The sequence below is a fragment of the Equus quagga genome, chromosome 15 (genome assembly GCF_021613505.1).
Source record: "Equus quagga isolate Etosha38 chromosome 15, UCLA_HA_Equagga_1.0, whole genome shotgun sequence".
NCBI classification, from domain to species: Eukaryota; Metazoa; Chordata; class Mammalia; order Perissodactyla; family Equidae; genus Equus; species Equus quagga.
Window position 1 is genome coordinate 36081544 of NC_060281.1, and position 72089 is coordinate 36153632.

At 35.8% G+C, this 72089-nt stretch overlaps 3 protein-coding genes and 1 pseudogene across 3 annotated transcripts in view; all 4 read right to left on the bottom strand.

Annotated features, from left to right (window-relative positions):
• Positions 1-860: 860 nt before the first annotated feature.
• Positions 861-1784, bottom strand: LOC124226967 (olfactory receptor 2J3). Its single transcript, XM_046640812.1, has one exon. It carries the CDS (start codon positions 1782-1784, stop codon positions 861-863), a length of 924 nt encoding a protein of 307 aa, XP_046496768.1.
• A 35460-nt stretch (positions 1785-37244) lies between these two features.
• LOC124227014 (olfactory receptor 2J3-like) lies at positions 37245-38171 on the bottom strand. Its single transcript, XM_046640916.1, has one exon. It carries the CDS (start codon positions 38169-38171, stop codon positions 37245-37247), a length of 927 nt encoding a protein of 308 aa, XP_046496872.1.
• Positions 38172-56918: 18747 nt separating this feature from the next.
• Positions 56919-57855, bottom strand: LOC124226934 (olfactory receptor 2J3-like; annotated as a pseudogene).
• A 14158-nt stretch (positions 57856-72013) lies between these two features.
• The window catches only part of LOC124226945 (olfactory receptor 2J3-like), a 939-nt gene continuing 863 nt past the window's right edge, over positions 72014-72089 (bottom strand). The window contains exon 1 of the mRNA XM_046640776.1: positions 72014-72089. This exon is cut by the window's right edge and continues 863 nt beyond it. Coding sequence (XP_046496732.1) covers positions 72014-72089 — 76 coding nt within the window.

Here is a 72089-nt window from a genome sequence, read left to right on the forward strand (position 1 = left end):
CTGCAATACTTCAGAGTCCTTCTTGCTACAATTTATAAAAGTTACTTTCTTTTTTTAAAAAAAATTTTATTTTTTTTCCTTTTTCTCCCCAAAGCTCCCTAGTACATATTTGTGTATTTTTAGTTATGTGTCCCTCTAGCTGTGGCATGTGGGACGCCACCCCAGCATGGCCCAATGAGTGGTGCCATGTCCGTGCCCAGAATTTGAACTGGGGAAACCCGGGCCACTGGAGCAGAGCGTGCGAACTTAACCACCCGGCCACAGGGCCGGCCCCTAAAAGTTACTTTCTTACTATTCAAAATTGCATGTTAAAGAATACAGACAAAAGTCTCTCAATATTATCTAAAATTCAAAAAAGAGCAACAGTGTTGGAAAAGAGATTCAAGATACTTCACTATGTCTATGACTAAAAGATAGAAGACAAACTTTATGATGAATTGTGACTTATAAGCAAGAAATTAAAATGCATATTCTATGTTTTTAAAAATTAAGAATATCTTTCCATAAGAATTACACCTGGTCTTTTATCAATATTTACAACAAATTCCATGATTTTTCAACTAAGAAAAGAGTACCTTTGTTTTATTAGCTTTATTCCACTGGAGAAGAAATGTAATATTCATGTTTGATCTAAATTTTACACAGCTGTTCTCTCCAATAGAGAGTGGTTGGTATTGAAGCAGACTGTGTTTACTTCATATCTGTTTCCAAGAACTCTGTTACCTTTTGAGAGTACATGCTCAATAAGTGTTGATAGAGAGAGTGAATGAAAGGGTGGTTTATGAATGGATAGTTGGATGAACAATTGGTGAAGAGATGCTCTATTATACTGTTAACGCCACAAGTATGTGGGCTCACTTTCACCCCATTAGTCTTTTTACTGCCCCTCTTACATCTTTGTTTCTGAGGGTGTAGATCAGAGGGTTGAGGCTAGGCGTGACAACAGTATAAAAGAGGGCAATGAACTTGCCTTGATCTTGAGAATCTCCCGATGGTGGCTGGAGATATATGCACATGACTGGAATGAAAAAGAGGGCTACAACCATAAGATGGGCTCCACAGGTCCCAAAGACTTTCTGAAGTCCAGTTGTTGACTGCATCCTCAGCACAGCTTGGGAAATGGCACCATAGGAGCTAAGAATGAGGATGAGAGGTATGAGAACAAAAATAGAACTTGTGACCATGAGGGTCAGCTCATTAGCATGGGTATCAACACATGACAGTCGCAGCAGTGCTGGAACTTCACATGAGAAGTGGTCCACTTGGTGATGTCCACACAGGGGTACAAAGAAGGTAAAAGAAAAATGAAGGGCTGAGTTGGTAAACCCACTTACCCAAGAAGCCACAGCCAGCAGATGGCAGAAACGAGGGTGCATGAGGACAGTATAATGCAAAGGTCTACATACAGCTGCATAACGGTCATAAGACATTACCACCAGTAGCACACACTCTGTGGTTCCCAGTGCAAGGACAAAGTAAAGTTGAATCATGCAACCAGCATAAGAGATGGTTTTCTCTGGGCCCCAGAGGTTGACCAGCAACTGAGGGATGGAGCTGGTGGTATAGCAGAGATCCAGAAAAGAGAGGTTTGAGAGGAAGAAGTACATGGGAGTGTGGAGATGGGAGTCCAGGTGTGACAAGATAATGATGAACAGGTTGCCTATCAATGTCATCAAGTAAAATATCAAGATAACCACAAAGAGAACTACTTCCAGATGAGGCCAATTAGAAAAACCCAGCAGAACAAAGTAGCCTTCAGAACTTGCATTGATTTTTCCCATCATCGTTCATTTCTTGTTACCTGAGGAAAGAATCACATACACTCGAAAAAAGTAGGGAAATCCCTCAAGAATCATAAGGACACATGAAAAAGAAACAGAAACCAGTTTGAAGGGCCTACACTATTCGATTCTTGGACAATCTGGGCATTAAGAAAAATGATGATACTAATGAATTGAAAGAAATAAGACTCTACAAGCTCATACTGACATATAAAAAAATAGTAAAGAAATTGTGGAGAAGAGAATGTTATTTCTCTTGATAGGATCCTAATTTAAAAATACAGACGCATTTGTGGAGTTAGAAACACATAAAGGGATGCTAAAAACTAGTGAATGAAAATATGATCAGAAACAGGATACTTACATAGTCTGAACTATCTCCCCACAAATTATTTGTTAACTATGAAATGAAAAATAGTAACCTTGACAAAACAAAAACCTCCTGGGCCTCATTGTAGCTTAGTAATCAATGTTAACATCACCAATGTTGAGACAAACCAACAACATATGCTCACTGATATTATGCTCTGAACAGGACATAATGTCACCTCAGTGATACTCCTGTCTAAAATGCACAGCCTGATTCTAATAATGAAGACACATAAGACAAACTCAAATTGAGACAAATTGGACAAAGTAGCTGGCGTGTATTCTCAAAACATCAAATTCAAGGAAGATAAACAAAGGCTAAGGAACTGGTGCATATGAAAGGAGATCAAAGAGACATGACATCTAAATGTGTGATCCTGGACAGGCGAAAAAATAGCTAATAACAACACTACTGAGACAATTGGAGAAATATGAATAAAGACTATGGATTAGATAATAATATTGTATCCATATTGAATTTTCTGATTTGAACCATACAGTGGTTATGTAAAATAAAGTTTTAGGAAATAAACAATGAAGTGTTTAGGGGTAAAGGGACATGTCTCCAACTTACTCTCAAATGGTCCAGAAAAACAGATGCCACATAGATGAAAGGTAGATTAATAGATAGATAGACACATAAATAGAGAGAGAGAGAAAAGGAGACAGACAGAAAGATGATAGATTAAATCTTTCCAGCCACAGTGTAAACTATACCTGAATCTGGTTAAAGGGTTAATGGTGGTTCTTTGTACCACTTTTGCAACTTTTATGTAGATTTTAAATCTTACCAGAATAAAATGTTAAACATGTAAATGTAAAATAAATTTTGGTGGTTTCTTTTAGTTTTTGTAATTATTTTATTGAGGTAACATTTGTTTATAACTGTGTAATTTCAGAGGTACATCATCATATTTTGGCTTCTGTTTAGACTGCGTCATTTTCACTACCAAAAGTCTAGTTTCCATCTGTCAGCATACACATGTGACCTTTTACCCCTCTTCCCTACCCCTACCCCCTTCCCTCTGATAACCATCAATCTATTCTCCTTCTCTAAGTGTTTGTTTGTCTATATTCCACATATGTGCGAAATTATGTGGTATTTGTCTTTCTCTGTCTGACTTATTTCACTTAGCATAATGCCCTCCAGGTTCATCCATGTCACCGTAAATGATACAATTTCATTTGAACCACAGAGCCTGAAGAATATTTCTACCTTACTTCTTTTTCTCTAGGACAATAATTGAGACAGTATTTAAATTCTGCACAAAATTTATAATTTCTACACATATTTTTAAACTCCAACTTAAACAAGAATTCTGAATATTTATTAAAACCATTAAATGTCTGGTTATCATGTAATATATTGTGCCTAATCTTACATTTCTTTTTTGTTAAGAAAATTAAATACATTTCACAAATAGTTTAATTTCTAGGTGATTCATTTTCTCTTGTAGATTTATGATCTTTCATAGGAAAGCTTTATACTGCCTTTCGCAATATAATTATTGTGACAAAGCACAGTAACCCACCATTTAAATGTCCCTCCTCCTCTCTGTGAATGCTTTGCCTCAGTTCAACTTTGCCAAATCACTTCTGCCTCCCTCATTCTACAGCCAGTTCTTTCTCTCACACTTCCTAATAATCTATGACAAAAAAAGAAAGAAATCACAGTAGAGTCACCTTTAGTTACCTCTTTTGGGGTCTCTTAATTGCTCACGTTCTTTAAGCGCTGCTCTTGAAAAAGATGTTAGAAGATAATTGGTTGAGTTTCAGCAGGAAAGTTAGAAACAGTTCCTTTGGTCCCAAGGCTGGAAGAGTGATTCAGGCCTTTTAACTCTTAATCAGTAACTAGTTGTTACACTAATGTAGACTACTGTCTAGAGCTCAGAAACCATCCAGTGTAATCAGACAGTACATTGCTTAAAAAGGAAACTTTTGTAATTAAACAGAAGTTTAGTATAGAGAATTATTAAACTATGAAAGGAAGTAACTATAAAGATGTAAAGAGAAATCTACAGTATATATTGACTGAGGGACTGTATCCAAGAAAGGACAAACTTGAAGGGAGATTTTTCTCCCAATGCCTGAAGTTCAGACCACATCAAAGAAGGTGTGGCTGCAGCCCACTGGATTGTGAAGAAGTTCACTACGGGTGAATCAAAAATTAGCAATGGTCAGGGGCCAGCCCGGTGGTGCAGTGGTTAAGTTTGCAGGTTCTGCTTTGGCAGCCCGGGGTTCTCCGGTTCGGATCCAGGGTGTGGACCTACACACTGCTTGTCAAGTCATGCTGTGGCAGGTGTCCCACATATAAAGTAGAGGAAGATGGGTATGGATGTTAGCTCAGGGCCAGTCTTCCTCCGCAAAAAGAGGAAGATTGGCAGCAAATGTTAGCTGAGGGCTAATCTTACTCAAAAAAAAAATTAGCAACAGTCAAACAGTAAATCATAAAGATTACTTTACTTAGAGCTCACAAACATTTGAGGGATGATGCAGAAAACCCAAGATTTCTTTTTTATTTTCCTAAAATAAGAGACAATACCTCATGAGAAATATGAATCCAAATGTTCTTCTTCTGATGCAGATATAATTTTCTTCTTCCTTATACATCTGCCTGAATAACTTAGTGCATTAACAAAATTAAAGTTGCAGCTGTGAGATATCTTCCTCTGTTGCATGACTTATCTTTCAGAATTCTCATTGAAGTTAGAAAGGCAATGAGTTAAGGGACAAAAAAGATAAAGGATGTAAGTAGAGAAGAGCTAGGAACTTTATGATATCATTTTCTTAATAGGATACATGGAAATAAAAACTTTCTCCAAGGTTGTTTTTGTGGACTATAGAAGGAAATACTTCCACTCTCTTTGTGATATAATGCATTATGGAGGAAAAAGTGGTGGACATACATCTCTTTTCCTTATCCTCATATCGCTGGCCAACTTGTTTTTTTCTTACATTAGTACTTTTTATACTCTTACCTACTGCTTAAATAGAACTCAGACAACCCTTTTCCCTTTGGTCCTTCCTGAGTCTGTTCAGATTTCCTGTAGTATTTGTCTTCCCGATGTATACTCTCATTATGTGTAGACAGATCGGATCTCTGGTTTTCATTTCCTTGAAGTCACCAACGTAAATGGCTGTCTATATCATATATTCTAATCTACTACATTATATTAGAAACAGAGTCTGAAAATTTTTATGATCATAATTACTGCAGAATAGAGAGTCCTGCGTCTACCAAAAGGATTTGGGTTTAGCTGGAAGCAGGAATTCGTTAGAGCATTAGGTGTATCAGGTGTGGATTCCTTTTCTTAAAGCAAATGTAGACTTTATGGAAACAAAAGAACACTGCAACTTGCTTTCCTTGACTGGGACCATTGGGAGGGTAAATCCCAATGTGGCAATTATTGCCCTTCAGGAGTTGTCCTAATTAGAACAATTTCTGAAGAATACCTTTAACATGATACCACACTGTTGTATTAGGATAAAAATGAATCTGTAAACCAACTGTCACTGGTAAAAACAGGTTAAACTGTATTTATAGGGAAGAGAATGGGTTGTCCTGAATTACCTGAAATTTCTTCCCCTATTCCTCGTCATGCTAAGGGCCAAATTTGAGGGACAACTTGTCAGAGGTAGTCTAATTTGGGGACGAAGGGAAGCAAGAAACATTTTTAAAATGAAATACATAAAGATTAAACTGTTATTTTGCTATTAATTTGAGTTGCATCTGCCTGATATCTCTGAAATTCAAGGCCAAGTTTAGCCCTGCAAAAGTATTGAAAATAATCTCTGAAGACCATTCAAACTACCTCTTATAAGGTAACCAGCAAAACTCAGAAAACTTAACAAAACTCTTTAATATTTCCAAAACTTCTTCATCAATAATTTTTTGTGGCATCTTCTCAAGAATTTTGCCAGAATGCATAAGCAAATGAAATTAGCTGTGATTGCTAGTCTATACCCAATAATTGACTTGTAAGACAGAAAAAAATGTCATGAGTTTATAAATTAATGAACACTTTTAAATTGTTACATTGTTTCTAGCCATTATATCCCATCTGTAGCAAAGAAAATCTTGGTATGGAAATTATATCATATCATAATAAGATTCCATTATAAAAATTGTAATTTTTAGAGAGCGATCAGGTATTTTCCTTTGTCTTTAAGAGACGTACCAGAAAATAGTCTTTATGTTTCAGTAGTTTTGATTATTGTGAGGACTCAATAAGAAAATTATATATAAACATTTTCCATTGTGCTTATCACATAAATATTCAATACGTTAGCTGCTATTACCATTAGAATGAATTTTAATTTGAACTGATATTTTTAAAAACAATTTTACTTTTGATCTTCATTATTCTTTATTTCAGATATTAAAAGACATTAAGAATAAAACACCAGGTGCTGGCCCTGTGGCCAAGTGATTAAGTTTGCGTCCTTGGCTTGGGCAGCCCAGGGTTTCGCAGGTTTGGATCCTGGGAGCAGACGTGGCATCGCTCAACAAGCCATGCTGAGGCAGCATCGCATATGCCACAACTAGAAGGACCAACACTTAAAAATATACAACTATGTACTGGGGGGCTTTGAGGAGAAAAAGGAAAAAAGTAAAAAATAAAACACCAATGTTCCCACAACTCAGAATCATCAACTATTAGTTTCTTCATATTTATTTTCAGCAATTTTAGCACATAAACTATCAAAGATAAAGTTCACATCTCTTTTAACTACCATTCTTTGACCTAACTTCAAACCCAGAGACAGCCACTATCATATGCATGACATGTATCATTCCAGTTCACTTTAATATATATTAAATATTATTAAATAATAAACATTTAAACATTGATATTATTAAAGAGTTATATATTCAGAGTTTAAACTTCTTTATTTCATTGAAGAAGAATTTAACCAATGATATGGTTCTAGCAGAATTCACTTAGTTATCAAAATTTGGAAAATACATGACAATCTGGGTTATAGCCAAGCTCTAATATTCTTCATGCTGTGGTCACTAGATTTGCAAAAGAATTTTTATCCTCTGCCAATTATTGGGTGCTAGCAAATGTTAAAGTTTTTATATGCAATATTATGAACTTGTTGTTAGGGAAACATGAATGGCATAAAATGATTTAATTACACCAAAGTATTTCTAAAGCAACAGCTCTCAGCTTTTTTCTTTTCCCCCAACGCACAGGAGAGATGAAACAAACTGGATGTATATGACTTTCAAAGGGCTTTATAAAAAAAAATATGGACTCTGACTTTTGGTAATTTTCAGAGTCCATGCTCACCCTCAAAGATACCAAACCAATGCAAACCGTTCTATTTATAACATTATCATAGACCATAAAGCACAAGTTATGTATGAAGGATCATAAGGGATAAATGGCGTGAATTCATTTCTGGAGGCTTCTGGTAAATGAATGTTTTATTTGAGAAGAATGTGAATTAGAACAGGTTATAAACTATTAAAACATTATAGATGAAACTTCAGTTGGAGTTGAGTTTTAGGTATCGGTTAATTTTTATTGATGGATATGGTTTCCTTCTTTTCCCATTTCTTACATATTCATAAGATGTCTGTAAACCTACACACTCTTTGGGTGAGAACACATACCCAGTGATGAAACATATATAATGAAACCATTGAGGTTGGGGTACAATAGGGCTTAGAATAACTGAGTTGCTGGAAGAAGCTGCTCTGTCTCATCTTCTCAGAATAAATGTTACATATAATGTTAAACAGAATAGATGTAATTAGAAAGGTATACCAAAATAATCCCATCATCGGCCTTCTAAGGTGTTGCCTGGTCAATTATAAGCTTATTGAGTTCACATTTGGACCAGACCCAATAAAGTCAAGTTTAAAAAATTAATTCTTTATTTAAATTGATCATTAAAGTGATCTTGGTTTTCCCTGATCCAGAGATAAAAACCAGAATGCCAATGGCCTGTAGGGAGACATCTTTGGGTTACATACGAATGGAAAAATGAAAAATTTGAATCTCCCCCAATTACAAATAGAAAAGAAGGAGAATATTGACTTATCTTCCCCTTGTACATATTCACTCTTTGAAGATGCATTTTGTACACCTGGCAAAATGAAAAGAAGACAGAAAATTTTAGAAATTATTGATAGTCAACCCTCAGAATATCAACTCTCAAAAAGATGATGTGCATCTCAGATCCCATAATTGTTTAATGTCTCTTTGATAAAACTTGTAGTCAAATGTGAACTTCTTCCTCCACAGGGTCATTCCATTTTGGAGCCACTCATCTTCCTGCCATGAGGTAAAGCAAGGCTACAGGGAATGAAAAAGAACAATATGAGATCTTTAGAGAGCTATATCCTGGTAGGTTTATCTTATTATCCCAGGTCTACAGCTAATTCTCCATACAATTTTCCTCACATTTTACCTGTTCACGTTCCTGGGAAACATGAATATTTTCTTGATTTCACCTCTAGATTTTCAACTCCTCATACCAGTGTTGTTTCAGAAAGTTACCCCTTCATTACTACATGTGCGTTTCACCACAGGTTTCATCCCTCCAATGTTGTATAATCTTATCTGGGGCACAGATAAGACCACAACCTGTCTAGATTTGCCATCCAGCACTGTTTTTTCCTCACACTGAGCATGGTGAAATGTATCCTTTTGTCTGTCAAGGCATATCACAAACATGCTGCACTTTGCAAATCTCTGTACTAACTGGCATCTGTACCCGCATAATTGGCAACACTCTCATATTGGTACTCTAGATGCACATACTGCTCCACTGTGCGTATACTATGGCCCCTAAGGTTTTTGTCTTCACAATACTTATCATGCTTGTGTCCCTGACTCTATCCATCATTGACTATAAGTACATTGCAAGTGGTGACTTGACATTCATTAAATCAACTGCCAGAAGGAAAGAAAACTTTCCACATTTATATTTCCCTATAGTGTGTCTCTCCTATGTTACCACAAGATAGATAGTGTAGATAGACAGACAGAAAGATCATATATAATAGACAGATGGGTAGATAGAAAGCAATACAGCAGATTATAGATATAGATATAGATATAGATATACCTCCAGCAAACAAACTTTATTTCACCAAGAGCAGGGTGAATTCCTTACTCTCTTCTACATAATTGTCACTCTTAGTGTCAATACCCTCATCAATACGTTGAGAAACAAGGATGTGAAGGTTTCTATGTAGATGAAGTTTAAGAAGGGATAGGAGTCTATTTTTAGAGCCATTTTTTAATCCATGCACTACATATATTGCCAGATTTAGTATGATAAAGGCAGTTCTGGGACTGACAGATAAAGTCCTTTAATGGAGCATGTGATGAGATCCTTGTCCTTTACAAGAAGTGTAGTATTCCTGTGTTGGTTGTCCCTCATGCTTACTTCCAGGGACTCTAAAATACCGATTGATCCATAAGAGACTCTAGTTCTGGAGATTTCATGACCTGCGCTTATAAAAAATACTGCCTTTACTGTAAACACTAGATTTTTCTGCTTTGACTCCGCTATCAAGGCGAATTCTTTAAACTTGTGTGGATGATATAAAAGCTACAGAGAAGATATAAATGGTGTTTAATAAGAAAATATTTCTAGATTTATATCAAGTTATGACCTCAACTGTAACCCCTATTTTCCTGTATCTGCTTTGATATAAATGGTGTTTAATAAGCAAATATTTCTAGATTTATATCAAGTTATGACCTCAACTGTAACCCCCATTTTCCTGTATCTGCTTTCTTATCAACCTTTTATGCTATAGATCTTTCATCCCCTAGTTTAAATTTATTCCTAGATATTTTTTCTTTCTGTTGTGATAGCAAATGTGATTTTATTCTTGACTTCTCTTTCTGCTAGTTTATTATTAATGCACAGGAATGCAAGTGATTTTTGTATGCTGATTTTGTACCTTGAAAATTTTCTGCAGGTATTGATTATTTCTAATAGTTTTCTGGTGGATTCTTTAGGGTTTTCTATGTATAGAATCATGTCACCTGCAAACAGTGAGAATTTTGCTTCTTCCCCTCCAATTTGCATCCCTTTTATTTCTTTTTCTTGCCTAATTTCTTTGGCCAAATCTTCCAGTGCTATGTTGAATAAGAGTGGCGAGAGTGAGCACCCTTGTCTTGTTCCTGTTCTCAGGAAATGGCTTTCAGTTTTTCACTATTAAATATGTATTGGTTGCAGGTTTGTCATACATGGCCTTTATTATGTTGAGATAGTTTCCTTCCATACCTATTTTATTGAGAGTTTTTATCATAAACAGAGGTTGGATCTTGTCAAATCTTCTCTGCATCTACTCAGATGATCATATGATTTTTATTTCTTATTTTGTTAATGTGGTGTATCACATTGATTGATTTGCAGATTCAACTTACAATCACAACAAAAAGAATAAAATACCTAAAAGTATTTTAACCAAGGAGGCGAAAGACCTATACACTGAAAACGTTAAGACATTATTGAAAGAAATCAAAGAAGACAGAAAGAAATAGAAAGTTATTTCAGGCTCATGGATTGGAAGGTTAAACAAAGTTAAAATGTCCATACTTTTGTTGTTGTTGTTAAGAAAGTTTCACCCTGAACTAACATCTGTTGCCAATTGTCCTCTCACTTTTTTTTCCTTCCCAAAGTCCCAGTACATAGTTGTATATTACAGTTGTAAGTCCTTCAACTTCTTCAGATTTGCCACCACAGCATGACTACTGACAGGTGAGTGGTGTGGTTCTGCACTGGGAAACCAAACCTGGGCTGCCAAAGGAGAGCAAGCAAAACTTTAACCATTAGACCTTCAGGGCTGGCTCCAAAATGTCCATATTACCTAAAGAAAACTACAGATTCAATTCAATCCCAATCAGAATTCCCATGACATTCTTCATGGAAACAGAAAAAAGAATCCTAAAATTTACATGGAACAACAAAAGATCCCCAATAGCCAAAGGAATCCAGAGAAAAAAGAACAAAGCTGGAGGAATCACAATCCCTGACTTCAAAATATACTACAAAGCTATAGCAATCAAAAAAGCATGGTACTGGCACAAAAACAGACACAGAAATCAATGAAACAGAATTTAGAGTCCAGAAATAAGACCACATGTTCATGGACAGCTAATCCTCAACACAGGAACCAAGAACATACAATGGAGAAAGGAAAGTCCCTTTAATAAATGGTTTTGGGGAAACTGGACAGCCACATGCAAAAGGATGAAAGTAGACCATTATCTTACACTATACACAAAAATTAATTCAAAATGGATTAAGGACTTGAATGTAAGACCTGCAACCATGAAACTTCTAGAAGAAAATATATGCAGTATGCTCTTTGACATCAATCTTAGCAGCCTATTTTCAACCCATGTCTGACTAGGCAAGTGAAATGATAGAAAAATAAACAAATGGGAATAAATGAAATTAAAGCTTCTTCACAGCAAAGGAAACCATCAACAAAACAAAAAGAAAACCCACCAACTGGAAGAAAATTTTTGCAAATGATATATCCATTAAGAGGTTAATTTCCAAAATATATAAAGACCTCATGCAAGTCAACAATGAAAATACTCTGATCAAAAAATGGGCAGAGGATCTGAACAGACATTTTTCCAAAGAAGATATACAGATAGCCAACAAGCACATGAAAAAGTGCTCAATAGCACTAATTTTTAGGGAAATGCAAATCAGAACTATAGGAGATATCACCTTACACCCATCAGAGTGGCTATAATCAACAAGACAAAAAATAAAAAATGCTGGAGAGGATGTAGAGAAAAGAGAAACCTCATACATTGCTGGGGGGATTGCAAACTGGTACAGCCTTAATGGAAAACAGCATGGACATTTATCAAAAAGTTAAAAATAGAAATACCATATGACCCAGCTATCCCATTAATGGGTATTTATCAAAAGAGTATGAAGCCAACAATTCAATTTATGCAAGCTTAACTTCATCGCAGCATTATTCATAATAGCCAAGACTAGAAGCAACATAAGTACCCATCGATGTGTGAATGGATAAAGAAGATGTAGTATATATATATATAATGGAATACTACTCAACCATAAAAGAAGAAAAAATCGTGTCATTTGCAACAACATGTACGGAACTTGAGGGTATTATGACAAGCAAAATAAGCCCAAAGTAGAAAGACAAACACTGGATGATTTCACTCATATATGGAAGATAAACAAACACGTGAATAAGAAGAACAGATTAGTGGTTACCAGAGACAAAGGGATGGAGGGATGGCAAAAGGGGTAAATGGGCATATGTGTATGGTGTTGGATAAAAACTAGACTACTGGTACTGGACACAATGTAGTCTATACAGAAACTAATGTATAATTATGTACACTTGAAATTTTCAAACCATATTACAAAAATATAGTAATCAAAACAGTATGGTATTGGCATAAAAACAGAGACATAAATCAATGTAACAGATTGAGAACATGTAACAATGTAACAGAATAGAGAACCCAGAAATAAACCAATACATATATGGTCAATAATTTACAGCAAAGGAGTCAGAATATACACGGAGAAAGGATAGTCTCTTCATGAAAAGGTGTTGGCAGAACTGGACAGCCACTTTCAGAAGAATGAAATTGGATCCCTGCATTATACCATGCACAAAACTCTACTCATAATGGATTAAAGACTTAAATTTAAGACCTGAAACCATAAAACTCCTAGAAGAGATATAGAGAGTAAGCACCTTAACATTGGTTTTGGCAATGACTTTTTTGATGTGATACTAAAACAACAGTCAACAAAAGCACAAATAAACAATGAGACTACATCAAACTAAAAAGCTTCCGCAAAGCAAAAGAAACAATCAATAAAATGAGCACATGGAATGGAAGGAAATTTTGCAAACCATATATCTGACAAGGAGTTAATATCCAAAATTCACAAAGAACTCATACAACTCAATAGGAAAAACATAAACAATCTGATTAAAAAATGTGCAAAGGACCAGAATAGACATTTCTGCACAGAAGACATACAAAAGCCCAACAGGTACATGAAAAGATGCTCAACATCACTAATCATCAGGAAAATGGAAATCAAAACCACAATGACACATCACCTCACACAAGTTAGAATGTCTATTATAAAAAGAACAAGAAATAACAAGTATTGGCAAGGATGTGGAGAAAATGAGAACCCTGTGTACTGTTAGTTGGAATGTAAATTGGTGCAGCTACTATGGAAACACTATGGAATTCCTCAAAGAATTAGAAATAGAACTACCATATGATCCATCAATCTAACCTCTGGGTACAGATCCAAAGGAAATGAAAATAGGATATCAAGGAGATTTCTGCACTCTTATGTTGATCGCAGCATTATACACATTAGTCAAGATATGGAAACAAGTTAAGTGTCCGCCAACAGATGAATGAGTCAAAAAATGTGATATATGTATACAATGGAATTTTATCGAGCCATGAGAAAGAAGGAAACCCTGCTGTTTGTGACAGCGTGGATGGATCTTGAGGGCATTAAGCTAAGTGAAATAAGTCAGACAGAGACAGGAAAATACAGCATGGTATTACTTATATAGGTAATCTTAAAAAAAGAAAAAAAAGATGAAACTCATAGAAACAGAGATTATAAGAGTGGTTGCCAGTGTCCGGAAAGTGAAGAAAATGAGGAGAGGTTGGTAAAAGGGTACAAATTTTCAACTATGAGATGAATAAGGTCTGAGGATCTAATATATAACATGATGTCTATAGTCAATAACATTGTATTGTATAATTAAAACATGTTGAGAATGGAACTTAAATGTTCTCACAAAAAAAGATAAACATGTGAGGCGATAAATGTGTTAATTAACTAAATGGTAGGGAATCCTTCCACATTTAAAGAAAAAGACAGAAAAGTCCAAATATAGATGCACTTGCCACCATCTTTTAGGTTAAGGCTTATTAATGTGATGCTAGTCTCATGTCTCCTGGCAACGCTGGTATGGGCTCACTCAGCTACTCCAGGTCTTGTATAAAATTGAACTTCATAGTAGTAAATTGATCCTCCATAGCACCAGATCAGCCTCAGATTGCCAGGACCATCCTAGTCCACAACAGACTGCAAAGAACACTAGGAGTGTTCTGCTTTGAAATAAATCAGCCCCTGGCAACGGGTAGAGACCATCAGTGGAGTGGCAGTGGGGGACACTAGACAATGCTTCCCGAATGTCTTCATGTCATAGCATGCATAAGGTGGAAATGTGCAAATCTGCTCTTGGCTAAAGGACACTGACTACAGGGACTCTGTCCCTCTCAGGCCCTACCCAGCAACCCCAAAGTCTGAGACAATGCATGTACTTTCATACATATACAATTCAAGGATCACTGTTTAAGAATCTTGGCAGTTCAGAATTCACAAGCCCACATTAATAGTCAATGTCTCTTAATGTAATATTTCAAGGACCAACTAGGCCTCATCTTCAAAAAAAGTCAAAGATTCTTCCCCTCAGCAACACATCCCTGTTTCATTATTGGTTAGATCATAAGTGTAAGCAGGGAAATTTGAATTATCCTTGTCACTAACTAATCAGCGTGAATTTCAATTGTAAAACCTCATGAAGGACCAAGGTAATTTGAAAAGTCTTCAAATTTCAAGAATTTGAAATTTCAATCTGCCATAAATGGCTCCCCAAACCATACTCAGTCACCACTCTTCAATGTTGTTCCATTCTCAAGCACACTACAAAAATGTTCTGTTTCCTGAAAGAGTAAAGGAATGCAATGTCCTAACTAACTAAATATTCGTCAACAATATTGCCATCTCCTGGTTTTGTCTACATGATGAATTTCTAGTGAGCTGCTCATTACAGTGCCCCCATTCTCTGTTTATGGGGGTGGTCATGTGACCTAAGATATGCAAATTAGTCTTTCTATCTCAATGGAAAATCTGAGATTAGTCAAGTTCACCTTATTAGAATGACAGATGATAAATTTTAGTTACAAATATTATATAATGTATAATATGTATTATAATATATAAAATATATATTATATGTATATTAAAAATGAAAGCTGTTCCTTCCAATAGAATGCCAACTATGTTAGTTTCCCATTGCTACTTCGATATATTACCACATATTTAGTGGCTTAAAATAACACAAATTAATTATCTTAGAGTTCTGGAGATAAGATTAAGATGAGTCCACAGGAATGTATTCTTCTGCAGGCATTAGAAGAGAATCTATTTTCATACGTTTCCATCTTCTAGATGCCACCTACATTCCTTTCCTCCATCTTTAAAGTCAGCAGCTTAGTATCTTGTCTCCTCTCTGACATCCTGCCTCTCTCTTAGAAGAATCCTTGTGATTATAATGACCAACTTGGATAATCCAGATTAATCTTCCCAATTCAATATCCATAATTTATTTATATCCGTATACACCATATAAGACAACACGAAATCACAGACATCTTGAAAAGTGTGGACATCTTGAAAGAAGACAAGGAGGAGGCATTATTCACTTACCAAACCAACTAACAAATTTTCCACCATTTTATTGTACTTCACTTTATTGTGCTTGACAGACATTTTTTTACAAATTGAAGGCTTATGGCAACTCTGTGTCAATCAATTCTATTGGTGCCATTTTTCAAGAAGCATTTGCTCACTTAGGGTCTATGTATCATATTTTGGTAATTCTCACCATATTTCAAATGTTTTTGTTATTATATTTGCTATGGTGATCTGTGAGCAGTGATCTTTGATGTTACTATTGTAATTCCTTTGGGAAGCCATGCACCACACCCATATGGGATGACAAACTTAATGGATAAATGTTGTGTGTGTTGGGACTGCTCCACCAACCAGCCCTTCCCCCATTTCGCTCCCTCTCCTTGGGCCTCCCTATTCCCCGAGACACAACAATATTGAAATTAGGCCAATTAATAACCCTACAATTGCTTCTAAGTGTTCAAGTGAAATGAAGAGTTGCACATCTCTCACTTTAAATCAAAAGCTAAGAATGATTAAGCTTAGAGAGGAAGGCACTTCAAAAGCAGAGATAGGCCAAAAGCTAGTCCTCTGGTGCTAAACAATTAGCAAAGTTGTGCATGCAAAGAAAAAGTTCTTGAAGGAAATTAAAAGTGTTACTGCAGTGAACACTCAAATGATAAGAAAGCAAAAGAGCCTTACTGCTTTTATGGGGAAAGTTTTACTGCTCTTGATGGAAGATCAAACCAGCCACAATGTTCTCTTAAGCCAAATCCTATTGCAGAGCAAGGCCCTAACTTCAGTTCTATGAGGGCTGAGAGAGGTGAAGAAGCTGCAGAGGAAAAGCTTGAAGCTAGCAGAGGTTGGTTCCTGAGGTTTAGGGAAAGAAGCCATCTCCACAATATAAGAGTGCAAGGTGAAGCAGCAAGTGCTGATGAAGAAGCAGTAGCAAGTTATGCAGAAGACCTAGCTAAGATAATTAATGAAGGTGACTACACTAAACAACTGATTTTCATCATAGACGGAACAACCTTCTCTCGGAAGATGATGTCATCTGAGACTTTCATACCTAGAGAGAAGTCAGTGCCTGGCTTTCTGGCTTCAAAGCTTCAAAGAACAGGCTGACTCTCTTTTAGGGGCTAATGCAGCTGGTGACTTTAAATTGAAATCAATTCTCACTTACCATTACAAAAACCCTAGGGACTTTAAGAATTACGCTAAATCTACTCTGCATATGCTCTAAAAATGGAACAACAAAGCCTGAATGACAGACAGCACATCTCTTTACAATGTGGTTTACTGAATATCTTAAACCTACTGTTGAGACCTATTGCTCAGAAAAAAAGATTCCTTTCAAAATATTACTGCTTTTTGATACTGCACTCAGTTATCCAAGACCTCTGATGGAGATGTAAAGAGATTAATATTGTTTTGATGCCTGAACACAAAATTCATTCTGCAGCTCATGGGTCAAGGAGTAATTTTGACTTTAAAGTCTTATTATTTAAGTTATATATTTGAGGGGCCACCTGGTGGCAGAGTGGTTAAGTTCATGTGCTCTGCTTCAGCAGCCTGGGGTTGGCAGGTTCAGATCCCAGACTTGGAGCTATACATCACTCATCAAGCCATGCTGTGGCAGTGTCCCACATACGAAATAGAGGAAGATTGCCACAGATGTTAGCTCAGAGCCAATCTTCCTCACCAAAAAAAAAATGAAGATACATATTTGTTAAGGCTATAGCCACCATAGACAGTGATTCCTCTGATGAATCTGGACAGAGTAAATTAAACACCTTCTGGAAAGTATTCACCATTCTAGGTGCCATGAAGAACATTTTTGGTTAATGGGAAGAGGTCAAAATAACAACATTAACAGCTTGGAAGAAGTTGATTGCTGTATTCATGAATGATTGTGAGAGGTTCAAGGTTTTAGTGGAGGAAGTAACAAGAGACGTGGTGGAAATAGCAAGAGAACTAGAATTAGTAGTGGAGCCTGAAGATGTGACTGAGTTGCTAAAATCTTATGGTAAAACTAAGGGATGAGGAGTTGCGTATTATGGATGACCACAGAAAGTGGTTTATGGAGATGGAATCTATTCCTAGTGAGATGCTACAATGTTTGTTGAAATGACAACAAAGAATTTAAAATATTACATAAACCATTGATAAAGCAGAGGTCAGATTTGAGAGGATTGACTCCAATTTTGAAGGAAGTTCTACTGTGGGTAAAATGCTCTCAAATAGCATTGCACGCTCCAGAGACAATGTTCATGAAAGGAACAGTCAATTCATGTAGCAAACTTCATTGTTGTCTTATTCTAAGAAACTGCTACAGCCACCCCAGCCTTCAGCAACCACCATCCTGAACAGTCAGCAGCCAGCAACATAAAGTCAAGACGCTCTGCCAGCAAAAGTATTGCAACTCGGGGAAGGCTCAGATGATGATTAACATTTTTTAGCAATAACATTTTTTAATTAAGATATGTACATTGTTTTTTCAGACATAATGCTATTACACACTTCATAGACTACATTGCAGTGTAAACATAACTTTTATAAGCACTGGGAAACCAAAAATTCATGTGACTCACTTTATTGTGATATCTGCTTTATTGCACTGGTTGAGAACCAAATCCACACTATACCTGAGGTATACCTGTACAAGAAATGTTTGAACTTTAAAAATTACCATTTGGTGAACCACAATAGCAATAATTTTCTCTGGGAAGAGTTATTCAGGGATACTTGATAATAAAACTAGTGAGTGACAGCTCCAGGCTCTCAGACGGCCCTTGCAAACCCAGGCTTCTGGCCCACCTGTGTGCTAGCCAAGTCCAACAGCCCCAGACAGCTCAGTGGACCCAGGAGGCTCACACAGCTCCAGGCAGCTTCCTCAGCTCTGGGCTCCAAAAGGACTCCTGTGAACCCAGGCCTCCTGTTCACTCCAGTCCTGTGGGCTTCTGCAATTCCTGGCAGCTCCAGTGGCTCAGGTTCCCAACGAGCTCCCCAATCCCAGGCACCCAGCCCAACTCAGCACTGACTTACTTTCATGGCATCAGGCTCACAGGTAGCTCCCATGAACCCAGGCTCCTGGCTCACCCCAGCACTGGCAAGAACTCATGGCCCTAGGCAGCTCCTGAGTCTCCAAGCTCCCAGTAGTCTCAAGTAAGCCCATGCTATTGGCACTGGCCAGCTCTGTGGCCCTGAGCAGATCCTGTATCTCAGGCTTCCAATCAAAGCCCACACACCCAGGCAACAGGTGGCACCTGTTAACCCAGGGTCCTGGAGGAGCCTAGTGCCAAAAGGACTGTTCTCCCCGACTTTTGTGGTTTTTGAGGAAAATAAACCCTGAGCTAACATCTGCTGCCAATCCTCCTCTTATTGCTGAGGAAGACTGGCCCTGAGGTAATACCCGTGCCCATCTTCCTCCACATTATATGTGGGATGCCTGCCACAGCATGGCTTGACAAGCAGTGCATAAGTCCACACCTGGGATCCGAACCTCAAACCCTGGGCCGCTGAAGTGAAACGTGTGAACTTAACTGTTGCATCACTGTTCTGGCCCCTTTGCCAGGCTTTTGATCCACCCCAGGACCAGGGACCCAAATACTCCCACAGCAAGCCAGCCAACAGACACAACCAGATTCCCCATCCAGAATCTCTGGACAAGCTGATTGGTGAAGGGCTTTGCCTGCCAAAGGAAACCTATGAAGATTGGAAGAGCTGCCTACATCCTTAAATGAGCAGACATCATCTCAAGACCACAAATATCATGAATAATCAAGGGAATATGACACCACCAAAGGGAACTGATAAAATTCCAATGCATACACTGAAGAAATGTAGCACTATGAACTGTTTGACAAGAATTCAAATATTCTTCTAAAGAAATTCAGTGAACTACAAGCAAACACATACACAACTGAATAAAATTAATAAAACATTGAATGAAAACAATAAAGTTCAACAAAGAAATAGAAACCATAGAAAAATAAGCAGAAATCCTATAGTAGGAGAACAAAGACTGCCGTAAAGAATTCAGTAGAGAGCTCCAACAGCAGGCTCAACCAAGCAAGTTAAAAAATTAATGACTTAGAAGACATGTCATTTAAAGCTATACAGTCAGAAGAGCAAAAAGAAACAGAATGAAAAAGAGAGAAGAAAGCTTGCATGTGTTATGGAACACCATTTAAAGAAACTATCTACACATTAATGAAGTCGAAGAAAGAGATAAGAGGCAGAAAGGAGCAGAAAGCTGATTTAACAACTCTAAATATATGTATGCACTCAATATTGGAACATTTAAATATGTTAAACAAATACTAACAGATCAAATTGATAAAGAGACAACAATACAATAAGAGTTTGTTGTTAGTGCCATCGAGTCAATTCGGACTCCTAGTGACCCTGTATACAGCACAGCAAAACTATACTTTGGTCTTTTTGCTCATGCTCTCACCTTCTGGCACTATATTAGACAAAGCTCTGCTACTATTCATAGGGTTTTCATAGCTAATTTTTTTTGGAAGTAGATGGTCTCGTCCTCCTTCCTAGGGTGTCTTAGTCTAGAAGCTCTACTGAAACCTGTCCACTATGGGTAATCCTGCTGGTATTTGACATAGAAGTGGCATAGCTTTCAGTATCACAGCAACACACAGCCACCACAGTATGACAAGTGATAGATGGGTGGTGTGGTTCCCTGACAGGGAAATGACCCTAGACCACTGCAGTGAGAGGACCAAATCTTAAGTTCTAGACCCCCAGTGTTGGCTGATAGTAAGAGTAGGGGACTTTAATACCCAGCTTTCAATAATGGATCAATCATCCAAAAAGAAAATCAAAAAGGAAACAATGAACTATACCTTAGACCAAATGGATCTTACAAACATACAGCACATCCTTCCAATAGCAGCAGAATACACATTCTTCTAAAGTGCACATGGAATATTCTCCAGGATTGATCATACAATAATTCACAATGCAAGCCTTAGTAGATGTAAGAAGATTGAATTCATACCAAGCATTTTTGTGACCACAATGGTATAAAACTAGATATAAATAACAAAAAAAACTGGAAAACTTACAAGCATGTGGAAACTAAACAACACACTCTTGGACAACCATGGATCCAAAAAAACCACTTTAGAACTCAAATATTTGATTCTTGCAATCAGGCAAGAAAAAGGAAATAAGAGGCATCCAAATCAGAAAGGAAAAAATTAAACTCTCTCTGTTGGCAGATATTATGACCTTATCTGTAGAAAACTATAAATGCTCCACCAAAAATCTATTAAAACTAATAAACAAATTCAGTAAAATTTCAAGAAAAAATCAACATGTATAAATCAGGCACGTTTCTATGTACCAATGATGAACTATTTGAAAAAGACATAAAGAAAATTATTTCACTTACAATAGCACCTAAAAAATAAAATAGGAATACATTTAACCAAGAGGGTGAAAAATCTGTGCACTGTAAATAAAATAAATTGAAGAAGACAAAAATAAATGGGAAAATATCCCATGTTCATGGATTTAAAGAATTAATACTGTTAAAATGTCCATCCACTCAAATCCATCTATAGACTCAATAAAATCTTATCATAATTCCAATTGAATTTTTCACAGAAATAGAAAAGCAATCCTAAAATTTGTATGGAGCCATAAGAAACCACGAATACTCAAAGCAATCCTGAGAAAGAACACAGCTGGAGGTATCACAATTTCTAATTTTAAGCTTTATTACAAATCTATAGTAATCCAAACAATATGATATTGACATTAAAATAGACACATAGGTCAACGGAAGAGAATCGAGAACCCAGAAATAAGCCCATGCATACACAGTCAACTGAAATTTGACTAGGAGTCAAGGATACTCAATGAGGAAAGGATAGTCTCCTCAGTGAATGGTGCTAGGAAACCTGGATAACCACGTGAAGAAGAATGGAATTGGACCCCTATTTTATACCACTTTAAAAAATTAACTCAAAATGAATTAAAGACCTAGATATAAGACTCGAAACTATACAACCACTAGAAGAAAACATGGGGAAAAACCTCCTTAACATTGTTCTTGGCAAAGTTTTTTGCATATGATACCACAAGGACAAGCAACAAAAGCACAAATCAACAAGAGGGATTACATCAAAACAAAACCTTCTGAACAGAAAAAATAATGAGCAAAATGAAAGAAAGCCTAAATAATATAAAAAAGTTGTAAACCATCTATCTAATAACAGGTTAATATACGAAATATATGAGGAATTCATGTAACTCAGTAGCAGAAAAACAATCCATTAAAAATTGGGCAAAAGACTTCAATAGACAGTTTTCCAAAAAAGACATACAAATGGCCAATGAGTACATGGAAATATGCTCAACATCACGAATCATCTGGGAAATGCAAATCAAAACCACAATGAGATATCAACTTAAACAGTAAAATGGCTATTATCGAAAAGACAAGAGATAAGTGTTGGTGAGGATGTAGAGAAAGGGAGCCCTTTGCACTGTCAGAAGAAATGTGAATTGATACAGCTACTATGGAAAACAGAATGAAGGCTCCTCAAAAAATTAAAATAGAACTACCATGTGATACAGCAACTCCCTCAATATATCTTGTTGTTCCTTCCATGATGGCATTGTAGCTTTACTTATTACTACGTATTATTTCAATGTATGGACATACCATTTTTATTTAGTAATACTACTATTGATGAAAATTATGCTCTTTGTAGTCTTATATCTTATGAATTTGTCTTTAATGAATATGAATAAATTTTATGAATATATCTCTTTTTATAATACATTTACTTATACATAATAGATATAAGTGCCTTTCAGAAACTGGGACAGAAATAAATAGCCATGGGAGGGATCTGTGTTCAGGGTGGGAGATGCAGGATAAGGCATGTGGAATTTTTTCTGTGTAACACTGGAGGGTGGCAGGGTCCATGTCCAATGTTAAAAAATATCAATTTGCCTCATGATAAAATTATGATGAGGTGAAGAACAAGGAAACACGGGTTAGAGAGAGAAAATCCTGATTTGGGGCTGAGGAGATGGGGGAGGAGAATCTGGGATTGCAGGAGCTCAGCCCCTTTGAGTTTGCCAGTCCAAAAATATTGGGAGCTGGGAGTCAAAGCTTTAGCCTTTAAATTTTCTCTGGAAAAAAATGTCAAGCCCCCTGGAAACCTCCCCTTACTCCCTTTCTAGAGAAGATATGAGGGTGCCAAGGAGAGGGAGACATATACACTGAAGTAGTTAGGAGTAAAGGCATATGTCTTCAACTTACTCTCAAATTGTCCAGAAAAGAGATGATAGGTAGACGATAGATAGACAGACAGATAGGTAGGTAGATAGATAGATGATAGATGATAGAGTAGAATAAGGATAATAATTTAGGAACAACTGTTGCTGAACCTAGTTAAAGGGTTAATGGTAGTTCTTTGTATCACTTTTGCAACTTTTCTGTAAATTTTAAATTTTATCAGAACAAAAAGTTACTAAAGATAAATATGATACAAAATTTTTTTCACTTGTATATTTCATCCAGATATTTGCCCTGTTATAGAAAAATAACTTCTTAACTGTCAAGTTCTTCTCATTCATCCCAGAATGACATCTGGGTAAAAAGTAACTTGAAAGGTTCCTAATGTAACTATTGAAGAAAATTTCCATGGAACAAATCATCTTTTTTTTAAACAAACAGCCTTAGATTTCTTTTCAAGGTATTTCCTTGTATGTGACAATGGAACACAGAATAATTGCAATCTCAATAATCTCACATATAGATGCAAAAACATGATAAACAATATCAAATTTATTAGTCATCTCAAAATGTTTATATAGGGTGAAAAATACTAAGCTTCAATTCAATATTCTTATAGAAAGAACCTAATCTTCTGATTTGTTTACGTGCACTCACAGATTATTCCTAAACTGAAACCTAAGATACAAATAGAGATACAAAAAATAGGCACACAAACACCTACACGTCAATTTACGTATATTTATGCTATCAACAAAGCTGAAAAGCTTAGTTCAGAAGAATAGATCTGTGAACTAGACTGGAGAGAAGAAGAACAGAATGCTTCTCAAAAGACATAAATATAACGGAATTTGAAAAGAGAGATTTTTAGGAAATGGAAGGTATAAATTCATTGAGAGAGCAAAGAAGGAAGGAAGAAAATGAGCATGAAGGAAAATGGAGAGTAACCTAGCTATGGTGCTTAAAGTTGAAAGTGTGTATACGCATATGACAGTGCTGAGAACCCTGAACCACAGGGCCTGAAGAAGATTTCTACATTATTTCTTTTTCTCTAGGACAATAACTGAGGCAGTATTTAAATTATGGGCAGAATTTATAATTTCTACATATATTTTTATTCTATTACTTAGAGAAGAATTCTGAATATTTATTGAACCCATTAAATAACTGTTTATCATTTAATATATTGTGCCCAGTGAATCTTATGTTTCTTTTTTGTTAAAAAAATATTAAGTACATTTCATAAATAGTTATAACTCTTAGGTGATTCTTTTTCTCTTGTAGGTTTCAATCTTTCATGGGAAAGGTTAATACTACCTTTTGTGATTTGGCTATTGTGACAAGGCACAGTAACCCACCATTTAAATATCCCTCGTTCTTTCTGTGAATGCTGTGCCTCAGTTCAACTTTGCCCATCTCTTCTGCTTCCCTCCTTCACAGACAATTCTTTCTCTCACACTTGCTGATAAGTTATGGCAAAAAAATAAAGAAATCACAGCACAGCCTTCTGTGGTTACCCCTTTTGGGGTCTCAATTGCTCAAGTTCTGTAAGTGTAACTCTTTAAAATGATGTTAGAAGTAGCTAATTGGTTGAGTTTTACCCGGAAAGTTAAAAACACTTAGTTTGGCCCCAAGGCTGTAGGACTTATTCAGGCCTTTTGACTCTTAATCATTAACTAGTTGTTACACTAATGAAGACTACTTTCTACAGCTCAGAAACCATCCAGTATAATCAGGCAGTACATTGCTTAAAAAGAAAACTTTTTGTAATTAAACAAAAGTTTCATATAAAGAATTATTAAACTAGGGAAGGAGAGTACCTAAAAAGAGGTAAAAACTTTACAGAATATCTTGGAAGAAGGGACAGTATTTAAGAAAGGATAAACTTGAAAGGATGTTTTCTCCTCAAGGCTGAGGTTCAGACCTCATCAAAGAAGATGTGGTTACAGCCCCCGGGACTGTTTATAAGTTCACTCTGGCTACATCAAAAAATAACCACCAAATAGTAAATCATAAAGACAATTTCACTTAGAGGTCACAGTCATTTGAGGGTTGATGAAAAACTCCCAAGATTCTTTTTAATTTCCCAAGAAAGGGAGATAATACCTCGTGAAATATGAATCCAAATGTTTTCGTTGCTTCTTCTGATGCAGATATGATTTTCTTCTTCCTTATACAATTGCCTGAATAACTTAGTACATTAATGAAAACAGTATGTGAGATATTGTGAGATATCTTCATCTGTTGCATGACTCATCTTCAGCATTCTTATTGAACTTAGAAAGGGATATGACATAAGGGATGAAAAAACTACCATCTATAAGTAGAGAAAAGGTAGGAATTCATGTTTTAATTTTCTTTTTATTGGAAAAGAGAGAAATAAAGTCCTTACCAATGGTTGCTTTTAAGAGCTGTGAAATGAAATATTTCCTATCTTTTTTTGAAATATGACGTTGTGGAGGAAAAAATGTAGTGGACATGAGTCTCCTTTCCTTGTCCTCTTATCACTGGCCAACTTAAATTTTTCTTACATTAGTCCTTTTATACTCTTACCTAGTGCTCACTAGAAATCTGATAACTCCTTTCATTTCTGTCCTTCCTGTGTCTGTCCACATTCCCTGTAGTATTTATCTTCCCAATCTATTATCTCACTACGTGTAGACCAACCTGATTTCTGATTTTCATCTCCTTGAAATCATCAACATAAATGATTGCCTACACCATATATTCTAATTTACTACATCAAATTAAGAAAGCAGAATCTGAATATTACTATGACTTTCATTGCTACAGAAGAGAAAGTCCTTCATCTACCAAAAAGAGTTGGTTTTAGCTGGAAAGAGGAACTCATTAGAGCATTCAGTGTATCAGGGGATGGACTCTAGAGCAAATGGAGACTTTATGGAAACAAAAGAATAATGTGACTAGTGTCACTGACTGGGGCCATTGGGAGAGTAAATTCCAAAGTGGCAATTATTGTCCTTTGAGGAGTTGCCCTAGTCAGAACAGTTTCTGAAATATACTTTCAACATGACACCACACTGTTGTACTAGGATAAAATGAATCTATAGACCAACCATCACTGATAAAAATGCATTAACCTGTGTTTATAGGGAAGGGAATGGGTTGTCTTGAATTACCTGAAACTTCTTCCCCAATTTCTCATGATGTTAAGGGCCAAATCTGAGGCATAATTTCTCAGAGGTTGTCCAGTTTGGGGTGGAAGGGAAGCATGAAACATTTCTAAAAATGGAATACATAAAGACTAAACTGTGTATCTTTGCCTTATTAATTTGAGTTAGTTGTGTCTGCCTGACATCTCTAAATCTCAAGGCCAAGTTTAGCCATGCAAAAGGATTGAAAGTAATCTTTGAAGGCCATTCAAATAATTACTTAGAAGGTACTATCAAAACTCAGAAAACTTAACAAAACTATAATATTTTCAAAACATTTTCATCAACAATTTCCACTGGTATCTTGTCAAGAGCTTTGCCATAATATGTAAACAAATAAAATTAGCTGCGATTGCTAGTCTATGTCCAATAATTGACTTGTTGATGTAAAAAGAAAAGCATATCATGAGTTTGTAAATTAATAAACACTTAAATTGCTCCATTATTTCTAGCTAACATATATCATCTGAAGCAAAGAAAATCTTGGTATGGAAATCGTATCTTATTATAATAAGACTACATTTTAAAAATTGTAATTATTTTATTGAGGTAATATTAGTTTATAGCATTACACAAATTTCAAGTGTATATATTTATATTTTGATTTCTGTGTAGACTACATGATGTTCATCACCATCAGTCACTGTACACATGTGCCCTATGACTCCTTTTGTGCTCATCCCTACTTCTTCCCTGCTGATAACAACCAATCTAATCTCTCTATCTATGCATTTCTTTATTATTGTTGTTGTGTTGTTTTTATCTTCCTCTGATGAGTGAAATCATATGGTATTTGACTTTCTCCATCTGACTTACTTCGCTTAGCCTAGTACACTCAAGATCCACCCATATTGTCACAAATGGCAAGATTTCCTCTTTTTATGGCTCAGTAGTATTCCATTGTGTATATATACCACATCTTCTTTATCCATTCATCCATTGATGGGCACTTAGATTGTTTCCAAGTCTTGGTTACATGAATAATGCTGTAATAAATATAGGGGTAACATATCTTTTCAACCTAGTGTTTTCATGTTCTTTTGATAAATATCTGCCTTTCTGATATATGCTCTGAGCTTAATAAGTCTCTTTTACCAATGTATTATGCACTTTTCTTTCTGGTGTTTTTGTGTTGTTATCCAGAATGGGTAAATCTCTGCATGGTCCTTTTAAGAGCAAGTCTTTCTTTCTCTGAAGTTCCATAGTTTTTCTGGACATATTCCCCGTTGGTTGTCAAAGCCTGCAGCACCAGGCATTATGGAATCTCATCTTGGTTGTGCTTAATCTAAGGCTGAGATGCCTATTGTGGCATAGATCTCCTGGACAGATCTCCCTGCTCCTCTAGGAAATCTTCCAACCTTTGAAATTTCTCCCAGCTGTGAAGTGCCTTGGCAAGGATGTGGTTTTTCCCTCAGCGGAGGTGTATTTGTGCCTCTTCCACACCTTTCAGTGCTGTTTCTTGTTGTGGGGGTCCTTTTATCCAGTTGCCAGATCTCCCTCAGAGGAAATTGTTCCACAGGTAGTTGTAGATTTGTTGTGTCCGTGGGAGTGAGTTCAGAGTCCTTCTACACAGCTCTCTTCCCAGAATCCTCCAGAAATTTGTAATTTTAAGAGAGCAATCGGGTATCTTCCTTTCTATTTAAGAGAAGTACCAGAAAATAGTCTTTATGTTTCAGTGGTCTTGATTGCTATGAGAACTCAATAAGAAAAGTCTGTAAACATTTTCCACAGTGCTAAGTACATAATTTTTCAATACGTGTTAGTTATTACGAGTGCATTTTAATTTGAACTCATATTTTAACAAACAATTCGACTTTAGTTCTTTGTTATTCTTTATTTTAGATATTAAAATTGCTAAAAATAAAACACCAATGTTCCCACAACTCAGAATCACGAACTAGTACTTTTGTCATACTTATTTCCACCATTTTTAGCACAGAAATTATCACAAAGTTCACTTCTCCTTTAACTCCCACTCTCTGACCTGACACCAAACCTAGAGACAGCCACCATCACGAGCGTGTCATGTACCATTCCAGTGCACTTTCATGTATGTTAAATGTTATTTAAATTTAAAGATTAATATTGTTAAATAGTTATATATTCACAGTTTAAATATTTTTACTTTACTGGTGAAAAATTTAACCAGTGAAATGGTTCTAACGGAATTCACTGTTATCAAAATCTAGGAAACGTCTGACCTCAGCTATAGAAGATTGTACCAAGCTCCAATAGTCTTCATGCTGTGCTCACCAGATTTGTAAGAGAATTTTTAGCCTCTGCCAATCTACTGAGTGCTAACAAATGTTAAAGTTCTTATGTGTAATATTATGAACTTGTTGGAAAAACATGGATGGTATAAAATGTTTTAATTACAGCAAAGTATTCTAAAGCGGCAGCTCTCAGCCTTTTCTTTTCTAGCAACACACGAGATGAAACACACTGAAAGTATGTTTCAAAGCGCTTTATGGAAGAAATATGGACTCTGACTTTTGATAATTTTCAGAGTCCATACTGACCCTGAAAAATACAAAACCAATGCAAACCATTTTAACTGTAAGGTTATAATAGACTATAAGGCAAAAAAAAACATATGCGTGGACAAATGACCTTAATTCAATTCTAGATTTCTGGTAAATTGAGTGCTTTATTTGAGAAGAACGTGAATTAGAGTACATTGTAAATTATTAAAATATCATGGATGGAACTTCAGTTGGAGTTGAGTTCTGAGCATTGGTATTTATTTACTGATGGATATGATTTTCTTCTTTTCCCAACCCTTTCATCTTCATAAGCTATCAGAAAAACTACACACTCCAAGGGTGATAACACACACCAGTGATGTAAAATATAATGATATCACTAAGGTTGGTTATGAGATGCCAGAAGAAGCTATTCATTCTCATCTTAACAGTACAAATGTTACATGTAACGTTAAAAAGAATGGATGGAATTGCAGGTGTATATAAAAAATAATCCTGTCATCTGCCTTCTAAGGTATTGCCTGGCCACTTATAAGCTAATTGGTTTCACATATGAACTAGACCATTTAAGGTCAAGTTTATGAGAATTAATTATTTATTTAAATTGATCATTAACATGATCTTGGTTTTCCCCGACACAGAGATAAAAGTCAGAATGTCAAAGCCCTAAGGGAAACATCTTTTGGGTCACATATGAGTGGAAAATGAAAAATTTGAATCTCTCTTAATTATAAAAACAAAGGAGAAAAGATAGAGAATATCTAGTTTTCTATCCCTTGTACACATTCAGATTTTGAAAATGCATTTTGTACGCCTGACAAAAGACACAAAACATTAGTATTCATAGTCAACACTTCAAACAATCATCCCCCAAAAAATATTGTGCATATCAGATCTCATAATTGTTTAATGTCTCTTTGATGAAACTTCTAGTCAAATGTTCACTTCCTGCCTCAGGTCTTTCCCTGCAGTCATTTTGGAGTGGTCAATTGTGCCTTTTCAAAGACATTCATCTTCCTCCCAAGAGGTACAGCATGGCTGCACGAAATGAAAAACTAATATCAGATCAGAAAGCTATATCCTAGTAGATTTCACTTACCATCCCTGGGCTAGAGCTAATTCTCTTTATGATTTTCCTCAGATTTTGCCTGTTCACTTTCCTGGGAAACACTATTTTCTTCCTTTCACCTCTAATTTTCAGTTCCTCCTACCAACGCTGTTTCAGGGAGTCACATTTTCATTACTACATGTGTGTTTCACCATAGGCTCCACCCCTCTAATGTTGTATAATCTTATCTGGGGCACAGATAAAACTACAACCTATCTAGGTTTGCCATCCAGTGCTACTTTTTCTTGAAACTGAGAACGGTGAAATGTACCCTTCTGGTTGTCAACACATATGACAAATATTCTACAGTCTGCAAAACCCTGCACTAACTGGAATTCTATATGCACATATTTGGCAACGCTCTCATATTGGTACCCTAGACCCACATGCTGTCCTACTGTGTGTATACTATGGCCTTTAAGTCTTTTTTCTTCGTAACCCTAGTTATTATTGTGCCCCTCATTGTAACCTTCAGCTCCTAACAGGTACGTCGCATGTGATGACTTGATTTTGAATCAAGTCGTGTCAGAGGAAAGAAAACATAGAACATTTATATTTCCCTATCATGTGTTTTTTCTCTGCTACCACAAGTTTGATAGATTACATAGTTACATAGATAGCAATACACAGATTATACATATAGATAAATCTTCAGAAAAAAAGACTTTTATTGCCTAGACCAGGGCAAATTCCTTACTTTCTTCTATATGATTATATAGAAGAATCAATACCTTGAGAAACAAAAATATGAATGTGTCTGTGAAGGTAAAGCTTGAGAAGGGGTAGGTGTCTATTTTGAGAGCTGTTTTCTAACCCATGCACTACATATATTTAGTATGATAAAGATAGTTCTGGGACTGACAGATCAAAAATGCCTTTAATGGAGCATGTAATGAGATCCTTATTCATTACAAGAAGCATGGTATTTCTGAGTTGGTTGGCCCTCAGGCCTACTTCCAGGGACTCTAAATCACCCATTAATCAATGAAGGACTCTAGTCCTGGAGATTACATGACTTTCACCTGTAAAAAACTTGTCTTTACTATAAACATTAGATTTTTCTGCTATCAAGGCAAATTCTTTAAACTGGTGTGAATGGTATAGAAGATACAGAGAAGATAGAAATCATGTACAATAATCAGTTATTTCTAGATTTATACGAAGTTATCACCTCAACTGGAACCCCTATATGCCCATATCTGTTTTTTTATCAGTCTTTTACAATAGCACCCACTGTGTCACTCCCTTCTCAAAGAAGAAATCACAAAAGAAACCAGAAAATATTTGAAACAAAATGAAAATGCAAAATGTCAAAATGTGACATGAAGCTAAATCAGTGCTTAGAGAGAAATTTAAAAAAAGAGAACTGTCTTATATTCATGATCTAAGCTTCCACCTTAAAAGGCTAAAAAGGAAGATCAGATTAAACTAAAAGTCATTAGAAGGAAATAATAAATATAAAATCAAATCTATGAAATGCAAGCCAAAACTATTAAAAATAATATATGAAACAAAAAGTGGGTATTTTGAAAAGATCAAAACACTAACAAATCTCTAGCTAGACTGATTAAGAAAAGAGTGGGTGAAATACAAACTACTAGGTGAGAAATAAAAGGGGAGTCAGCATAGATCTTACAGGTGTTAAAATCATACTAAGGGAACATTATGATCAATAAATTTGACAGCTAAGGTGAAATAGATAGATTCTCTGAAAGATACAAATAACCAAAACAGATTCAAAAAGAAATTAAAAATCTTAATACTTGCATACCAATGGAAGTAATTGAATTTTTAGTTTAAGATGTTCTCACAAAGAGAACTACAGGCCCATAGGTCTACGCGGATGATTTCTGTTGAACATTTAAGAAGAAATAATACCAATACTATACAAAGTCTTTCAGAAAATGGAAGACAAGGGAATATTCCCAAGTCATATAATGAAGCCAGCATTAAATTGGTACAGAAACTAGACAAAGACATGACAAGAAAAGAAATATATTGCTTAATATCACTCATGATTACAGACACAAAAATTCTTTCCAAAAGATTAGCAAATGAAATCCAGCATGATTTTAAAAACACAATACATGATGGTCAAGTTGGGCTTTTTCTCCAGAAGGCAAAGTTAGTTTGATTTACAAAAGTCAGTCAGTGAAATTCACCATATTGATAGAATAAAAAAGAAAAGCCATCAGATCATCTCAAGAAATGCAGAAAAAGTGTTGGACAAAACTCCACATCCTTTCATAGTAAACTCTCTCAGTAAACCAAGAAGAGAAGGAAATAATAAATCAAGGAGACAACTGCACTCCCATGGACATTGCAGTTTTGCACACATTGGCCAAGATATGGAAACATCCTGAGTGTCCATCAACAGATGAATGAATCAAAAAATGTGGTATGTGTATACAATGGAATGTTATTCAGACATGAGAAAGAAGAGAACCCTGCTGTTTGTGACAACAAAGAAGGATCTTAGGGCATTAAGATAAATGAAGTAAGTGAGACAACAAAAGAAAAATACGGTACGGTTTCCCTTATACGTGAAATCTAAAAAAAAAAAAACATCAAACTTATAGAAAAAGTGAGTAGCAAAGTGGTTGCCAGTGTCTGGAAAGCGGGAAAAATGAGAAGACGTACACAATGGGTACAATTTTCAGCTATGAGATGAATAAGATCTGAAGTTCTAATATATAACATGGGGTCTATTGTTGATAACATTGTATCATATAATTAAAATTTGCTGAGTGTGGAACTTAAAAGTTCTCACCAAAAAAGTTTAAAATGTGAAGTGATGAACGTGTTAACTAGATGATACGGAATGCTTTCACATTAAAAAAAAAACGAAAGAGTTCAAATATAGATGTACTTACTATTATCCCTTAGGTTAAGCCTTATTAATCTGACATTAGTCTCATGTATCTTGGCAATGCTGACATGGGCTCACTCAGCTTCTCCAGGACTTGTATAAAGCTGAACTTCGTAGCAGTAAACGGATACTCCATAGCACCACATCAGCCTCAGATTGCCAGGACCCTGGAAGTCCACAACAAACTGCAAAGAACACTAGGAGTGTTCTGCTTGGAACCTAAATCAGCCCCTGGCAACCAGGAAAGGTCATCAGTCACGTGGCAGGGGAGGGGAATAGACAATGCTTCCCAAATGTCTTCATGTTGTAGCACATGTAAGGTCAAAATGTACAAGTCTGCTCTTGGCCAGAGGACACTGACAACAGGGACTCTGTCCCTCAAAGGCCCTACTCAGCAACCCCAAAGTCTCAGAGGATGAATGCCTTTTCATATGTATTCAATTCAAAGATCACTGTTTAAGAATCTTGGCAGTTCAGATCTCACAAGCCCACACTAATAGTCAGTGTTCTTTTAATGTAATATTTCAGGGACCCACTAGGCCTCATCTTCAAAAAAGTCAGATTCCTTCCCTCAGCAACACATCCCTGTTTCATTTTAGGTTAGATCATGAGTATAGACATGGAGAGTTGAATTCTCATTGTCACTAACTAGTCAGCCTGAATTTCAAGTGTAAAAACTCATGAAGAGTCCAAGTAATTTGAAGTCTTCAAATTTCAAGAATTTGATATTTCAGTCCTGTGGTAAATGGATCCCCAAACCCATGCTCAGTCACTGTTCTTCAATGTTGTTCCATTCCCAAGTACAACACAAAAGCTCTGTTTTCTAAAAGAGTAAAGGAATATAATGCCCTAACTAATCACATATTTGTCAACAATATTGCTAGGTCCTGGTTTTGTCTGGTGAGGTGCTCATTATGGAAACCTCAATTCTCTGTTTACAGGGGTAGTTGTGCGACCTAATATATGAAAATTAGTCCTCCTATACCAAAATAAAGTCTGAGATTAGTCAAGAACATCTTATTAAAATAATAAAAGATAGATTATATATATTTTATATATAATATACATTACACATTATAATGTATGTAATATATATTACATATATATTTAAAATGGAAGCATTCCTTCCAATAGAATGCCAACTGTGTTAGTTTCCCCTTACTGCTATAAGATATTACTTAGGGGCTTAAAACAACACAAATTTACTATCTTAGAATTCTGGACATAAGAAGACTAAAATGAATCTACAGGAATGTATTCTTCTGAAGGCATTAGGAGAGAATCTATTTTCATTCCTTTTCCAGCCTCTAGAGGACACCTACATTCCTTTCCTCTATCTTTAAAGTCAGCAGCAGAGTATCTTGTCTCCTCTCTGACCTCCTCCCTCTCCCTTAGAAGAATTCTTGTGATTACATTGGCCTGCTTGGATAATCGAGGTTAATCTCCCTAATTCAATATCTTTAATTTATTTACATCTGTAAAGCTTCTTATGCCCATATAAGACAACGTATAATCACAGGCAACAGGGATTAGAATGTAGGCATCTTGAGAGAAAAGAATGAAGAAGCATTATGCACCTATCAAATTAACAAATGTACAAGCATACCTTTTTTATTGTGCTTCACTTTATTGTGCTTTGCAGACAATGAGTTTTTTACAAATTGAAGGTTTATGGCAACCCTGTGTCGATCAATTCTCTTGGTGCCATTTTCAAACAGCATTTGCTCACTTCCTGTCTGTGACACGTTTTGGTAAATCTCACAATATTTCAAACTTTTCCATTATTATTATATTTGCTATTGTGGTCTGTGATCAGTGATCTTTGCTGTCACTATTATAATTCTTTTGGGGAGCCATGAACCATACTTATATAAGATGGTGAACTTAATCGATGAATGTTGTTTATGTTGGGACTGCCCCACCAACCAGACATTCCCCCATCTCTCTCCCTCTCCTCAGGCCTCCTATTCCTTGAGACACAAGAATATTGAAATTAGGCCAATTAATAATCCTACAATCACTTCTAAGTCTCCAAGTAAATGGAAGAGTTGCATGTTTCTCACTTTAAATTGAAAGCTAAAAATGATTATGCTTAGTGAGGAAGACATGTTGAAATCAGAGGCTGAAAGCTAGGCCTTTTATGCCAAAAAATTAACAAAGTTTTCAATACAAAGAAAATGCTCTTCAAGGATATAAAAAGTGCTACTCCAGTGAACACACAAATGATAAGAAAGCAAAAGGGCTTAACACTGATAATAAAAAAGTTTTAGCAGTCTGGATGTAGAAGATCAAACTAGCCACAAAATTCCATTAAACCAAAGCCGGTTCCAGAGTAAGGCCCTAACTCTCTTCAGTTCTGTGAAGGCTGAGAGAGGAAAGGCAGCTGCAGAAGAAACATTTGAAGCCAGCAGAGGTTGGTTCATGAGGTTTAAGAAAGAAGCCATCTCTATAATATAAAAGTACAAGGTGGAGAAGCAAGTGCTGATGAAGCAGCTGCAAGAAGTTATCCAGGAGATCTAGCTAATTAATGAAGGTGGCTACACTATACAACAGATTTTCAGTGGAGATGAAACAGCCTTCTAGCGGAAGAAGATGTCATCTAGGACTTTCATAGCTAGAGAGGAGAAGTTAAGCCTGGCTTTAAAACTTCATAGGACAGGCTGACTCTCTTGTTAGGGGCTAATGCAGGTGGTGACTTTAAACTGAAACCAATGCTTATTTACCATTCCAAAAACACTAGGGCCCGTATGAATTATGTTAAATCTGCTCTGCCTGTGCTCTAGAAATGGAACAACTAAGCCTGGATGACAGCACATCTGTTTACAACAGAGTTTACTGAATATTTTAAGCCCACTATTGAGACCTACTGCTCAGAAAAGAAAAGATTCCTTTCAAAATATTACTGCTTATTTACAATGCACCTGGCCACTCAAGAGCTCTGATGGAGAGGAACAACGAAATTAAAGTTATTTTCATGCCTACTAACACAATAGTCATTCTGAAGCCCTTTGATCATGGAGTAACTTCAATCTTTATGTTTATACATTTTGCAAGCAGAAAAGGAAAAAGAAGAGAATGGGAAAAAACCTAGATAGTGAGAGACTAGGACACTAGGACACTATAAAAGACGTCCCCAACAATAAGACTTCCATAATGCAAGATGGTTCAAAGAATTAAACTAGGTTTTTTAAAGTTTGTATAAGTTTTTTTGCTCTGCGATGGTTCACTATCTGTGGTGCCAATTATCTACTAAAAGTTCTTTTATATACATGACTTTTGGTTCTTCATTTCTTGGACAGTAGGTTAAGGACAAGTGAATACGCCCATAGCATTGTTTATGCCCAGTTGCAGATGAAGGAAGAATCACAGACACACAGGGGGGAGACAAAGTCAGCAGAATCGATGTAATTACAAGCCACACTGGAAATGGAGAGGGAGTTTGGGGATGTGTTTTTCATTTTAGTAATTTAGGAAAAGGGTTTGAATCAATGATACCTAAACTTTAAAAGCCTCAAAAACTACAACTTACATTTGCATTACCATACAAAACTCAGATGTTGCCAAGATTTTCCTTTATATTGAATTGTCCTTACCCATTATTCCAGTCTAGCTGCCAGTTTAGTGTCATATACATAGTACAGTTATCTCAGTGGAGATGGTTAGCAATAACATATGTAACAAAATTATTACTTTTTTAAAAAATACGTTTCTTTATTTAGAAAATATGTAAGTTGATATTCATAATTTACTTACCTAAAATATTCAAATTAAATCGAGCTTAAAAAGAAAAACCCTAACATTTTCCATACAGCTTTTATCACAAAATTTTTCCAAATATATTTTCACATAATTCTTTCAAACATCCATTGGAATCATCAAATCATTTTCAGAACCCAGTACTCTGCCTGCCTAAGATATTCCTTATTTTCCTCAGTTATACCAATGCTCCAAACACTTACTTTACCTAACTACACCCAGCCTATAATATCCATTACTTTACAAGCTATATATCACAGTTTCATAAGTTATTTCTACCTCCTATACACTTCTCACAGCCTTGAAAAAAAGAGATATACGAGATGCTGACTTCTGCTGCATTACTTTAAAGCCTTTCTTGCTAAGATTCATAACACTTATTTTCTTACTATTGATAATGAGATATTAAAGAATACAGACCAAAAATTCTCTCACTATTAACTACTATTCAAAACAGAATAACATGTTGGAGAAAAGATTTAAGGTATTTTACTATATCTTTAACTAAACCAAAGATAGAAGACAAATTTTATGATAAATTATGCTTTAAAAGCAAGAAATTACAAAACATATTCTAGGTTTTTTTTAAATTAAGAAAATCTTTCCATAGGAATTACATCGGCTCTTTAATCAGTATTTACAACAAATTCCGTGCTTCATTTTCAGTTAAGAAGAGGACACCTTTGTTTTATTAGGTTTGTGCCACTGAAAAAAATTTAAGATTGATGTTTGATCTTGATTTCACATGGCCGTTTTCTCCATTAGAGAGTGACTAGTATTTAGGCAGACTTCTTTACTTCATATCTGTTACAAATAACTCTGTGACACTGTGAGAGTATGTGATCAATAAGCACTGATAGACTGAGTGAATGAAAGATAGGTTGACGAACGGATAGTTGAATGAACCATTGGTGAAGAGATGCTCTATTACACTGTTAACGTCACAGCATCTGGGCTCACTCCCACCCCAGTAGTCTCTTTACTGCCCCTCTTACATCTTTGTTTCTCAGGGTGTAGATTACAGGGTTGAGGCTAGGGGTGACAACAATATAAAAGAGGGCAATGAACTTGCCTTGATCTTGAGAATTTCCTGATGATGGCTGGAGATATATGCACATGACTGGAATGAAAAAGAGGGATACAACCAGAAGATGGGCTCCACAGGTCCCAAAGACTTTCTGAAGGCCAGTTGTTGACTGCATCCTCAGCACAGCCCTGGCAATGGCACTATAGGAGCTAAGGATGAGAATAAGTGGTATGATCACAAAAATGGAGCTCATGACCATGAGGGTCAGCTCATTAGCATGAGTATCAACGCATGATAATCGCAGTAGTGCTGGAACTTCACAGAAGAAGTGATCCACTTGGTGATGTCCACAGAGTGGTACCCAGAAAGTAAAGGAAGAATGAATGGCTGAGGTGGTAAAGCCACTCACCCATGAAGCCACAGCTAACAGACGGCAGAAACGAGGGTGCATGAGGACAGTGTAATGCAAGGGTCTACATACAGCTACATAACGGTCGTAGGACATCACTACCAGTAGCACACATTCAGCTGTTCCCAGTGCAAGGACAAAGTAAAGTTGAATCATGCAACCAGCATGAGAGATGGTTTTCTCTGGGCCCCAGAGGTTGACCAGCAACTGAGGGATGGAGCTGGTGGTGTAGCAGAGATCCAGAAAAGAGAGGTTTGAGAGGAAGAAGTACATGGGAGTGTGGAGATGGGAGTCCAGGTGTGACAAGATAATGATGAACAGGTTGCCTATCAACGTCATCAAGTAGTACATCAAGATAACCACAAAGAGAACTACTTCCAAATGAGGCCAATTAGAAAAACCCAGCAGAACAAAGTAGCCTCCAGAACTTGCATTTTTTGCCTTCATTATTCATTTTTTTCCTGTACCTGAAGAAAGAATTACATAAACGCAAAGGCTGCCATTTTCCAACCTTGCAAATAGATAGAGAAATAACTACCATTATGACAGTAGAATTTTGATTGATTTGGTTTTTTATTTCATTCAGACATTTGTCCTGTTGTAGATACAACCAATAATTTCTCAAATGAATGAGTTCCTTCTATGCATCCCTAAGTTAGCATTTGGATAGATGAAGATTAAAGATGTTCCATAGCCAGAAGATGATTTTCATAAAGAATAATCTTCTTTTTTACAGGAAAACTTCAAATGTATTCCCTTTTTCACACTTTCAGGCTATTTCCAATTTTTGTGGTTACAGGAAAGAAATATCTATAATTAATAATCTTACATATAGATGAAGGTTTACCATGACATGAAAAATAATTCAGTAGTAACTTTAAAATATTAATATTGGGTAAAAAATAAACTTCAATTGAATATGATTATAGAAATAAAAAATATTCTTATTTGTTTATTTATGCTACCAGCTTATTTCCAGACAAAAAAGAACATATAAATGGAAGTATAAACAAAGACACATGTGTGAGGACACAGACACCAACTTATGAATATTCATAATAGTCCTGATTAGCTGAGAAGTGAAATAGATTGAGAAACTCAATGATGGAATGCTTCCAAACCTAAATGAGAGTATAAATAATTTTGAAAGGCAAAAAAAATTACAGAATTGAAGAAAACTGTAGAGAGGGAGCAACAGAGAAAGGGAGGGTGTTTGGAGCAGGAAAGTGGAGAGGGATTCTAACAGTGGTACTTGGAATTGAAAGTGTGAGACCTGGACAATAAGGGTTAAAGGTAGTTTTCACAGGGGGACCGCCCTGTGGCCCAGTGGTTAAGTTGGGTGCATGCCACTTCAGTGGCCCAGGTTCAGTTCCTGGGCGCACACCTACACTACTTGTTGGCAAACATGCGGTGGCAGCAACTCACATACGAAATAGAGGAAGATTGGCACAGATGTTAGCTCAGGGAGAATCTTTCTCAGCAAAAGAAAAACAAAAAAAAGATAGTTCCCACTAAATTTCATGTAATTTACAATAATTAAAACATAATTTAAATTGTCATAATTTATAATTACTTCATATGTCTTAGATTTTCTACATTTTGGAACAGAACTTCTGAATAGAAAATACACTAATTTTTAATACACAAAGATATGTGAATATTGCATAAAATCCCAAACAAGTTCCTCTTGTGGTTGTTTATTGTAAAAAATAAAGTTAAGAAATTCAACTGTGTGCCAACAGTTTGGGTTTTTAGTTGCTTATTTCTATTGTGCATTATCAGTCTTTCATAGAAAAGATAAATATGTTTACTATATAGTTACTACTATAAGACATAGTAACTCACCATTTAAATATTTCTAAATAGGCTTGCCACTTCTGCTCCTCCCATACTCTCTGATAGAATATGGCAAAAGACAAATTCAACCAAAACAGATCTACCAGCAGACTTTAGAGGGACTTTTACTGGCTCAAATACTGTAATCTTGACTATTAAAAAAGATACAAGGGGGGCCAGCCCAGTAGCACAGTGGTTAAGTTCGCACATTCTGCTTTGGAGACCCAGGGGTCGCTGGTTCAGATCCCCGGTGCGGACATGCATTGCTTGGACCTGCATCACTTGTCAGTCCGGTTCAGATCCCCGGTGTGGACTTATGCACCACTTGTCAAGGCGTGCTGTGGCAGGAGTTTCACATATAAAGCAGAGAAAGATAGGCACCTCGGGGCCAGAAAAAAGAGGAGAATTGACGGCGGATGTTAGCTCAGGGCTAATATTCCTCAAAAAAAAAAAAAAAGATACAAGAGTTATCTGATTGGTTGAGTTATGCTGGAGAGCTAGGAACATTGAATGTGGCTCAGGGTGATTCAGACAGGCACAAAGATATCTACACACCATTGAGTATTTTGGGAATGAAAGGATCATTAACCTTTTGAGGCATGATGGAAAATTCCACAGGATATTTTCAAATTTCCCTGAATAAGAGGTAATACACCATAAGATATTTGAACTCAAAAGCAGTGGGTACGTGTTCTGACGCAGACATAATTTTCTTCCCTTACAAAGCTGCCTGAATTCCTTACTGCATTAATTAAAAGAAAGTGGCAGTTGTGTGATATTTCTTTAACTGTTGTATAACCTGTCTTTCAGCATTCTTCTAAAAGTAAAAAGAGATAGAGGAAAAGGAACCCCAAAAATACAGAATTAATGAAAACAAAAGTTTGGAGCTTTATGGTTTGACTTTCTTCTTAGTGGAAAAGAGGGAAATGAACTCTCTCGCAAAGGTAGCTTTTATGGACTGTGGAATAAAAAGTCTTCTCTCTTCCTTTATGTCAAACATTATCAGGGAAACGGATGGCTTAGCACTCTCTTCTCAACCCCATGGTTACCAATGGACATTTTTCTAATTCTTGTCATATTCGCTCTTTTATAGCAAACCTGGTTCTTAAGTGGTGCTCCATCAACTTCTTTCAGTACCGACCTTCCTGTGTTTATCCACGTTCCTTGTCATTCTCTTCCTGGTCTATGTCCTCATCATGTCTAAACTGATACAGGGCTCTCTGGTTGCCATGTGACCTGAGAACATTAACTTAATAGTCCTCCTATACCATCTTTGCTAATGTATGAAATCTAACTATGGAAAGCAGAGTCTGAAAATAGCTATGATTATCATTGTTATGGGAGAGAGAGAGCCTGGGTTTGTCCAACAGATTTGCTTTTGGCAGAACCTGGGAACTCTTTAGGGCATTTAAGTTATCAGGGGATGGTCCCCGTATCCCAGAGCAAATGGGGCCTTTATGGAAACAAAAAGAATAATATGACTTTCTTTCCTTGACTGGGGGCATTGGGAGGATAAATCCCAAAGTTGCAATTAATGCTCTTCCAGGAGCTGTCCTGGTTACAATGTTGTAATGTTCACGAGACAAAACTCTTCACAGAAATGCCTTCAGCATTGGGTTGTACTAGCACTTAAATGACAATGAATTTATCAGCAACCAACATGGAAAAAAGTTGCTTTGGGTTGTACTAACAATGAAAAGTATCCATTGTACCGTCATCTGATTTTTTTCCACAGCTTCCCCTGGGGCTAAGTCCCAAATTTACAAGACAACTGATTAGAAGTAGGGGAGGTTTGGGAGCCAGGAAATAGAAAACTGGAACACATTACAATTAAATTCCTATTTAACATGGTATTCTTTGAGAGCCTACCTATATCATTTATGCATTCCTGATTGTCTTTTAGATTTAATTCCAAGTTTATCCCTTCAAAAGTTTAGAAAATTATCCCAATATCACTCAAACCTTTTATACTGAACCTTTAGATGATCTTTACTAATTTTGTTTACTATTTCAAAGATCTTCCGTTAACAACTTCCCGTGACTTCTCCTAAAAATCTTTGTCAGGGTGGGATTTTTGTTTCCTAATATCTAATCACACAGCTGATGCTACAGCCTGTTTTTTAGTATTACATGTCTACTCATCTAAGTCTTGCGGGGTCCACAGGCATTAACTAGAAAGTCTTAAGCTTATGTGTCTCTTATTTCCACTCGAAACATCAACAGTGCTTTGGTTCTAAAATGAGCCACATTCACACGTCACTTGCCTTTCACATCTGAACTCTTTGTCTGTGTTCATTTGGTGTTGCATATTGGCTTCTGATTTTACACTGGGTCTGACATGCCCTCTCTAATAAAATAGCAAACACTTTTAATGCATTTAATATGAGTTGGGCACTATTTTAAACATTGTACATATATTGATCTTTTTATCCCCACCACAACCATACAACACAGATTAGTTTTATTATCCAGCCTCTACAGATGAGGAAATTGCGGCACAGAGAACTTAAGCCACTCACTTATCCATTGCCACAATGTTACTTAGTGGTGGAGACAGGATTTGAACCCAGGTATTCTGGCTCCAGAGTTGGAACTTTTTGTCGCTGATATGCTGTTGAGCTCAATCACACACATTTACAAAAACATGTGAGAGATAAACCACTGCCATGCAAAACCATGTTCCATTAACATGAACCATTAAAGTCTCCTCTGATTTTTAAGAGAAAATGATGTAATAGTCTGTTTCTTTAAGGATAGAAAAGTCTAAAACATTTTCTTAGGTATATTACATTAAGATCACCCAATATTAATCTTAAAACAATTTTCTTTTTTCAGTTGATTTCTCAGACTGATTAGGGAAAAAATATTCTAAAATATTATAGGAAAAGTTAAACCAGAATTGGCAGATGTTTTGCCCCTTTGTACTTGTTTTTACTTTAATTTAAAATTTAATAAATGTTTTATGTAGTTTTATATAATATATAACATTACATATAACATTTTATATATTACATAAACACTAGAAAACAATATATAAACATTATATAATTTTTATATGTATACATGATGTGTAAACATTATATATAATTATATATATAAATGTAAACTTTAGATAATATATAAAAATTATATATATATAAAATAAACACTATACAATAACTTCACTGGATCACCTGTGAAACAGTCAGCTCTTCCATTCTTCTCCATCCCAGATACCTTTCATGAATAATCAACCACTTTGAAATATTTTGTTCCATTAGATGTTTAACTATACACTTACAATAATAAACTTAAATTGCTCATTCTTCTTTTTTTAGATAATATCTACAAATCCAACCAGAGAAAACTTATTTTTCCTTATGCACCCTGTAATTAACAAGCACACTTACTGTCTCCTGCAATGATTCCACCACACTGCACTTGATCAGTTAAGGCTCCTGTAACAATCTATGCAACAGATAAGGAGGTCCTTGACTAGGATAAGAGCAGTAAAATTAAAAAGAAGAGAAAAGCCTAAAACAGTGATGCAGCAGGTGACTTGGAAATTTATTGAATGTAATTCTTCTGGAAAGAGACGAGCCCAAATTAATGGTAATGTTTTAAGTCTTGAGGACTGAGCAAGAGGTGTTGTTTTTGTCAAGGAGATTAACATCGTGAAACACTTTTAGCACAGAAGTTTAAAAGGACTCTAGAAAAACTAGAGGTGAATTCCAAGAAAGATGTAAGTAAAGGTTTTATTAGTTACCTGTGAAAAGAAATGGAATTCAATTGCAAAAAGACAGTAAATAGGTATTCTGAAGAGGTTTAAAAAGATAAAATTTTTGTTAATTTTGTAATATTTATTTTTTTTAGACACTAAAGAAATCCAAGCACTTAAAATTATATTATGATATCATGGGATAAAAGGTTTAAGTGTACAATAAATTAATATATTATATGATAAATATTTTAACAAGAATTAATACTGGGAAATTGGAGGTTGGACAATAGTAGTTTCTGCAGACACTTCTAACTCTGAAAGTTTGTAACACTATTCCCCCAGAAGAGGTCTCTGGAGTGAAATAAAAGTACTTATGAAAAACACCGATAAGTCTCAGATTTAAGTTTCTTTCTGTGTATGTACTATGATGTCTGTATGGGGATAGTGAGGAGGAGTGAAGGACCAAGTGGGCACTGGGGAGAGGAGTGTTGAAATGCTCTGCAGAGAAACTTCTTTAAAATTTGCTTCTGAAATTTCCTGCTATTATCTCAATTATTTCCCCACTAAGCAAATAGTAGAGTTAACCACACCATGGAGAGTTCAACTCCTTCTACTCTCAGGGGATTTATTATCTCAGATTGCAAATTCTTAAGCACAGCAAATCTTCTAGGCATTTTTCTCTACATTCCACAGGAAACTATCATGAAACAGATAATGCAAACTAATGACTGAAGCTAACTGAGTTTTCTAAGTGAGTCATAGGTAAAGGGCATTTCTGAAAGGTCACATTAATAGGGCTTTTAATAATTAATCTTGACTGCTCAACTATGTACATCAACCTCTTTGTTAATATATAGTTTCTATGTAACATCATACTCAACGGTGAAAAAATGAAAGCTGTTCCTCTAAGAAAAGGAACAAGACAAGGATGACCACTTTCACCACTCTTAGCATAGTATTGGAAGTCCTAGCCAGAGCAATTAGACGAGAAAAAGAAATAAAAGTTTAGGAAATTGGAAAGGAAGAGGCAAACTGTTCCTATTTGCAGATGACATGATTTTATAGAGAGAAACTCCTAAGGAATCGACCAAAAAACTACTAGAAATAACAAATACAATAAAGTTTCAGGGTACAAAATCAGCATACAAATTCCAGTCGTAATTATATGTGCTGACAACAAACTAGTGGACAGAGAAATCAAGAATACAACCCCATTTACAATCACAACAAAAAGAATAAAATACCTAGGAATAAATTTAACCAAGGAAAGACCTATACACTGAAAACTGTAAGACATTTTTCAAAGAAATCAAAGAAGACATAAAAAAATGTAAAGAGATTCCATGCTCATGGATTGAAAGAATTAATACAGTTAAAATGTCCATATTACTCAAGCAATCTACAGATTCAATGCAATTGAATTCCTATCAATTCCAACAATATTTTTCATGGAAATAGAACAAATAATCCTAAAACTTATATGGAACAACAAAAGACCCAAATAGTCAAAGAAATCCTGAGGAAAAAAAGAACAAAGCTGGAGGTCTCACTCCCTGATTTCAAAGTATGCTAATAAAATATAACAATCAAAACAGCATGGTAGAGGCAGAAAAACAGATAGTCAGATCAATGGAACAGAATTGAGAGCCCAGGAGTAAACCTACACATTTAAGAAAAGCTAATTTTCTACAAAACAGTCAAGAACATGCTGAACATCCATTTCAATGGAGAAAGGAAATTCTCTTCAATAAATGGTGTTGGGAAAACCAGACAGCCACGTGCAAAAGAATGAAATTAGACCACCATGTTATGTCACACACAAAAGTTACTTCAAGATGGGTTAAAGATACTAATGTAAGATCTGAAACCCATAAAAATCTTAGAAGAAAACATAGGCAGTACACTCTTTACTTTTTAGACATGTCTCCTCAGGTAAGAGAAACAAAAGAAAAAAACAAATGGGACAACATAAAACTAAAAAGCTTCTAACATCAAACAAAACCATTAACAAAATGAAAAGGCAATATATCATTTGGGAGAAGATATTCACAAATCATAGATCTGATAAGCATTAATATGCAAAATATACAAAGAATTCATACAACTCAATAGCATAAAAACAATCTGATTAAAAAATGGGCAAAGGACTTGAGCAGACATTTTTCTAAAGAAGACATACAAATGGCCAACAGGTACATGAAAACATGATGATAATAATCATCATGGAACTGAAAATCAAAATCAAAATGATATGTCACCTCACATCTGCTAGAATGTCTATTATCAAAAAGACAAGAGATAACAAGTGTCAGCGAGGATCTGGAGAAAAGACAACCCTTGTATACTGTTGGTGGAAACACAAATTGGCACTGCCACTATGGAAAACAGTATGGAAGTCCCTCCAAAACTAAAAATAAAACTACCATATCATCCAGATAGTCCCTCAATATGTCTGTTGCACCTTCCATGACAGTATATAGTTTTACTTATTACTGCATGTTATTTCACTGTATGGATATATCAATTTTCCTTTAGCAGTACTCCTATTAATAAAAATTATATTCTTTGTAGTTATAATCTTATGAATTTAAATTTTTAATGAATATAAATAAATATTATGAATAAATCTTTTATATTTATTTATACATAATAGAGATCAGTGCCTTTTGGAAGCCAGGAAAGGGATAAATAGCTATAGCAGGGGTCTGAGTTCAGGGCAGGAGATGTGAGATAGGGCAAATAGAATGTTTTCTGTGCAGCTTGGGAGGGCAGCAGGACCCACTCCCAATATCAAAAAAATATCAAATTGCCTCATGAAAAAATATTCATGAGGTGAAGCACAGGAAAAGTGGGATGCGGGAGCCAAAATCAAGATTTGGGCCTGGGGGAGATGAGGGAGGGGAAGCTGGGATTGGAGGGCCCCAGCCCTTTTGAGTTTACCAGTCCACAAGTATTGTGGGTTGGAAATCAAAGCTTCAGCTTTTAAATTTTTTCCAGAAAAATGTCAAGCCCCCTGGCAACCTCCCTTTACTCCTTTTCTAGAAAGGATATGGGGTGTCAAGGTGAGAGAGAAGTTGGTGTACTAGTATATATAATGGCATGTGGTATATATCAGAAGGAAATGAAAATAGGATGTCAAAGATATATACATCCCATGTTCATTACAGCATTATTCACAATAGTCAAGACATGGAAACAACTTGGCTGTCCACCTACAGATGAATGGACAAAGAATATAGGTATATATATTTAATGGAATATTATTCAGCCATGAAAAGAGGGAAATGAGTTTTGCAACAACATGGACAGGCCTTGAAGGCATTATGCTTAGTGAAATAAGTCAGATAGAAAAAGACAAATACTGGATGCTCTCACTTTCATGTGGAATCAAAAAGGCCAAACTCATAGAAATAACAAGTAGAATGGAGGTTGCCAGGGGCTAGGATTAGGAGAAATGAGGAGATGTTGGTCAAAGGGTGTAAACTCCCAGTTATAAGTGGAATAAATTCTGGAGATCTGATTTGCACATGGTGATTATATACACTTTCAAGTATAATACATTTGAAAGTTGTTAAGGGAGAAAATCTTAAATGTATTCATCACCAAAAAAAATTGCAATTATGTGAGGGGATGGATGTGTTAACCTTATAGTGGTAATCATTTTGTAACATATATGTGCATAAATCATCAGATTGTATACCTTAAACTTATATATGTTATATAACAATATTATCTCAATAAAGTTGAAGAAAAAATAAAAATATAAATAAATAAAACTAGTGGGTGAAAGTAAAGGGAAAAATAGAATTCTACCTAATTTCAACAAAGGTGCTTATGAACTACCAAGGGAAACATAGTAACATTATAGTCAAGAAGCATGGCAGACATCAGGTTAACCAAGTGATCAAAGTTAATATCACCAGTAACGGAATAAATAAATACTATGTATCTTCTAATAAGATGCACTCAAGAGGACACAATATTACTTCTGTGGCATTACTGTAAAAAATGAACAATGTAATTAAGCATAAATATAAGGCAAACCTAAATTGAAAGATGATTATACGTAATGAATGGCCTGTATTCTTCAACAATGTTAAGCTCATTAAAGACAAAGACTGAGAAATGGTTCCAGATTAAGGGACACTAAGAGACATAAAACCTAAATCCAATTTGGGATCATAGATCAGATCTTTTCTTTAGGATATATCCACAGGAGCACTTGGGGGTAGGTGTGTATTATATTCTGTAATATTTTAGAAAAATATTTCAATGCATGTAAACATATCATTATAGACAGACAATGAAAGGAACCATGGTAAATGTTAATAAGTGTGAAATATGCTGAAGGTCTATGGTGAGTCTTTGTACTATTTGTCTCTTCTGTAAGTTTTTTTGTTGTTGCCCAATTATAACTGGAACATGGTGGGTTTGAATTTGAAAATTTATTTTGTTTGAAATCACTTGATATTGTCATAACGTGTGATAATTAGTGACGTTCCAGTCCCACATTTGTAAAACAGAGATACAAGAAGTGAACCTGAAGCCAAAAAAAGAGCAGAGAATGAGTGTGTCTGGGCTGGAAGCCAGAGCTAGTTTCTGTGATTACCTGGATGACATATTTGTGCTGATAATCCTGTCCTGCTGAGACACAATAGGAAGAGATAACCAAGCATGTGTGTAGGGATGCTGCACAGGACTAAGCATAAGATGAAGCAGATAAAGATTGAGAGACATCTGTCTGAATGAGAAGGAGAATTTTACTGAAGTAAAGAAGCAGCTGGTGCTTCAATGCATTTAGCCTCCATTCTCAGCTGCAAAAAGGCTGTCTTCATTGTTAGCCTTTCAGAAAAATTGCCTGTCGCTCAAATTCACGTGTGTTGGGTAAATGCCAATTCGCCAAATGTTGGTCTGAGGTGTAGGCTGGCAATGGGAGGACCTCAGAGTTTCTAGCTTACCTTGGGTGTTGTTGACTATAAGAAAGGTTATAGGGGGCCGCCCGGTGGCACAGCAGTTAAGTTTGCGAGCTCCAGTTTGGCGGACTGAGATTCACTGATTCAGATCCCGGGCGTGAACCTAGCACCACTCATCAAGTCATGCTGTGGCAGGCATCCCACATATGAAATAGAGGAAGATGGGCACAGATGTTAGCTCAGGGCCAATCTTCCTCAAAAAAAAAAAGGACATCAGAGCTAAAAATCAATTGTCATTACCCTGATTTTGTCACATACAAGTTGGGTTTTTTTGTTTTCTTTGTATCGTTTTTTTGCTTTTTGTTGAGGTAACACTGATTATAACATTATATAAATTTCAAGTGTACACGATTATTTTTCAACTTGTGTATAGAGTACACATGTTCAATACCAAAGGTCTAGTTCCCATCTATCAAGATACATATGTGCCCCATTATCCCTCTCACCTTCCCCCTACCTCTTTCCCCTATGGTAACCACCACTCTGCTCTCTGTATCTATATGTTTGTTTGTTTATCTGCCACATATGAGAGAAATCATATGGTATTTGTCTTTCTCCCTCTGACTTTTTTCACTTAGCGTAATACCCTCAAGGTCCAATCATGTTGTCGCAAATGGCAAGACTTTATCTTTTTATGGCTGAGTAGTATTCCATTGTATATATATATACCACATCTTCTGTATCCGTTGATCTGTCAATGGGCACTTAGGTTGCTTCCAAGTTTTGGCTATAATGAATAATGTTGCAATGATCATAGGGGTGTACATATCTTCTTAAATTATTGATTTCATATGCTTTGGATAAATATCGAGAAATGGAATAAATGTATCATACAATAGTATTTTTAATTTTTTGAGGAATCTGCATACTGTTTTTCATAGTGGCTTCACCAATTTACATTCACACCAGCAGTGTACGAAGCTTTGCTTTATTCCACATGGTTTTTATTTGCATTTCCCTAATAATTAGTGATGCTAAACAACTTTTCATGTGCCTGCTGGCCATCTGTATACCTTCTATGGAAAAATGTCTATTCAGATCCTCTGACCATTTTTGACTTGCGTTGCTCAGTTTTTTGTTGTTGAGTTGCATCAGTTCTTTACAGCTTTTGGATATTAATCCCTTAGCAAATATATGATTTGTGAATATCTTCCCCCAATTGATAGGTTGTCTTTTGGTTTTGTTGATGGTTTCCTTTGCCATGCACAAGTTTTTTTGTTTGACGCAGTCCTATTTGTTTATTTTTTATTTTGTTTCCCTTGCCTGAGGAAACATATTTAAGAAGACATTGCTAATATCAATGTCAAAGACTGCTGTGCCTCTGTTTTCTCACAAAAGTTTTAGGGTTTCAGGTCATATTCAAGTCTTTAATCCATTTTGAGGTAATTTTTGTGTATGGGGTAAGATAGTCGTCTAGTATCATTATTTTACAGGTGGCTGTCTGGTTTTCCCAGTACCATTTAGTTTTTGGTGTACAGATCTTTCACCTCTTTGGTTAAGTTTATTCCTAGGTATTTTATTCTTTTTGTTGCAATTGTAAATGAGATTGTATTCTTAATTTCTCTTTCTGCTTCTTTGTTGTTAGTGTATAGAAATGCAACCAATTTTTGTATGTTGATTTTGTATCCTGCAACATGACTGTATTCATTTATTATTTCTAAAAGTTTTTTAATGGATTCTTTAGGGTTTTCTATATATAAAATCATGTCGTCTGCCAAGAGTGACAGTTTCACCTCTTCTTTTCCAATATGCTTCCCTTTTATTTCCTTTTCTTGCCTGATTGCTCTGGCTAGGACTTCCAATACTATGTTAAATAAGAGTGGTGACAGTGGGCATCCTTGTCTCATTCCTGTTCTTAGAGGGATAGCTTTCTGTTTCTCTCCATTGAGGATGATATTTGCTGTGGATTTGTCACGTATGGCCTTTATTATGTTGAGGTGTTTTCCTTCTATACCCATTTTATTTAGTTTTTATCATAAATGGATGCAGTATCTTGTCAAATGCTTTCTCTGCATCCATTGAGATGATCATGTGATTTTTATTCTTCATTTTGTTAATGTAGTGTATCACATTGATAGATTTGCAGATGCTGAACGATCACTGCACCCCTGGAATGATGTATGATATTTTTAATGTATTATTGTATTTGATTTGATAGTATTTTGATTGTTGTATAATATATTCCATTTACTAGTATTTTTTTGAAGATTTTTGCATCAATGCTCATCAGTGATATTGGCCTGTAATTTTCTTTTTTGGTGTTGTCCTTGTCTGGTTTTGGTATCAGGATAATGTTGGCTTCATAGAATGAATTAGGAACCCTCCCCTCCTCTTCAATTTTTTGGAAGAGTTTGAGAAGGACAGGTATTAAGTCTTCTTTGAATGTTTGGTAGAATTCACCAGGGAAGCCATCTGGTCCTGGACTTATTTTTGGGGAGGTTTTTGATTGCTGTTTCGATCTCCTTACCGGTGATCAGTCTATTCAAATGCTCTACTTCTTCTTGGTCCAGTTTTGGAAGGTTGTATGTTTCTACGAATTTATCCATTTCTTCCATATTATCCAATTTGTTGGGATATAGCTTTTCATAGTATTCTCTTATCTTTTGTATTTCTGAGGTGTCCATTGTAATTTCTCCTGTATCATTTCTGATTTTATTTATTTGAGCCCTCTCTCTTTTTTTCTTTGTGAGTCTAACTAAGGGTTTGCCAATTTTGTTTATCTTTTCAAAGAACCAGCTCTTGGTTTCATTAATTTTTTCTTTTCTTTTTTTTTTTTTTTTTTGGTCTCTATTTCATTTATTTCTGCTCTGATTGTCATTATTTCCTTAATTCTACTGACTTCAGGCTCCATTTTCTTTTTTCCTCCTAGTTATTTTAGGTATATTGTTAGACTATATATTTGAGACTTTTTTTGTTTCTTAAAGTAGGCCTGCATTGCTATATACTTCCCTCTTAGAACTGCTTTTGCCACATCCCATAGGTTTTGGTATGTTCACTTTCAATTTCCGGCAGATATTTCTTCATTTCTCCTTTGATTGTTCATTGATCCAATAGTTGTTCAGTAGTATGTTGTTTAGTCCCCACGTATTCATGACTTTTCCGGCTTTCTTCTTGTAGTTGATTTCTAGTTTCATCCCATTGTGGTCAGAAAAGATGCTTGATATGATTTCACTCTTAAATTTATTGAGACTTGTTTTGTTTCTCAACATATGGTCTATATTTGAGAATGTTCCATGTGCACTTGAGAAGAATGTATATTCCACTGCTTTTAAATGGAGTGGTCTTTATATATTAGGTTCAACTAGTGTAATGTGTCATTGAAGGCCAATATTTCCCTGTTGACTTTCTGTCTGGGTGATCTATCCATTGATGTAAGTAGAGTATTAATGTCCCCTACCATCATTGTGTTACCGTCAGTTTCTCTTTTTCAGGTCTGTTAACAGTTGCTTTGTATACTTCGGTGTTACTATGTTAGGTGCATATATATTAATAAATGTTAAGACTACCTGATGGATTGGCACCTTTATCATTGTATAATGCCCATCTTGTCTTTTGTTATCATTTTGGCTTGAAGTCTATTTTGTCTAATATAAATATGGCTACACTTGCTTTTTTTGGTCACCATTTGCTTGGGGTATAATCTTCCATCCCTTCACTTGGAGTCTATGTTTGTCTCTAGAACAGAGATAGGTCTGCTGTAGGCAGCATTTTGTTGGGTCTTGTCTTTTTGTCCATCTAGCCACTCTGTGTCATTTCAGTGGTGAATTCGATCCATTTGCATTTTGGGTGATTATTGATATACGAGGACTTAATACCCCTATTTTGTCTTTTGTTGTCTGGTTACTCTATATTTCCCTTATTTCTTTTTCCTTGTGATTTGGTCTAATATTTCAGTTTGGCGGTTTTCTATGATGTGTTTCTCAGTTTCCTCTTTTTTTTGGTTCATGATTCAACTCTGAATTTTTGTTTTGTGGTTACCGAGAGGTTTGTATAAAATATCCCATAAATGAGATAGTCCTGTTTCTGCTGATGGCATTTTATCTTTACTTGCCTATGTGGTTTCCATCCTTTTCCTCTTCCCCTTCTGTTTTTGTTGTTACAAATTATCCCTTTTTGTATTGTGAATTTGTTACCAAATTGAAGCTGTTATAGTCATTTTTAATGTTTTCTTTCCCTTTAACGTTATGTTATAATTAAGTGTTTACTACTCTATTCTGATACAGAGTTACAATTTTCAGATTCTGTCTGCCTATCACTTGCTTAAAGCTTTGTATACCTTTGACTTTTTGTTTCAGGTAGGAAAGCTCTTTGCAAGATTTCTTGTAAGGTATGTCTAGAGTGATGAATGCTGTCAGCTTTTGCTTGTCCAGAAAAGCCTTTATTTCTCCTTCATATTTAAAAGATAACTTTGCTGGATAGAGTATTCTTGGCTGACTTGTTATCTTTCAATATTTTGCGTATGTCATTCCACTCTCTCCTGGCCTGTAGAGTTTCCTGTAAGAAATCTGCTGATAGCCTAATGAGGGTTCCTTTGTAGGTTACTGCTTTTTTCCTCTGGCCCCTAATATCTTCCTTTGCCATTGACTTTGATAATTTTAATATAATATGCCTTGGAGAAGGTCTTTTTGTGTTGAGATAATTATGTGTTCTATTATCTTCATGTACTTGTGTATCCAGTTCTTTCCCCAGGTTTGGGAAGTTCTCAGATATTATTTCTCTAAATAAGTTCTTTGTTCCTTTCTCCTTCTCTTCTCCTTCTGGGATACACATTATCCTTAGGTTGCTTTTCCTAAATGAGTCAGATATTTCTCATAGCATTTCTTAATTTGTTTAAAATCTTAGTTCTCTCCCTCTTCCACCTGAATCATTTCTAGATTTCTTTCTTTGAGCTTGTTAATCTCTCTTCCATAAGGTCTTCTCTATTTCCAATGCTTTCTACTTTCTTTTTTATCTCATTTATTGAATTATTCGGCTCCAGAATTTCTGTTTGGTTCTTTTTTAGATGTTCTATCACTTTGGTGAAGCACCCCTTCTCTTCATTAATTTTATTCTGAGCTCATTGAACTGTCTTTTTGAGTTTTCCTCTACTTTGTTGAGTTTCTTCATGACAACTATGTTGAATTCTCTATCAGTTATATCATAAACTTCTATGACTTCAAGTTTAGTTTCTGTAGAATTGTCACTTTGTTTTTGTGATAACATGTTACCATAGTTTTTCATGGTGTTCAATGACTTGTTCTTCTGCCAGTGCATTTAGAATAGCAAATTCCTTTCTTAATTAGATAAGGCTTTGTTTACTTTGATTCAGAGCTGTTTCTGGTTTCATTTTAAAGCCTGTACTTTCCACCCTCCACTGCCTCTGCCAGAGGTGTTGTCCATGCCTTCGATGTGTTGTTTGTGCCTCCAGTGCTGCTGGTGCCTTGCTGCTTACGATGTCACTTCAGTCATGAGCATCACCACAGGGGTCACTGGGCTGATGAGCACCACTGCTGCTTCTGGGGTCACCTGGGTCCCAGGTTCCCACAGTGAAATGGGAGGAGGGGAAGGAGGCAAGAGTGAGGGTCACAAGTACCTCTGCCACATCCAGGTTTGTTGGGTCTGAGGTGCCACTGCCATGAGTGGGATGGCAAGACCACAGGCATCACAGAAGCTGGGGGAGACCAGGTTCATAGGCTCTGCTGTCACTGCTTCCACACTCTTCATGGCCTGAGGCACTGCTGCCACATGCATCACCTGTGCTGCTTCTCCTAGGTTTTCCAGTGATGCTGGCATCACTGCTGCTTGGGCACTTGGTTTTCAGGTGTCACCACTGCAGCCAGGTGGGTTGGGTTCACAGGTGCCATCACTACTGCCAAGAGAGGATGGGGACTGGGTCACAGGCACCACCACAATTCCTGGAGCTTCTGGTCTTGGGCAGCGGAGCGTTTCCTAGAACCTCAGGTTATGGTTACTGCCAATGCCACTGGGGGCACTAGGGTTGGATACAGCCCCCACTGCTGAAGGGGCCATCATCAGAGGCACCACAGCTAGGGCAGAGGGTAAGGGACTGGGCCACAGTCACCATTGTAGTCACTGGAGCCTCTAGTCTCTGGTGCCACAGAAGTTCTTGAAGGCTGTGTCATGGGAGCCACCCACCACTGCTGGGAGAAGTGGAGGGGCTGAGTAACGAATGCCATTGTGGTTTCTAGATCCTCTGGTCTCAGGTACTGTCACAGTTCCTGGAACTTCTGGTCATGGGCACTGCTGCCACTGCCAAAGGTACTAGGGTTTTGAATGAAGCCTCCACTACTGGGAAGGCCAAGGTCGGAGGAGCCACCACCAAGGGAGTAGGTGGCGACTGGGTCACAGGTGCTACAGTGGTTCCTACAGCCTCCAGGAGCATAGGTTGCCTAGTTCTGTTCACGGGTTTTACTGAAGTTCCGGGAGCCTCCAGTCTTAGGAGCTGCCACCACTTCTCCCCTGATTCTACCACTCCACCAGGTCCAATCGACCCACCTTCATATATATAGATGTATGGATGTCTCAGGTGTTCTGGTATGCTGTGCAGAGGATCCTTTGTTGGTCTATGGATGTCCTACTGGTTGTCACTTCAGGGGAGAGACAAAGGGAGTAACTCTCTATGCCATGAGGTTGACATCACCCCTTACAAGCTGTTTAAGCTTAGGTAAGTCACATATTTTCTTCATTGCAGTTTCCCCACTTACAAAGTGAGAAAAAACTTATAATTATCATCCTGCCTGTGATCAAATTTCATAAACTTCATGTAAGTGGTTTGAAAAGTATAACACAATAAAAACAATAATACCTGTATTTATCCTTGGAGGAATTCTTGGTAACTGATCTTTGTTTTAGATTACAAATTAAATAGAATATTAAGCTAATGTGGCTAGGAATTAACACCATGTATGCTATAATTATAGTATTCCAAAACATAGTCTACACATATACAAGAATATGTATATGATTTTCAAGAAGAAAAGAGAATGGGAAATTTAAAAAAAATTTTTTTAAAGTTAGATAGTGAGAGACTAGGGTACTATGTGAGTTGTCCCAAATAAGACTTCCATAGTACAAGATGATTCAAAGAACTAAGCTATGCGTTCTAAGTTTTTATAAATTTTTTCGCTCTGTGATGGCACACTATATGTGGTGCCAATTGTTTACTAAAAATTCTTTTATACATGTGATTCTTGGTTCTTCATTTCTTGGACAGTAGATTAAGGGCAAGGGAGTGCACCGCACATTGTTGTTTATGCCTTTATGCAAATAAAGGAAGAATCACGGACACATAAAGGATAAAACAAAATCAGCAGAATCAAAGTAATTGCAAGCCACACAGGAAATTGAGGGGAAGTTTTGAGATGTGTTTTCCATTTTAATAATTTAGGAAATAGGGTTAGAATCAATCATATCTAAATATTAAAGGCCTCAAAAACTACAACTGACATTTGGGTTACCATACAAAACTCAGATATTGCCAAGATTTCATTTTCTATTGAATTTTCCTTTATCCATTATCCACACTAGCTGAATATTCCTCCAGTTTACAGTGTTATATACATAGTACACTTATCTTGATGGAAATGGTTGGCAATAATATATATAACAAAACTATTACCTTTGTAAAAAATATACTTCTGTATTTGGAAAATAAGTAAGTTGATTTTCATAATGTACTTTATAATCTTAAATATTCAAATTACTGAAGCTTAAAGAAAAAAACTAACATTTTCCAGACAGCTTTTATCATAAAATTTTTCCCAAATATTTTCAAGTAATTCTTTCAAACACCTATTGGATTCATCAAGTCCTTTTAGAGCCCAGCACTCCGTCTGCCTCAGATATTCTTTATTGTTCTTTAGGTGATACAGGTGCTCCAAGCATTTAATTTACCTAGCTACACCAAGCCTATAATGTCCACTACTTTCCAAGCTACATATCACAGTTTCACAAGCTATTTCCACCTCTCCTACACTCCTTTCCTACATTTCCATACTCTAACCTACAGTGAGAAGTATGGACACTTCTCACTGCCTTGAAAATAAAGAGAAATATGAGATGCTTACTTGTGTTACATTACTTCAGAGACCTTCTTGCTAAGATTTGTGAAACTTATTTTCTTACTATTGATAATAGGATATCAAAGAATACAGACTAAAATTTCTCTCAATATTTCAACTATTCAAAAAAAGAATAACTGTTGGAGAAAAGACTTAAGATATTTCACTATGTGTTAACTAAACCAAAGATGGAAGGCAAAATTTATGATGAATTCTGCCTTAAAAGCAAGAAATTAAAGGACAAATTCTAGGTTTTTTTAAATTAATACTATCTATCAATGGGAATTATACCTCCTCTTTTATCAATATTTACAACAGATTCTATGCGTTTTAAATTAAGAAAAAGATGCCCTTTTTTTCATTAGGTTTATGCCACTTAAAAAATTTAAGATTGATGTTTGAACTTGATTTTATATGGCTGTTTCCTCCAGTAGAGAGTGATTAGTATTTAGGCAATCTTGTTTATTTCATATGTTACCAAAAATTCTGTGCCCTAGTGAGAGTACATGCTCAATAAGTGCTGAAAAAGTGAGGGAATGGAAGAGTGGTTGAGGAATGGATGGGTGGATGAACCATTGGTGAAGAGATGCTCCATTATACTATTACTGCCAACAGGTAAATGGGGTCAGTCCCAACCAATTAGTCTTTTTACTGCCTCTCTTACATCTTTGTTTCTGAGGGTGTAGATTAGAGGGTTGAGGCTAGGGGTGACAACAGTATAAAAGAGGGCAATGAACTTGCCTTGATCTTGAGAATTTCCCGATGGTGGCTGGAGATATATGCACATGACTGGAATGAAAAAGAGGGATACAACCAGAAGATGGGCTCCACAGGTCCCAAAGACTTTCTGAAGGCCAGTTGTTGACTGCATTCTCAGCACAGCCCTGGCAATGGCACCATAGGAGCTGAGAATGAGGATGAGAGGTATGAGAACAAAAATAGAGCTGGTGACCATGAGGGTCAGCTCATTAGCATGGGTATCAACACATGACAGTCGTAGCAGTGCTGGAACTTCACAGAAGAAGTGGTCCACTTGACGATTTCCACACAGGGGTATGCAGAATGTAAAGGAGGAGTGAACAGCTGAGTTGGTAAACCCACTTACCCAAGAAGCCACAGCCAGCAGATGGCAGAAACGAGGGTGCATGAGGACAGTATAATGCAAAGGTCTACATACAGCTACATAACGGTCATAAGACATCACCACCAGTAACACACATTCTGTGGTTCCCAGTGCAAGGGAAAAGTAAAGTTGTATCATGCAACCAGCATAAGAGATGGTTTTCTCTAGGCCCCAGAGGTTAACCAGAAACTGGGGGATGGCACTGGTGGTGTAGCAGAGATCCAGAAAAGAGAGGTTTGAGAGGAAGAAGTACATGGGAGTGTGGAGATGGGAGTCCAGGTATGACAAGATAATAATAAATAGGTTGCCTATCAATGTCATTGAGTAGAACATCAAGATAACCACAAAGAGAACTACTTCCAAATGAGGCCAATTAGAAAAACCCAGTAGAACAAAGTAGCTTTCTGAACTTGCATTGATTTTTTCCATCATCATTCATTTCTTGTTACCTGAGGAAAGAATATTATACACTCAAAAGAAGTGAGGACATGCTAAAAGAATCACAGGGACACATGAAAAAGAAACAGAAACCAGTCTGAAGGGTCTACCACTATTCAATCCTAGGGTAATTTGGGCATTAAGAGCAACTATAATACTAACGACTTGAAAGAAATAAGAATCTACAAGATCATATTGACATTAAAAAAAAGAAAGAATATATAAATAGTAGAGAATAAAAGTTAGTTTTCTTGGTAGGATGCTAATTACTAAATATAGAAGGAATAGTGGAGTTAGAAAAACATAAATGGATGCTAAAAACTAGTGAGTGAAAATATGATTAGTAAAAGGATATTTACAGTTTAAAAAACCTACCCACAAATTACTTGTTTATTACAAAATGAAAAATAGTACACTTTACAACAGAAAAACCTGGTGCACATCTCCATGGCCAAGTAATCAATGTTAACATCACCAATGTTGAGACAAACCAACATTATGTGCCTATTAATATGACGTTCTGACCAGGACATAATGTTACATCAGTGATATTCCTGCCAAAAATGCACAGCCTGATTCTAGTAAAAGAAACATGAGACAAACTCAAATTGAGACAAGTTTGACCAAATATCTGGCCTGTATTCTTCAAAAATATCAAGTTCAATGAAGACAAATAAAGGCTAAGGAAGTGATTCATATTAAAGGAAATCAAAGAGACGTGATAAATGAGTGATCTTTGACTGGGAAAACAATAGTTATTAACAACATTATTGAGACACTTGGAGAAATGTGAATATAGACAATGGATTAAATAATAATATTGTATCCATATTGAACTTTCTGATTTTGTTAACTCTACAGTGATTATGTAATTTAAAGCCCTTGTTCTTAGGAAATAAACACTTAAAGAGACACAACATCTCCACCTTACTCTCAAATAGTCCAGAAAACAAGATGATAGAAGATTAGATAGATAGATAAATGACAGAATAAAACTGTTAAGGCACAAAGTAAACAATTGCTGAATCTGGTTAAAGTGTCAATGGTTGTTCTTTGTACCACTTTTACAACTTTTTTGTAAATTTTGAATTTTATCAGAATAAAAAGTTGCAAGAGGGAGCTGGCCCAGTGGAGTAGTGGTTAAGCGTGCATGCTCTACTTTAGCAGCCCAGGGTTCACAGGATCAGATCCAGCACGGACGTAAACACTGCTCATCAAGCCATGCTGTGGCAGCATCCCACATACAAAATGGAGGAAGATTGGCAGAGATGGTAGCTCAGAGACAATCTTCCTCAAGAAAAAAGAGGAAGATTGGCAATGGATATTAGCTCAGAGCCAGTCTTATTCACCAAAATAAATAAGTAAATAAAGTTACAAGAAGTAACTATAAAATAATTTTTTTTCACTTTTATATTTCATCAAGATATTTGCCCCTATAGAAAAATAACTTTTTGACTGTCGAGATCTTCTCATTCATCCCAGAGTGACATCAGGGTAAATAGCAACTTGAAAAATTCCTAACATAGCTACAGAAGAAAATTTCCATGGAATAAATGATGTTTTTGTTAACAAATAGTATTAGTTCTCTTTTAAGCATTTTAAGGGAATTTCCATGTTTGTGATTTCCATCCTTCATGTATATGATTATAGAAAACATAATAATTGCAATTCCATTAATCTTACCTATAGATGAAAAGATATGATGAACAATGACAAATTTATTAGTCATTTCAAAATGTTTATATAAGGTGAAAAATACTGAACTTCAATTAAATATTCTTATAGAAAGAACCCAATCTTCTGATTTGTTTACTTGAGCTCACAGCTTATTTCTAAACTGAAACTATGATGCAAATAGAGATACCAAAAAAGAGACACACCGACGATTACACATCAACTAATGGATATTCATGCTATGAACAAAGCTGAAAACCTTAATTAAGTTGAATAGATCTCTGAAATAGACTGGGGAGAACAATGATAGAATCCTTCCTAAAGTACGTGTGAATATAACTGAATTTGAAAAGATATAAATTCATTGGGAGAACAAATAAGAAAGGAAGAAAGTGAGGATGGAGGAAAATGGAGAGTAACCTAACTATGGTGCTTAAAGTTGAGAGTGTGTATATGTGTATCGCAGGGCTGAGAAGCTTGAAACACAGGCCCTGAAGAAGGTTTCCATATTATTTCTTTTTCTCTAGGACAATACCTGAGATAGTATTTAAATTATCAGCATAATTTATAATTTCTACTATATTTTCATTCTCCAACTTAGAGAAGAATTCTGAATATTTATTGAAGCCATTAAATGGCTGTATATCATTTAATATATTGTGCCAAGTGAGCTCATGCTTCTATTTTTAAAAAAAAAAAAAGTACATTGTGTACATAGTTATAACTCTTGGGTGATCCTTTTCTCTTGTAGGTTTTCGAACATTCATAGGAAAGATTAATACCATCTTTTGTGTTACAGCTACCGTGACAATGCATAGTAACCCACCATTTCATTATCCTCCTTCTCTCTGTGAATGCTTTGCCTGTTCCGCTTTGCCACATCACTTCTGCTTCCCTCCTTCCACAACCAGTTCTTTCTCTCACACTTCCTAATAAGTTATAGCAAGAAGGAAAAAGAAAGAAATGACAGCACAGCCACCTGTGGTTACCTCTTTTGGGGTCTCTTAATTATTCACATTCTATGAGTGCAACTACTGAAAAAGATGTTAGTAGTAGCTAATAGGTTGAGTTTCAGCAGGAAAGTTAGAAAGAGTTAGTTTGGCCCCAAGACTGGGGACCAAACTAACTGAGGACTGATTCAGTCTTAACTCTTAATCATTAACTCTTAATCATTAACTAATTGTGACACTAATCTCGACTAGTTTCTACAGCTCAGAAACCATTCAGGATCATCAGATAATGCATTGCTTAAAAAGAAAATTTTCTGTAATAAACAGAAGTTTAATATAAAGAATTATTAAACTGTGGAAGGAGAGTAACTATAAAGATGTAAAGAGAACTCTACAGTATATCTTGGGCCAAGGGGCAGAATCGAGGAAACAATAAACTTGGAATAGGGCTTCCTCCTCAAGGCTAGGGTTCAGATCTCAACAAAGAAGGTGTGTTTACAGCCCACTGATTGGTGAAGAAGTTCACCGTGGGCAGAATCAAAAATTATGAACAATCAAATAGTAAATCATAAAGATTATTTCACCAACAGGTCACAGTCATTTGAAAGATGATGAAGAAATCCCGAGATCTTTTTTATTTCCCTAGAATAGGACAAAAATACCTCTTGAGAGATATGAATCCAGATGTTGTCATTGCTTCCTCTGATGCAGATACAATTTTCTTCTTCCTTATACAGTTGCCTGAATAACTTAATAAGTTAACTTAAAAGTGGCAGCTGTGGGATATGTTCCATAACTCTGTTCCATAACTCACCCTTCAACATTCTTATGAAAGTTAGAAAGGAATACAAGACACAGGGCCAAAAATAAAAAATACCAGATTTAAGTGGAGAAAAGGTACGGACTTCATAGTTTCATTCTCTTTTGTTGGAAGAGAGGGCAGTAAAAGCCTTATCAATGGTTGCTTTCATGGGCTTTCTTCTTGTTCTTGAAATAAAGCATTACAGAGGAAAAAGCGGTGGACACGATTCTCTTTTCCTTATCCTCATATCACTGGCCAACTTAAATTTTTCTTATATTAGTACCTTTATGCTCTTACCTACTGCTTAATTAGAAATCAAATAACTCCTTTTACTTCTGTCCTTCCTGTGTCTATTCACATTTCCTGTAGTGTTTGTCTTTCTGATCTATGTTCTCATTACGTGTAGACCAATCTGATCTCTGGTTGTCATCTCCTTGAAATCACCAACATACACGGCTGCCTACACCATATATGCTAATCTACTACATCAAATTAGAAAAGTAGAGTCTGAAAATTACTATGATCATCTTTGCTACAGAAGAGAGAATCCTGTGTGTACCAAAAAGATTTGCTTTAGCTGGAAGGAGGAACTCATTAGAGCATTCAGTGTATCAGGAGATGGACTCCTTTCCTAGAGCAAATAGAAACTTTATGGAAACAAAAGAATAATGTGACTTGCTTCCCTTGAGAGGGGCGATTGGGAGAGTAAATCCCAAAGTGGCAATTATTGTCCTGCAAGGAGTTAACCTAGTCACAACAGTTTCGGAAGAATACCTTCAACATGGTACCACACTGCTCTACCAGAATAACAATGAATCTATAGACCAACCATCACTGACAAAAATATGATAAGCTGTGTCTATAGGGAAGTGAAGGTGTTGTCCTGAATTACCTGAAATTTCTTCCCCAATTCCTCATCATGCTAAGGGCCAAATTTGAAGAATAACTTGTCAGAGGTAGTCTAACTTGGGGGGGGGGGGGGGAAGCGTGAAACATATTTAAAAATGGAATACATAAAGAGTAAATTGTATATCTTTGCCTTATTAATTGATTTAATTGTGTTTGCCTGACACATCTAAAATTTAAGGCTAAGTTTAGCTCTGCAAAAAGATTAAAACTAATTTTCGAAGATGATTCAAGCTATCCCTTAGAAGTTAACTACCAAAAGTCACAAAACTTAACAAAACCATTTAAAATTTCCAAAAAATTTGCATCAATAATTTACCTTAGCATCTTGCCAAGAGCTTTCCCATACTATATCATATAAACTAAGGAAACTAGCTGAGATTGCTAGTCTACATCCAATAATTGAGTTATTTAAATGAAAAACATATCATGAGTTAATGTTAGCATTTTTAAATTGTTTCTAACTAATACATTCCATTCATAGTAAAGAAAATCTTGGTATAGAAATAATTTTATACTAAGATTACACTTTAAAGATTGTATCTTTTTTTTTTTTTTGCTGAGAAACATTTGCCCTGAGCTAACATTTGTCACCAATCCTTCTCTTTTTGCTCAAGGAAGATTTTCCCTGGACTAACGTGTGAGGCAGATCTTCCTCTAGCTTGTACGTGGGCTGCCACCACAGCATGGCCACCAACAAGTGGCATAGTTCCACACCAGGAACCGAACTCGGGCCTCCAAAATGGAGTGTGCTGAACTTAACTGCTAGGCCACTCTGGCTGACTCTAAAAATTGTAATTTTAACAGAGTAATCAGGTATTTTCCATTCTATTTAAGAGAAATACCACAAAATAGTCTTTATGTTTCAGTGGTCTTGATTATTGTGAGAACTCAATAAGAAAAATATATATAAATATTTTCCACAGTGTTTGGTACATAATTATTCAATACATGTTATCATATATCTGACTGAATTTTAATTTGAACTCATATTTTAATAAACAATTCTACTTCATTTCTTTGTTATTCTTTATTTTAGATATTAAAAATAAAACACCTATGTTCCCACAACTCAGAATCATCAACTACTACTTTTTGGGGGGGAGGAGGGAAGATTAGCCCTGAGCTAACATCTGCCACTAATTCTCCTCTTTTTCCTTCTTTCTTTTTTTTTCTTTTGCTGAGGAAGATTGGCCCTGAGCTAACATCTGTGCCAATCTTCCTTCCTTTTATATGTGGGACACCTGCCACAGCATGGCTTGACAAATGGTGTGTAGGTCCGCAGTCAGGATCCCAACCGGCCAACCCCAGACCACCGAAGCAGAACATGCAAACTTAACCACCATGCCACCAGGCCAGCCACATCAACTATTACTTTTGCATGTTTATTTCCAGGATTTTTTAGCACATAAAATATCACAGATAAAAAGCCCATGTCCCCTATAACTACCATTCTCTGACCCAACACCCACACCAGAGACAACCAATATTATGAGCTTGGTATATATCATCCCAGTTCACTTTAATATATACTAAATGTTATTTTTTAAATAAATATTTAAATTTAAATATTAATATTATTAAATAGTATTTATAGTTACAATTTTTTTGTTTTATTGAGGAAGTATTTAACCAGTGATAAGCTTTTAGCAGAATTCATTCAGTTATCAAAATCTTGGAAATGTCTGACAACCTGGGCTGTAGCAGATTGTACCAAGTTCCAATATTCTTTATGCTGGAGTCACTAGATTCGTAAGAGAAAGTTTAGCCTCTGCCAAGCTACTGGGTGCTAACAAATGTTAAAAGTTTTTATGTGCCATATTATGAATCTGTTGTTGGGAAAACATGGATGGCATAAAAAGGTTTAATTACAGCAAAGTATTTCTAAAGCAACACCTCTCAGTTTTTTCTTTTCCTACAAAACATTTTAGAGATAAAACACATTGAAAGTATGTGGCTTTCAAAGTGCTTTATGGAAGAAACATGGACCCTGAGTTTGGGTAGTTTTCAGATTCCATACTCAACCTTAAAGACATGAAACCAATGCAAACCATTTTAATTGTAAGATTATCACAGACCATAAGGCACAAGTCACGTATGGGGGCTCACATGGGACAAATAACATTAATTCACCTTTGTAGACTTCTGGTAAACTGAGAGTTTTCTTTGAAAAGAATGTGAATTAGAGTAGATTATAAACTATTAAAACATCATGGATGGAACTTAAGCTAGAGATGAGTTCCAGCTTTGGTATTTAGTTATTGCTGGGTATGATTTCCTATTTTTCCCCAATCCTTTCATCTTCATCAGCTGTCAGAAAACCTACATAGTCCAAGGGTGAGACCACTCACCAATGAAGTAAAATATGATGAAACCTCCGTGGCTGGGGTAGAATAGAGCTTAGGATTACTGAGATGCCAGAAGAAGATGTTCACTCTCATCCTATCAGGATAAACGTTACACATAATACTAAAAAGAATAGATAGAATTAGAAGGGTATATCAAAAATAATCCCATCATCTGCCTTCTAAGGTATTGTCTGATCACTTAGAAGCTTATTGCCTTCACATATGAACTAGATCCTTTAATGTCAAGTTTACAATAATTAATTATTTATTTAAATTAATCGTTAAAGTCATCATGGTTTCCCTGATCCAAAGATAAAAGTCAGAATGACAAAGGCCTATAAGGAGACATTTTTTGGATTCCATGTGAGTGGAAAAATGAAAAATCTGAATCAACCCCAATTATTAAAAAAAGATGGAGAATATTGAGTTTTCTTCCCCTTGTACATGTTCAGATTTTGAAAATGCATTTTATACACCTGACAAAAGAAGACAGGACATATTAGTAATTATTCATAGTCAACACTTAAAACAATCAGCCCCCCCCCCCCAAATTTTGTGTGTCTCACATCTCACAATGGTTTAATGTCTCTTTGCTGAAACTTCTAGCCAAATTTTTACCTCTCCCCTAGGATCACTGCATTTTGGAGTTGTTGACTGTGTCCATTTCACAGACACCCATCTTCCTCCCAAGACATAAAGCAAAGCTCCAGGGAATGAAAAAGAACATTATTAGATCTTTAGAAAGCTGTATCCTGGTGGATTTCTCTTACTATCCCTGGGCTAGAGCTAATTCTCTTTGCCATTTTCCTCACATACTACCTGTAAACTCTCCTGGAAAACATCAATATTTTCTTGTTTTCACCTCTAGATTTTCAGATCCTCATACCAATGTCATTTCAGGGAGTCAACTTTTCACTATTACATGTATGTTTCACCATAGGCTCCATGTCTCCAATGTTGTATACTCTTATCTGGGGTGCAGGTAAGACTATAACCTAACTAGGCTGGCCATCCAGCACTGTTTTGTCCTGACACTGGGAACGGTGAAATGTATCCTTCCTGACTGTCAAGACATATGACAAATACATTGCAGTCTGCAAAACCCTGCACTAACTGGCATTCTATACCCATATAATTGGCAGCGTTCTCATATTGGTACCCTAGACCCACATGCTGCTCGACTGTGTATATACTTTGGCCCTTAAGGCTTTTGTCTTTACAACCTTATTGTCCTTGTGTCCTTCATTGTAACCATCATCTCCTATAGGGACATTGCATGTGGTGACTCGATCTTTCATTAAGTCACCCGCCAGAGGAAAGAAAACCTTCAACATTTACATTTCCCTATCATGTGTCTCTCTTATGCAATCACAAGATAGAGAAATAGTTTAGATAGACAGATAGATAGATAGATGGCAATATAGCAGATTATAGGCATAGGTATCTCTCCAGCAAACAAACTTTTATTGCCAAGACTCATCCAAGCTCCTTACTATCTTCTATGTAATTGTCACTCTCAGTGTCAATACCTTCATCAATACCTTGAGAAACAAGGATGTGGAGGTGTCTATGAAGACAATGCTTGAGAAGGGGTAGGTTCTCTATTTTGAGAACCATTTTTTAACCCATGAACTATACATATTACCAGATTTATCATGATAAAGATAGTTCTAGGATTGGCAGATCAAAAGGGTCCTTAATGAGACATGTAATGAGATCCTTATCCTTTACAAGAAGTATAGTATTTCTGAGTTGGTTGTCCCTCATGCCTACTTAGAAGGACTCTAATCACCCATTGATCAATAAAGGATTCTAGTTCTAAATATTGCAATGACACGCCTAGTAAAAGATTTGCCTTTACAGTAAACACTAGATTTTTCTGCTTCAACTCTGCTCTCAAGGCAAATTCTTTAAACTTGTGTGAATGATATAAATGCCACAGAGAAGATAGAAATGATGTACAATAATAAAATATTTCCAGATTTATCTGAAGTTCTCACTTCAACTGGTGCCCCTATACTCCCATATCTGTTTTCTTATCAATCTTTTATGATAGCACCCACTGTGTCACTCCCTTCAGTCAATGAAGGAATCACAAAAGAAATTAGAAAATATATGAAACAAAATGAAAATGCAAAATGTCAAAATGTGTGGCATGCAGCAAAATCAGTGCTTAGAGAGAAATTTACAGCTTTAAATGCATATGTTTTTTAAAAGGGAAAAAGTCTAATATCTATGATCAAAGCTTCCACCAGAAAGGATAAAGAAGGAAAATCAAATTAAACTAAAAGTTAGTAGAAAAAAGTAAAGAATAATTATAAAAGTAGATTATGAAATACAAAATTATTAAGAATAAAATCTGAAAACAAATGTTGGTATTTTGGAAAGATCAACACACTGACTAATCTCTAGCTTACTGAAAATTAAAAAATGAGAGACATACAAACTACTAGATCAGAAATGAAAGTAAGTCAGTATAGACATTATAGATATAAAAGGAAGATAACAGAAGATTATGAACAATAAATTTGACAGCTAATGTGAAATTGATAGATGCTTTGAAAGATACAAATAACCAAACGGATTCAAAAAGAAATAGAAAATCTTAATAGTGTGTACAAATGAAAGTGAATTTTAATTTAAAATGTTCCCACAAAGAGAACTATAGGCCCTCAGGTCTACACTGGTGAATTCCATTGAAAATTTAAGAAGAAATAATACCAACGCTAAACAAAGTCTTTCAGAAAATAGAATAGAATGGAATAGTTCCCAAGTTATGTAATGAAGCCAGCATTAAATCGGTACAGAAATCAGACGAAGATATCACAAGACAAGAAAAATACTGTTTAATATCGCTCATGATTATAGACACAAAACATCTTACCAAAAGATTAGCAAATGAGATCCAGCATGATTTTAAAAGGACAATACATCATGATCAAGTTGAGTTTTTTTCCCCAGGAGGCAAAGTTAGTTTAACTTGTGAAAGTCAATCAGTGAAATTCACCATATTAATAGAATAAAGAAGAGACGCCATCAGATCATCTCAAGAAATGCAGAAAAAGTGTTGGACAAAATTCCACATCCTTCCATAATAAACACTCTCAGCAAACCAAGACTTGAAGGAAACTCCTTAAACCTGGTAGAGGATACCAACAAAAAATTGCTAATGCATTACTTACCGGAAAAAGAGAGAACTTTTCCCTTAAGATTGGGAAGGCAAGGATTTCTGCTCCCAATTCTTCCATTCAATGTTAACCTGGAAATCATAGCCAGTGCAAAAGGCAAGGAAGGGAAATAAAAGCATAACAACTAGAGAGGTAGAAATAAAACTTTTTATTTGTGGATGACATGATTATGTACTTAGAAAATCCTAAGGAATCTATTTAAAAGCTACCATAAATAAAATATGCATTTAGCACAGTCTCAGGATACATGGTCAATATTGCAAAAATCAGTTGTATATCTATGCCATTTACAATGGCATCCAAAAATGGAATACTTGGGGATGAATTGAGAAAAATATGTTCAAGATCTGTACAATAAAACTCTTCAAATGCTTCTGAAAGAAATTCAGAAGATGTAAATAAATGGAGATATATACGATGTTCCTGGATCAGAAGACTCAATATTGCCAAGATGTCAGTTCTTCCCGAATTGGTCTATAAATTCAGGGTTGGGGTTTTTTTTTTTTTTTTACTTTTTATTAAGATTATGATAGTTTACAACCTTGTGAAATTTCAGTTGTACATTATTGTTTGTCAGTCATGCTGTAGGTGCACCCCTTCATCCTTTGTGCCTACCCCCCAACCCCCTTTCCCCTAGTAGCCACTAATCTGTTCTCTTTGTCTGCATGTTTAACTTCCACATAGGAGTGAAGTCATACAGAGATTGTCTTTCTCTATCTGGCTTACTTCACTTAACATAATACCCTCAAGGTCCATCCATGTTGTTGTGAACGGGACTTATCTTTTTTATGGCTGTATTCCATTATATATATATACCATATCTTCTTTATCCAATCATCAGTTGATGGGCACTTAGGTTGCTTCCACGTCTTGGCTATTGTAAATACTGCTGCAATGAACACAGGGGTGCATGGGCCATTTGGAATTGCTGATTTCAAGTTCTTTGGATAGATACCCAGTAGTGGGATGGCTGGGTCATATGGTATTTCTATTTTTAATTTTTTGAGAAATCTCCATACTGTTTTCCATAGTGGCTGCACCAGTTTCAGCAGGGTTTTTTTACAGAAATAATACATTTCATTTCACTAGAGTTAAAAACTTGCTCTTTGAAAGACAATACTAAAAAATAAAAAGCATACCACAGACTGGGAGAAAATATTTACAAAACATTTATCTGACAAAAGACTTGAGTCAAGAATATATAAATAACAGTTAAAACTCAATGTTAAGATGAATGACCTAATAAAAATGGGTAAAATATTGGAACAGACACTCCACAATATAAGATATATTAAGTACATGAAAAGAAAGTCAACATCACCAATCCTCAAGGAAATGAAAATTGAGATATAATTATAAATTCACTTGAAAGTCTAAAAATATAAAGATTGACAGTATCAAGTATTATGGAGAACGTGGGGCAGTTGGAACTCTCATACACTGCTGTTTGGAGTGAAAATGGTACAGCCACTTTGGAAACATTTTGATAGTTTCTAATAAAGGTAAACATATACTTAGCATATGATCCATCAATCCCACTGCTAAAGATGTACCAAGTTAAATGAAAACACTTGCCCACACAACACTTACCCACTAATTTCCATAACAGCATTGTTCATAACAGGCAAAAAGTAAATATTCCCAAAAACCCCTTATTAGATAAATGGAAAAAAAAATGGATATTTTGTGCCATATTCATACAATGGAATTCTAATCAGTCAGTTAAAAGGAAGGAGCTACTGGTACATGCGTACATTTCAAAAACATGATGCTAAGTGAAAGAAGCCAAACTCAAAGATTGCACACTGTTTAATTGTATTTATGTGAAATTCTACAAAACAAAAATGCAAAACCGTAGTGACAGAAAATCAATGTTTGCTTGAGACTGTGGATGGAGGAAGAGCATTGACCACAAAAGTACAGAGTTCTTTTGGGAATGATAGAAATGTTCTATGTCTTGATTGTGGTGATAATTTGTCAAAATTCATCAACTGTACATTTTAATTGAGTTAATTTATTATATGTAAATTATACTTCAATAGACTTGAAAAAGAGACTCATTTATATGTTGAAAGGCTGAAGTGCTACATGAGGTATTCCAAATGGTAAGATTTCCACGAAGGCAGGAGGAGTCTATGTTTTCACATTGTGTGAAGGTTGTATGATATGTGAAGTGACCTCATCATGTAGCCCCAATTACTTAGTAAAAATCCTGTTACATACAGAAGCTTTGGTTGGGAGATGGGTTCAAGGACATGGGATTGTATCCTGTATTAATATTCATGTCTTGGGAGAGATTAAGAAAATGAAGAGAGAAGAAAACAAATTCGCCAGAGAGGAGGAATCCAAGCACAGCAGACCATGTAATGGTAATACACTCAGGAACTTAGGGGAAATCCCAGAGAGTTGTTTTCTTAGTTTTATAATCCATTCAATAGGAGATCTTTAAAGGGGTGGAAAATTAAACTAACATCTGGATTACAGCTACAAAAGGAATGAGTTGGCCAATGATACTTTCAAATAAACTGTCCTTAGACCATTATTCCTGCTTATAAGCCAACAGCTTCAATTGAACATATCTTCCACTTGCAAAGTAGATTTATTTCAAATGGTGATGGTGGGAGTGATATGTATAATAAATCACTTATTCAAGTGATTATCAGAAGATGTAGTCCCTTAGCTGGAAAAAATATCATAGATATTTATTTTTATAATATCCTTACTAATGGCAAATATTCATACTAAATTAAGTTTTAAAAGCAAAATAAATTAACATGTACAAGTCAATTACTTTTATGGATAATTTATTCAGGATATTCATTAAGACAGCTGTTGGATGAATCAAGTTATTTTCAGAGCCTAGTTCCATCTGCTTCAGATATTAGATGATCTACTACTACTGCTCCTAATTGTTCCCAGTTTATGAATTCTCATTAGTTGACAGTCTTTAAATCACAACCTTAGAAGTTATTCCCTATCTATATACACATTTAACTTCCTTAAAAAAAGTGGCGGGAGAAGAGAAGCCTACTTCTGCTGTTACTTGAGTCTCTCGCAGCTGTGATTCATTAATCTTATTATCTATCACTAAGAGTGGCAAACTAAAGGATATAGACCAATTTTCCTTTCAACATTAAAAACTAATACTACACAGCAAAGAGAAAAGATGTTTATAAAAGGAAGGTTTTAAGATATCTTCAATATGTCATTAACTAAGCCAACTAAAGCAAATTAAACACATACTATGGGGGCAGGCCTGGTGGCCTAGTGGTTAAAGTTTTGCATGCTCTGCTTTCGCTGCCTGGTTTCATAGCTTCAGATCCCAGGCACAGACTTACACCACTTGTCAGCCGTGCTGAGGCAGGCAACCCACACACAGAACAGAGGAAGATTGGTAGGAGATGTTAGCTCAGGGCTAATCTTCCTAAGAAAAAAAACCACATACTCTTATACTTTTATTTGGTTTTATTTCATTTAATAGCATCATCTTCCAATAGGAATTACCACTTGGTATATATTTTCAAGTTTTTGGCCAAACTTTTTGTTTTGTTTTAGATTTTAACAACCTACCTTAATGTATTAGCCTCGTGTCAGTGACAAATTAAGTCATATAGAGATACTTCATGTTCTATCTTACATTGTCATCTCCTCCACTAGAGAATGAATTCTATTGAGGCAAAAAGGGTGTTTTATTCATCTATGCTACCAAGACCTCTCAGTCTACGAGCGATTTAGCTAATGAAGAAAAGAAATGAACAAGTAGATGAATAAATGGATGGATGAATGAATGAACCATTTGGAACAGGTATTTCTTTATACTGTTGAATGTGACAAGTATATAGACAAGAATGTGACAAGTATATACGGGACAAAACACTCATATAATTTAGTATCTTGAAAAAAGTGTGTCTCAGTCAAAGAATTGTCATAAATCTTTTTACCATTTAGCTAAATTTAATTTGGTCAATGACCAAAAAGTCCTTTAGTCTAAATTATTTCTAGGTTCCCCTTTCTTTCTATAGATATTAATGCTCAGTCAAAACTTAGCATATTAATTTTAAAACCAAGTCCCTAATTTCTATGGACACTAAATGTGGAATAATTAAAGGCTAAAGTGGTACAAATCAAAAAGGTTATCTCTAGATAATATTTCCGAATTAACCCATAAAAATAACCTTTCTTCTATGCTTGGTGGTTTGTAGAACAAATAAATATCAAAAGAGCGATGAAACCAAACTTCAAGATGGATAAGACTCTCTGAACAAAAGTTACAGGACAGATAATCTCTTTGTCACATCTCCCACTCCCACCCCATTAGTCTCTTTACTGCCCCTCTTACATCTTTGTTTCTTAGGGTGTAGATTACA

Coding starts and splice junctions, on each gene's coding strand:
- LOC124226967 (XM_046640812.1), bottom strand. CDS start 1,784: ATGATGGGAAAAATCAATGCAAGTTCTGAAGGCTACTTTGTTCTGCTG.
- LOC124227014 (XM_046640916.1), bottom strand. CDS start 38,171: ATGAAGGCAAAAAATGCAAGTTCTGGAGGCTACTTTGTTCTGCTGGGT.